The 71283-nt window shown below is 46.7% G+C and overlaps 3 protein-coding genes, 1 long non-coding RNA gene and 1 pseudogene across 13 annotated transcripts in view; 3 read left to right on the plus strand and 2 right to left on the minus strand.

The window, feature by feature from the left end:
• Nucleotides 1-32776: 32776 nt before the first annotated feature.
• Nucleotides 32777-34775, plus strand: LOC136460363 (uncharacterized; annotated as a pseudogene).
• A 1347-nt stretch (nt 34776-36122) lies between these two features.
• On the plus strand, nt 36123-44853 carry LOC136457865 (uncharacterized). Of its 9 annotated transcripts, none has more exons than XM_066457872.1 (6): nt 36123-36229; nt 36994-37073; nt 37166-37255; nt 40606-40717; nt 41211-41411; nt 43830-44853. In XM_066457872.1, the coding sequence occupies exons 3-6, from the start codon at nt 37245-37247 to the stop codon at nt 44511-44513; spliced, it is 1008 nt and encodes a 335-aa protein (XP_066313969.1). In that variant the 5' UTR covers nt 36123-36229; nt 36994-37073; nt 37166-37244; the 3' UTR covers nt 44514-44853. The 9 variants fall into 9 exon arrangements, with proteins under 9 accessions (XP_066313969.1, XP_066313977.1, XP_066313970.1 ...); XM_066457875.1 differs by lacking the exon at nt 36123-36229 and adding an exon at nt 37692-37763 and having other exon boundaries at nt 36782-37073; XM_066457873.1 differs by lacking the exon at nt 36123-36229 and having other exon boundaries at nt 36778-37073; nt 41223-41411.
• A 10779-nt stretch (nt 44854-55632) lies between these two features.
• LOC136457867 (uncharacterized) lies at nt 55633-56521 on the minus strand. The gene is made up of 3 exons (XR_010759830.1): nt 56395-56521; nt 56196-56245; nt 55633-55730 (listed from the first exon to the last, which is right to left on the minus strand). It is a non-coding gene; the product is annotated as an uncharacterized lncRNA (long non-coding RNA).
• Nucleotides 56522-64623: 8102 nt separating this feature from the next.
• LOC136460364 (E3 ubiquitin-protein ligase SINA-like 7) lies at nt 64624-67791 on the plus strand. Its single transcript, XM_066460093.1, has 4 exons — nt 64624-64634; nt 65355-65467; nt 65933-66153; nt 67114-67791. Exons 1-4 carry the CDS (start codon nt 64624-64626, stop codon nt 67789-67791), a joined length of 1023 nt encoding a protein of 340 aa, XP_066316190.1.
• Nucleotides 67792-68651: 860 nt separating this feature from the next.
• Nucleotides 68652-71283, minus strand: part of LOC136457868 (beta-glucuronosyltransferase GlcAT14A-like) — a 3869-nt gene continuing 1237 nt past the window's right edge. Inside the window, exons 2-5 of one of the 2 annotated variants that reach the window (XR_010759831.1) lie at nt 70493-70568; nt 70296-70411; nt 69549-70216; nt 68652-69126 (exon numbers count right to left, since the gene is read on the minus strand). Coding sequence is in view for 1 of the 2 variants with exons in the window: in XM_066457881.1 (XP_066313978.1) it covers nt 69702-70216; nt 70296-70411; nt 70493-70568 (707 nt within the window). In the remaining variant the exon portion in view is untranslated. Of the gene's footprint in view, nt 69127-69298; nt 70217-70295; nt 70412-70492; nt 70569-71283 lie in introns of those variants that run through there. The other variant, XM_066457881.1, reaches the window with a different exon arrangement.

Below are 71283 nucleotides of genomic sequence, written 5' to 3' on the forward strand. Positions count from 1 at the left end.
TTGCACCTAGAGGATGAGAGATTCGTAGATTGTATGCAAACCCTAAAAATCAATTCAAATCACAAGCAATTGTAGCAACGATCACAATCACAAGAGACACGAGGATTTATCATGTGGTTTGGTTTGCCACAAAGGCTGGCCTACGTCCATGTTGTTGAGGTTAGCCACAAAAGCTATGGAGTCTCTTGCAACTCACTCCTCTTCTCCAACCTACCACCAAGGCAATAGGTTAGAGGGTTCCACTAAGTCACAAAGGGTAATACAAATGTCTCGGTGCTCAACCACAACGGATTGGGAGCTACTGGGCTACCGCTAGCCGTCTAGGAGCCAAGCTCCAAGAGTAACAAACACACCAAGCGGATAGAGGTTCACCAAGTGCACAAGAACAGAGGAGAATGATCTTCTTGAGCTTTCTCACACTCTCTAAAGACAAATCCCTTAAGGAATCACAAAGATTTGAGCAAAAGAGTTTGGAGCACCAAGCTTGGGAGAGAGAGAGCTTCTGTTCATTAGGAATGAAGGAATGGAGAAGATGACCGTTGGGGGTGAAGGGGTATGGTATAAATACCACCCATGTCACCCACAAAACGGTCATGTATGACAAACCTTAGAGCCTCTGTGTCTGGGCACGGAGGTTCCGTGCTAACTAGAACAGAAGAGATTTTAGCTCTACTGCCTTTTTGTGGCTGAGATTAATTGAGTTGGCAAGGTGTTTTGAGCACTTGGTTCCACCCAGACCACTATTAGTTTCCCTCTTGATAGTATGGCTTATCCTATAACTCAATTTTAAAATATAAAATAAACTAAACTAGCTCTTGGAGCCATTGCAAGCCATCCATTCGAGTTGGGGGTCTTCTCCTTTGTTTCTTTGCATCCACGATTAAATATATGCTGTCAAACACTTGTCAAAGCCATTAGTCCTTTAATTATGTTTTCAACATCACCAAAACCCAATTAGAGCTTGATTGCACTTGCAATCTCCCCCTTTTTGGTAAATGTTGATAACACAATTAAAGCTTACATTTAATTGAAGATTGAGCTTTTGATAGCATGAATACAAGGGCTCCCCCTTAATATATGCAAGATTTGTTTAGAATTATAAAAATGTCCCTTCAAGACATACTTTGCATATATTAAGAGCAAGTGTAAAATATTCAATGTATTCATTCCATCGTGGGGTGCAAAAGAAGTGTGTCAAATAATAATAAGTGTTGCGTATGACAATTTATGCACAAAAGAAAATATCCTGGGTCTGCAAACCACAAAGCCTCCGGGACTGGGTGCGGAGGAATGCCTCATGATCTTTGGGGGATTCGACGCCATTCACTCTAAGCGCAAGCACAAGGTACTCTACAGAGAGGCATGCGCCACCAAGTTGGCCATCCCCTCTTTCCTTAGCTAGTCGGACTCCCAGATCACTTTTGATCAGAGAGACCATCCTTCCTATGTTGCCTAATCGGGTCACTACCCGCTTGTCGTCGACCCCATCGTCCGTAAGAAGTGCATCACCATGGTGCTGATGGACGGAGGCAGCGGCCTCAACTTTCTCTACGTCGACACCCTCGATGCCATGCGCATCTCTCGGTCGAAGCTCCGCCTAGTGAGCTCTCCCTTCCATGGCGTGATCCCTAGGACGTGGCATACCCACTCGGGTAGATCGACCTGCCCGTCATGTTTGGCGACTGAGCCAACTTCTGCTCAGAGGTCATCACCTTCGAGGTGGTGGACTTTCTAGAGTCCTACCATGTCGTCTTGGGGCGACCATGCTATGCCAAGTTCATGGCGATCCCCAACTATACCTACCTCAAGTTGAAGATGCCAAGACCGAACAACATTATCACTGTGGGTAGCACCTTTTCACACGCCTACACGTGTGCCCATGAGCATTATGAGCTCATCACTGTCGTCATCAACTCCGCCAAGCTCCCAGAGCTCAGGAATTTGTCGACTCCAGTAGTCCTAGACTACAATGAGCCGACCTCATCTAGTGCCTTCCACCCGATTGAGGAAACCAAGTTGGTGGGGATTGACCCCACCAACCTGACCAAGGTGGTGTGGATCAGGACCAAGCTCCTAGCCAAATAGGAGAGCAAGCTCACTAACTTCCTACACGCCAATCACGATGTCTTCACATTGAAACCTTCTGACATGCCAGGCATACCAAGGGAGGTTGCCGAGCACGCATTATGCCTCGTCCTAGGCTCAAAGCCCGCCAAGCAACGCCTGTGTCACTTTGACAGCAAGAGACGTAGGGCCATAGGCAAGGAGATCACCAAACTCCTAGCAGCCGGATTTATCAAAGAGGTATACCACTCCGACTGGCTAGCTAATCATGTTCTTATGAAAAAGAAGACTAGGAAATAGAGAGTGTGTGTTGATTATACTGGCCTCAATAAGGTGTGTCCAAAAGACCATTTTCCTTTGACACACATAGACCATATAGTCGACTCCACCTCAGGATATGATGTCCTCTCCTTTCTAGATGCCTACTTAGGCTATCACAGATCGCAATGAAAGAGTCTGACCAGCTCACAACTTCAATCATCATCATGTATGGTTCGTACTACTATGTAACCATGCCTTTTGGTTTGAAGAACGCTGGCGCCACAAATCAACGGTGCATGCAGCGATGCTTCACTAACCAAATCGACCTGCTCGACAAGCCTGACCAAGTCAAGCGGCCAAAACCAACGATCGCTGTCTATGTAGATGACAAAGTGGTGAAAATGGCTCAAGCTAGCAGCCTGATTGCAAACTTGGCCGCAACATTCACAAACCTCCGAAGGTTTAGCGTCAAATTGAATCCTAAAAAATGTGTTTTCAGGGTTTCGAAGGGGAAGCTGCTCAGATACATCATGTCCGAAAGCAGCATCGAAGCCAACCTCAAAAAAATCATGGCCATCTCCAACATGAGCCCTATACGCAATGTCAAGGGCGTATAGAGGCCCACCGGTTGTTTGGTTGCCCTGAGCCAGTTCAGCTCCTGACTAGGCGAGCGAGGGATGCCTCTTTATAAACCTCTCAAGAAGACAGATGCATTCGTCTAGATTGAGGAGGCACAATAGGCTTTGGAAAGACTCAAAGCGTCATTGACGTTGGCCCTAATCCTCGTCCCTCCTGAATAGGGAGAACCCCTCCTCCTCTACATCGCGGCAAACAACCATGTTGTGAGCGCCACCCTGGTCGTCAAAAGGGAGGAACTAGGACACCCCTTGAATGTCCAATGACCAGTGTACTTTGTCAGTGAGGTACTCACCAACACTAAGGTTCGATACCCCTAGGTTTAGAAGCTTCTATACGCCATGCTGATGGCGACCCAGAAGCTCCTGCCCCACTTCACTGACCACAAAGTCATGGTTGTCACCTCGTACCCATTGGGAGACATCGTCCGCAACTACGACACCATAGGAAGGATCTCTAAGTGGGCTCTCGTGTTCATGGGCCATGACATCAGGTATATCCCCCGCACTACTATTAAGTCTTAGGCTCTTGCCGACTTCATAGCCGAATAGACGGAAGTCTAGCTCCCGACCCTAGATGTTACCCATGAGTACTGGATGATGTACTTCGATGGGTCGGTCATGGCACTTGGCTCAGGGGTTGGAGTGGTTCTGATCTCCCCGGATGGGAATAGGCTCCGCTACGCAATCCGTCTCCATTTTTTAGCCTCAAACAACACCGTGGAATATGAGGCCCTCATCAACGGACTACGCATCGCCGTTGAGCTCGGCGCCACATGGCTGTATGCTCACGGCGACTCAGAGTTGGTCATTGACTAAGTCATGAAGGAGTCATCCTGCAAGATCCCTCTCAACGTATCATATTGCCAGGAGGTGCACAAGCTCAAGGACAAATTCTAAGGGATCAAACTGCATCATGTCCCCCGAAAGGACAATAATGCCACCGATTTCCTCGCAAAATTGGCTGTCAGGTGGGTGCCATCTCCAGATGGGGTCTTCATCAATGATCTCCATGAGCCATCTGGCCATGTTCTAGAGGATCCAATCCAGACACACTCCCACACTAATCTAGCATGTGGGGGCTCTGACCTCTCGATGTGCCCCGACCCTAACCAAGTGCTCGGTGGCTCTGACCCGGGCGCATTCATGGTGACATCACCCACCGACATCACCATAATGGCGCTCGATTCAGTTGACTAGAGAGCACCGCTGCTCGCCTACCTCCTCGAGGAGGTTCTCCCACCAGAAAGGACTAAAGCACGATGAATCGCTCGGCGCGCCAAAACATTCGTCACCATTGGTGACGAACTTTACAAGCAGAGCCCGTTGGGAGTACTCATGAAGTGCATCCTAACCAACCAAGGGAAATAGCTTATCCTCGAAGTCCATGCCGAAATCTATGAACATCACGTGGCCCCGAGGTCGCTGGTCGGGAAAGCCTTTCGCCAAGGTTTTTATTGGCCCATCGTGCTGTGAGATGCAGAGGAGGATATCCATAGGTGTGAAGTATGCTAGTTCTATGCTCGGCAAACTCATTTACCGGCACAGGAGCTTCAGACCATCCCCATCACCTGGCCATTCATGGTCTGGGGCCTCGACATGGTCGAACCCCTCAAAAAGGCCCTGGACGGCTTCACTCACCTACTCATAGCGGTGGACAAATTTACCAAGTGGATAGAGGCGAAGCCCATCACCAACATCTACTCAGAAGAGGCGGTCAAGTTCTTCCTTGACATCATCTATCATTTTGGTGTTCCTAACTATATCATCACCGACCACGGAACAAACTTTACTAGAAAGAAGTTCCTGGACTTCTGTGATGGATATGGCATTAGGATTGATTGGGCCTCGGACGGACATCTGCGTACTAATGGTTAGGTTGAGCGGGCCAATGGCATGGTCCTCCAAGGACTCAAGCCCCACATCTTCGACCGACTCAAAAAGTATACCGAGCGATGGGTTGCAGAGGTCCTAGTGATCCTCTAGAGCCTAAGAATGACTCTGAACCGATCCATGGGGTTCACACATTTCTTCCTAGCCTACGAAGCTAAAGTAGTGTTGACCTCCGACCTCGATCACGGAGCCCTAAGAGTGAAGGCCTTTGACCAAGACTGAGCCACGGAGGCTCAGCAAGATGCGGTCGACCTACTCGAGGAGGCTTGTGAGATGACCGTCATCTACTCTGCTCATTACCAGCAAACTCTCCGTAGGTACCATGAAAGAAAAATCAAGGGGAGGATCCTCGTGGTCGATGATCTCGTACTCAGGAGGACCTAGTCCACCAAGGACAAACATAAGCTCTCTCCACCATGGGAAGGACCCTACATGGTGACTGAAGTGATCCGACCGGGCACCTATTGGCTAAAGGATGACAACGGCAATGTTCTCACCAACACATGGAACATCAAACACTCGCTTCTGATCGGGACGATGTTTGGCTCTATCGGGGGCCAGACGACGCTCGCCTCTGACATAGTCTCCACTACTTTGATAGGCTAGACGACATCTTCTATATGCACATCTTCAGCCATGGTCGAACAGTGAGCCTCCATCACCCATTACGCAGTGACCTGCTCGGCGACCATCTGTGCACATCGCACCAAACTCTCCCCCAGCGCATGGATTTCATCTACGCTCTACCCATTGGCGTACCCTTTGCAGATGGTCGCAAAGTCCAGATTGGGGTGATGGGTCACCACCGAGGTCAGCACCCCTGACGTCCCGTAGAACATGCCATCGGAGATGAGCACCCAAACTTTGTTTGGGACCTCCGCCAGCTAGATGGCGGGCGTACTGGTGCACGGTCCTGACCCGAACACTTCAGAGACAACCACCTACGCGATGTTGTGAATCTGGTCAAGCTCTCCCTCAAGAATGTGTCACTCCTCAAGGGACTAGGCTAGTGCCTCCATGCCCTGATCGGCCGCTGCTTTGGCCGTCTCCAGCTCTTGCTCTAGAGAGCCGATCTTTCCACCTAGTTCTAGAAAAAGATGATAAATTCAGAAGCAAAGGAAAGAAAAAATCAAGGCATCAACCAAAGGCGGAATAGATACATACCAAGACAGTCACTTTCGAGAATGGAGAGCCCTTCCTCTTGCTAGGTCACCCTCTTGAGCAGTCAAGCGTTCAACTCCTCTTCCCCCAAGCATCTGCCCCTAAAGCGCAACCACTTCTTGTTCAGCGTTCGACCAAGCCTTCTGCTCTACCTCTAGAGCCTCCAAAGACTTCTAAAGCGTCACCTTGGTCTCTGCCAAGTGGACCTTTGCCGTGTTGAGTTCTCGCTCTATAGTAGTTGCCCGCTGGACCATACGTAGTTTTGCCGCTCGTGCTCCCATCACCTCGGTCGCCCAGTCTTGGGACTCATGGCAGGCAGACTCAAGCTAGAGCCTGACCTCCTTGACCCGCTAGGACACCATTACTTCCTGATCCGTCGGGCCAGAGTACTCCCACTCTCTCCGCCAATCAGGCCGGAAGAAGGTTTGGAAGACCCGCATCCCATCGAGGCCATGCTGCACAAGCCTCTGAAGCTCCATCTCGATAACCTCCAATTTGTTCTGCCGACCGGTAGGACCCCATGACCAGCTCTCCCTCCTCTCCGACCTTCTTTCGGTAAACGACAGGAATGGCACCTCTACCGAGTTCCTGATGTAGAGCCACTCACCGTGCCACCCCTAGTTGGAGTCATAGGGGGAGTATGCAAGGTAGGGGGCTCATGGCTTTGGCTTCTTCTACAAGGTGAACCCCCCAACAGGCGTGCTTCTAGGTGGCTTACCCTCAGACAGGGCCCGCCCACTGAAGATCCATCGAAAGAGGTCCACGTGTGGCTCCATCCTAAGGAAGGCCTCATAGACAGTGATGAAGCCGGAGATATGCAGCACCCTAGTAGGGTTGAGGTGCTACAACTCCAAACCCCACTCATTGAGGAGCCCGTGCAGGAACCAGTGCATGGGATACCCGAGCCCATGCTTGTGGAAGGTGAGGAAGGATACGACCTCGTTGGTCTAGGGGTGCGGAACAACCTCCCCCAGCATAGGAGCCCTCCAATGTGCCATCTCCTTTGACGGGAGCAGCCCCTTCTCGGTGAAGGCGGCCAGCACCTCTTCATCCATGCAGGAAGGCCTCTAGTTCAACATTGCACCTTGGATTTATAGACAAATCTATGAGTTTTTTTTCTCTCTCTCTCTCTCTCTCGCTTTACCCTCCTCTCTCCTAGAAACCACCACGGCGCACGAACAGGCTTGGTGACAAAGAGGAAGGAGAAGAGGCAGCAGTTGGAGAAAGGTGAAAGAATGGGAGGAAAACCCTCTTCCTTCCACCTATTTAATGAGGAAAGGTGTATGGCAGGACATGGCCCCTGGCTGATGGGACGCGCCTTGCCTGGCGAAACATCACCTAGGTAGGGCCCACCACTGCCATAACCTGGGCGCATGAAACAAGGCGCAACCGCATGCAAACAACTCTCCACCTTCTCAGGCAGGGTTTAGAAGGGCCCACCAATAGAATCTCTATCGAGGAGAGGCCAATGGGTCACCTGAGTCAATCGGATGGCTCAGGCAGCTATTGAGAGATAGGTAAGGACCAGTGGGATGCCCCATGCGGGCTATGCCAACTCCATCATGAATGATAGGCTTGGATTCCATTCGAACATATCCGATAAGAGCTCCTCGAACCTGTCACTCAAGCCATCGAGGTAACTTTACCAAAACCCCTTTTTGTTTTCTAGTGCATGATCATTTATTCATCCATTTTCATGCATACATCCATACATTCATCCCATACATCCAAGCATCGCATATGCAATTGTTGCATCACAACGCTTCAAGTTGCGTCATGAAGCGGTAGTCGCCTCATTTGATATGAGCGACGATCGACCAGGGTTCGAAGGCTGGCCCACGAAGGGCTCGATGCCGCCTCGCGTCAAATAGAGCCAAGGGAGAAAACGCAGATGAGCCCCAATGACCCTCGCCCGATCTACTCCAAAGCAGACAGGGTTATCTCGACCTTCTCGTTCGATGCTAACCTCGAGCCATGCCCATAGAATTTCCATCGAGGGGAGGCCAGCGAGCCACCTGAGTCGATCTTCGAAACAGCTCGGGCATCTACCAGGAGGTGGGTTAAGGAGCAGTGGAATGCCACATGAGGGCTATGCTGACCCCGTTATGAACGACAGACCTGGATTCCACTTGAACATACCCGTTATTAAGCTCACCGAGCGTGTCACCCGAGCCATCGAGGCAAGCGACGTTAGCTCAACCCCTCCAGTTGTAGAAATCATGGACGGGGTAACGCATGAAACTAGACCGACCCCTCGGCCATGCCTGACGCTTGGGTTGGCGCCCCGACACCTTAGGTAGGTGCTCCGCCTTGCCCGACCCCTTGGCCACGCCCAACGCTTGGGTTGGTGCTCCGCCTTGACACTTGGGTTGGCGCTCCGCCTCACCCAACCCCTTGGTCGTGCCCGATGCTTAGGTTGGTGCCCCGACACCTCGGGTAGGCACTCTGCCTCGCCTGACCCCTCGGCCATGCCCGACACTTGGGTTGGCACCCTGACACCTTGGGTAGGCGCTCCGCCATGCCTGACGCTTGGGTTGGCGCTCCACCTCGCCTGACCCCTCAGGCAAGCCCGACACTTGGGTTGGCGCTCCGCCTTGACACTTGGGTTGGCGCTTTGCCTCGCCCAACCCCTCAGTCGTGCCCGACGCTTGGGATGGTATTCCATCTTGTTCGACGGCGACCCACGATCTTACACCCATCGGGCGCGCTCGCAAAACGAGAATAAACAGCCCCTTCACGACTTCATAGAGGTCCCAAAAGGGCTCGGGGGCTCCTGTCATGTTTATAAATCTAGGGACCCCAGTGGACCCGCTTCCCTACAAAAAAAACTTGGCCCAACAGACGGTGTTGTGACAACACGTGCCTCCTAGGTTGGCCTAGATACATAATGATAGGCCAGGGCAACGATCCGGTCCCTGACCGAAAGGCCTGGCCAAGGTGGGGACATAGTCTGACTCCGACCACTTTTTCTGACCGGGGATACGCCAGACCTCTGTTCATGATTCTTTCTTGACCAACATGGTCAGGGCCAACTGGGAACGACCGATCAGGGACGCCCGCTCGGTGAGGGTCTAGGGATTAGGCAAAGCAGATAAGGTAAGGCACTCAAGTCAACTGTAATAACGAGGACCGTACCCTGCCATGCCATGCGCACCTTCAGGACGGTGCCACCAGGCTATGCCAAACGGACACTATGCAACCTTCTAGGCATGTCAGAGTATAAACAATATTGTAGGCGCCGACGTTTGCCGTACCAGGCGAACACGATAGAGCATGCCACATGCGTCTGACATAAACAGTATTGTGGGCGACGACGACCGTCTCGTACCCAACAGTGTGGGCAACCAGACTAGGTAGCATATGTATTCATTCTCTCTTTCTCTGACTTGTGAGGCCATCCCCTTCAAACTATAAAAAGGAGATGCGCTCTCTCCTCTCTGGAGGATGTTCTCTCGGCTCTCGAAAGAAAAGAGGTCGGACGTTCTCTCTGGCTCTAGGCAACCTGAGCACTCGAACAGCTCAACGGTTCTAGAACCTCATAGCTACACAGAGCATACACTCCAATACTTAGCGCACGCTAGAGCTCCCGTCACTCTTGCCCATTTGGTTCAGAGTCTGACCAGGCCTCTAACACCCCTCTTCTCATTCCTACTCGTTTGTAACCCCACAACAAACTTCGAGCACCTGGGCTCAGAAATAAAGTCATCGATCGACTGAAACTAGACGTAGGGCATGTTGTCTGAACCAGTATAAATCCTATGTCATTGAGTGCTAGGCCACATCCGATCACAACGCACGGTAAAACTATAAATATTTACTTGTTGGTCACTTTTAAAATTTGCCTGCGTGCCCGTCTGCTCCGGCGGTGACCTCTCAGGAGGTGGAAGCATCGCTGGTGGACACCCGTTCTCTGGTGAAGGCTGCCTAGTGGATGACAGACTCACCTCAGTTGTTGCCTATGTAGATGCACCCACTAGTCACGCCACCACGGGGGACAACCTAGCGTTGTGGATGCCGAGGCATGCCTAGCAAGGTCTAGCACCATCCCCCAGGCACGGACGCGGCCACGCCTCCATGGCACATGAGCCCAGCACTGGCCAACATCGAGGCAGTCATGCCACGTTGTCGGCCTCGCCGCTCATTGTCATCGACTTCTCTTCGTCGCAGCGGCTGTCTCACAACCAAACCCCTTCAGGCGTCCATTGCCCTAGGTGGGCCTTGCGGTCGGGCAAGGAGTTCTGGATGTTCAGCAGGATTCAGTCGCTAACATTATGCGCATGGTCTAGCACAAAGTCTTCTTGGCTCTCCAAACTCCTCTGCTTCAGGGAAGACCCACCCTCAGGGTGCCTCGAGCCCAACCCAGTATTGGAATGCTTAGGAGGAGTGCTCGCTTAGCTGCTAAACCTCGGGCGGCCAACCCAACTCTCCAGGCGCAACATGTTCTTATGGTCAAGTTGGGGCTCGCGGATTCAACACAGTCCGTCGACTCTATGGCTATACAGAAGTACGAGTCCATCTTTGCTAAACCGCTTTCGGAGTCAAGCATGAGGCCTTCAAGGTCTTGTTCCAGGACAACGCGTTCCTAGACGACTTCGCCCCGGAGATTGACACGCTTTTGGCCGAGCCGCGTTAAGGATTCATGTCGTCTGTCAGATTGTGCACGGCCTCAATGGCTGATCGCGACGTCGGATGGTTAGGGAGCTCGTAGCCTACATGGCCTTTGACGAGGCGTTGGCAAGTTTCCGGCGGTTGAGGTTGCCTCTAAATTAACTGTAATCCTCGATTCTCTTTTCTTTTCTTTTTTTTTGTGTGTTTTTGTCCTTTTCTTTGATAAACTCGGCGCTTACCATTGACGGGATAACTTGTAATATTTATCTACCTCCTATTAATGAAATACATGCCTAGGCACAGTCACGAAAAAAGATTTGTGATGAAGCTAAACAGTAATAAAAGTATCTCTTCAAGCCTACAACTATATTAATTAAATAATAGCGTAAATCAAAGTATAAGTTACTAGCTGAATTGTGAACTACAGGAGAATCAAATTCACCATAGGTTGAAACAATTTTAGTTACATTTCTTTTTCCCCCCTTTTGTGCTGCTGCCGCATCAGAATTAGCATCGACACGTCCTAGTCGATCATCGTGAACTCGTGGGGGTGCGGCCACTGGCCAACGGCGGTGGCACCGGCACCGCAGCAGGATACTCCTGGCCAGGAGAGCAGCGGCTAGCCGCGGCGACGACCGACGAGGCGGCGCGGAGACGGTAGCCCTTGGGCGCTCGGTGATCGGGAAAACTGAATCGACGTGCTCGCTTTATATATGTGGGCTTCATAAAGGAATGAGTAAGCAGCCCAACAGGCCCAGGCGCGGTCCAAGTCTAAGTCGAACTGATTGCCTTCGTCTTCCTCGGTAAGTCCAGTTGGGTCATTGCAGAAACAGCAAACGCCACCAGTGTCAAGTGCATTACGAGTCTGGCCGCCGGGAGTGGGTGGGGGGCTCGCCGGCAGAAACCGGACGGGCCACGGGACGTTTGCGAGCGCCTCCGGTTTTGGGAGGATGATATGGCCTATAGATCGTTCATCCATCAAGGTGAGTCGTCTCGTCACCACTCCATGGAGATCGATTTTTTTTTTGGCATGTTTTGATCCCCGTTCCTGCGGTTTGCGATGCCAATTCCGGCGTAGAAATCCTCTGAAAGAGATCCAAGACCTGCTGTCTAGAGAGAGAGAGGGATCCAAGAGCTGCATGGTTTCCTCGTCTGCGATGGTTCATTTGGGACTTGGGGTATATATTGCCTGTCGACCTGCAATTTACGAGCACACGGCAGTAGATGGTGATCATTATTATTTTGATAATTTGTTTGGACCTGATTTATTACACAAATCGTGTCGTGAGAGTCCATGCAGTTTCTAAGATGATTTTGGGCGGCCATTACATCGGTTTCGATTAGGGTTACTGATTAATTAAGATGTTGCCCCACTGCTTTACCTAATTCGCAAACCACAACACTGGTCGATGTACTAATTGCTGATGAAGAGCGTCTCGCAGATGGCTGGGAAGAGGCCAACACTACTGAAACAGGGCATTTGCCGAGTGCAAACTGCTTTGTCGAGTGTTAAAAATCGGGCACTCGGCAAAGAATTCTTTGCCGAGTGCCGGGCACTCAGTAAAAAAGGGCATCCGGCAAAGGACTTCTTTGTCGAGTGCCAGGCTCTCGGCAAAAGTGCGGCACTCGGCATAGGCTGCCCCACGTAACGATGTTCGGCCACATCCTTCTTTGCCGAGTGTCCGCTGTTAAGCACTCAGCAAAGATTTTTTTTAGAAAATACTTTGCCGAGATTCAATATTTTTTTTGAAATGTCTTTGCCGAATGTCTAACAGCTTCGGCACTCGGCAAATTAAGGAATTAAAAAAATTACATTTTTTTTTGAAATACCTTTACCGAGTGCCCCTGTGAAGGCACTCGCCAAAGAGAAAATTTCTAAAAAAAATTCAAAAATCCTCTTTGTCGAGCGCCTTATTCTTGGCACTCGGCAAAGACCCCCTTTGCCGAGTGCCATGCCCCGGCGCTCGGCAAAGTTTTTTTTTGTTTTTGGCCTCCAAATTTTTTGTGCAGCCCTTTTAAAGTACCAGAAACTCCTCGTTAGAATTTGGCGATTTTTTGTGGCTTTTTGATATATTTAGTTACTTTATTTCGTTTACTTGAATTTTTTCGAAAAATATAAATTTGAACTGCACGTGGTACGAATAATAAAAATTTAATGATTCAAAAAATGATAGTCATGTTACTGAGTGTAGTATGAGGCCGTATCCAGGAACGGACCCGAAATTTCGAACATCTTGTTCATGAAACATGACCGCGAACTTGCGTGCAAAGTGTTTTTAAATTCTATAAAAAGCAAACGAAGTCCAAAAATCATGAAACTTGTTGAAATGTCGTGATATCGTATGTGGAGGCTATGATAAAAATTTTAGAAGATTTTGTATACGTTGTCACGTACGATGCTTACAAACCAAGAGATGTCCATGCCCCCACGCCCGCTTGTGGCCGAGCGTGGCCAGCTCGCCCACGCCGGCCCGCCAACACCGGTGGGTGGAGGAGGGGAGGAGGAGGAGGAGGAGGGGGAGGAGGGGGAGTAGGAGGCAAGGAGGAGGAGGAGGAGGGGGAGGAGTGGAGGAGGAGGAGGAGTAGGAGCCGGCCCTGCCCCCGGCCGCGCCCCGTGGACCGTCTGCCCCGACGCCACCCGTGCCCGACCCCGTTCCCGACTCCGGTGACCCCGACCCCAACCCTGACGCCGCCCGCCCCTACCCTTGGCGCCCATCAGGTATGCCCTCTCTCTTGTTGTTGTCGTGGTAGTGATAGTTGTAGTAGTATTAGTTGTAGTAGTAGTGCTAGTGGTAGTAGTAGTAGTAGTAGAACTAGTGGTAGTAGTAGTAGTAGAACTAGTGGTAGTAGTAGTAGAACTAGTGGTAGTAGTAGTAGCAATAGTGGTAGTAGTAGAACTAGTGGTAGTAGTAGTAGCAATAGTGGAAGTAGTAGTAGAAGTAGTGGTACTACTTGGATATATTCTTCTGCATGGATTGATATCCAAACTACATGGCTTCTCTTGAAACATATGTGCTTATCGGCCATCGTGCCGTTGTTTTTTGCAGGTTTTGGAAACCTCACCGTGCAGGGGAGGTTCTGCCAATTTTTTTTAAATGATAGTATTTTGTTCCATTTTTGTAGAGAAGAGCCCGTCGGAGCTGAGTCGGAGTTCCTGTCGTCATGTCGGTCTGCCTGCACCGCGTCGCCTCGCCACTGCACCGACCCGCCACGGCCCCGCTAGCCTGACTCCACTGCCACCCTAGGTATAACCCCTCTTTCCGTATCATGGTCGTAGATCGCGTAACCTAGTTAGGCATCTCCCGTTTGAAAGAGATATAGTTGGAGGTATGTAGATCTTTGCATATCTATGATCGTATCTGTTTCGGATTGTCCACGTTTTTTGGACAACCCGCGGATGCATAGATGGGTTAGTTTCCATGGTCTGCTCTGGTCCGAGACAGAGTTTCGACATCACCTCCCTGTTGTTCTTCGGATACGCACTCTTCTTTGGCAGGACGTGTATCTAGAGAATAGTGGAGAGGTGCTGCCAAAATTCTATCTTGGATAGGAGTGGAGCATAGAAACTAACCTCATCTACGCATCTGCGGGTGGGATTAGGACCTATCCTCACCTATTAGACAGTAGGAACACCATGTAGATGCAATTGATGGTTACATTACTCGCTGATACATATGTTAGAGGATGGATGACCGTCAGTAGATGTGCACGGGCTGGAGAAGTCAGAGTGATTACGCCACGGAATGGATGAACAAGACCGATGCTTTCTTGAACAGTGCATTTGGCAAGGCTGCTAAAGGACATTGCCTAGTTTTGTGTCCCTGTAGCAAATGTGGAAACAGGAGAAGGGTAAACAGGTGGAAATGGGTAAACATCTTGTGAAGAATGGATTTATACCGGACTACACCCGGTGGGTCCACCATGGTGAAGCCCATCGTATGAGAGAGGAGGTGGTGAGACCACGGGTGGAGGCTTTTAATGCTGATGCCGGGGTAGCAGACATGTTAGATGACTTTCACCAAGGATAGTTCGATGAGGGACGTGAGAAGGAGGATATGGAGGTAGCCGCACAGGCGTTCTACGACATGATGGACTCGGCACAGAAACCCCTTCACGATCGGTCAACGATGTCTCAACTGGATGCCATTAGACGCTTAATGGGGTTGAAGTCCGAGTTAAACTTGAGTCGAGAAGGCTTCGATAAGGTGTTGGCCGTGATTGGCACCCTGCTTCCGGAGGGCCATATTCTGCCAAAGAGCATGTATGAGTCATAGAAACTCCTTTGTGCACTTAAGATGTCGTATGAGCAGATACATGCTCGAAGGGGTGCGTCCTATTTAGGAAAGAACACGAGCATGCAAAGTTCTGTCCAAAGTGTAAATCCTCCATTACCTAGAGGTAGACTCTAATGATGGCCAGAAGAGGCAACTTACGATCCTCATGAAAATTCTATGGTACATTCCGTTCCTACCAAGGATCCAATGGCTATACATGACCGAGGAATCCGCAAAACAGATGACATGGCACAAAAATGGCAAACGGTACAATCCTGACAAGATGGTACATCCATCCGATGGTGAAGCTTGGATCCGCTTTAATGACAAGCATCGTGACAAAGAAGATGAGGCTCGTAATGTACGTGTCACGCAGGCAACAGATGAGTTCAATCCTTATGGAATGATGGCTGCCCCATACACATGTTGGCTCATCTTCGTTATCCCCCTTAATGTACGTGTCACGCTGGCAACAGATAACTTTCGCTTGTGCTTTGCTTGTATGGCCTCTACCTTCCTAGATTAGCTATCCAAATAATCTTGTCTCACATGTAATCTTTTCTCCTTTGTGCAGTCTCCATCTGACGGTGGTTCGTGTGACAGAACCGACCAATTATACGAAATTAAGTAAGAAAATCATCCACCAGAGCAGACGATTGAGCAAACTTAAGCCCGTATAACCCGGTAGTCCGTGAAATCACGAATGATTTCAAACCAACTTGTGTCCCAGCCATGATCGTAATAAATTTAGCGGTCACCATCACACATTACATAAAAGTTCGAAATCTCAAATACATCCGAGTTTCAACATAGTTATTACAAACCAGTTCGAATTAAAGTAGCGAAGTCATTTGTTCAAACCACACACACAGAGTTTAAATAGAGTGCCAGCGAATGATCATCTCCAACAAAAGCATCAGGTGAGACGTAAGGAATGACCATGCCCATGGTCCTAAGCATCACCCATCGCAGGATAAAGGCAGTTGATACAGTAGCCGTAATACATCTGCCCATCTGCAACAAGTGGGAATAAAACCCTGAGTACGAGAAGGTACTCAGCCTAGACTTACCCGACATAACCGAAAATAAATGACACCAAGGATTATGAAGGGCTTTATAGTAGGGTAGCTGACTCATTTGCAAAAAGAAGCATTTTTAGCATTTCAAGAACCTTTCTAAAAGCATTATTGCCAAGTTAATTATTATTAACCTGTCAACTAGATTTGCACCTATACTAGAGTAAACATGTGATTAAGCAGATAATGATAACCAATGATCATTAAACAACTTCCATACTGTCATATTCATTATAACTGTCCAGGTGTTCCATAACATTTACTACGATGAAGTAACTCAAGTCAAGTGCTCACTATCCAGGAGCGATGGCGATTCGAATCGATTCCTAACCAGCTGGTGATTTGTTCCTTACACAAACCTCACTCACCCGCTAAAGTGAGATATTGATCACCGAGTCAACTTTCCAGGAATCTCGAGTTTGCCAGGAACCACATGTACCCGAGGGGCCGACCGACTGCACTTTGGTCTTATCATCCCGCCCCCGTGTCCTACCACACCTGCTCCGGTACAGTGCGTTGCGGGCAATCTACTCGGCCCGAAAAAAATCTCCCAGCTTCGCGGTCAGAAGGTACTCTATCCGGCCAGCTAAATGTAAGGCATGCGTTCAACATGACTCGAGGCCCAACAACGGTCGGTCCTTAATCGACACAGACGGAAAGCACTACAGTCCAAAACTCTGCAAGTCTCCGTCCGGTCTCAACTTCATTTAACACTTAGTTATACCATGACTTCATAGTCATCCAAGCAGATCCAGGTAACCACCTATAGCTCGTAGGTGACAGGAAATCACCTGACTTCTACCGGTCTAAGCCAGCTAAGCATTGACTCGACTGCGGATACCAGGGTAACAAGGATATAGTATAACAAAGGTAAGCAAGGTATAATGCAGCAACGGTTGCAAACAACTCCTGAACGTAATGCATCAATTTAAAGTAAGGTATTTAATTAAATAATCGCAAACCGGGAGAAAAATGCTCCGGGGCTTGCCTCTCTCGAAGGAGCTCGGACGGTGATCGGGGCACTCCGGAAGTTCCTCAACGTCCTCCTCGTCGGCTTCTGGCACTTCCTGCTGCTGCACCTCGAGCTGCTCCTCTGGCTCCTCGGGTATGACGACTGGGTTCTCGGTTTGCGATCCTGTATGATGCAATGCGCGTAAGTGATTATGCAAACGGTGCATCGAAGGAGATGAATGCCATGGGTATGTTGAAATACAAGGTAGTCAACATCATCCAAGAAACTATACTATAAGCACATGTCATCTACTGCATTCTCTTCTACTACTAATATGTTAAGTCAACATATTTTATTAAATACTTCAAAGATACACCAAAGCTTTACTAATTTCTTAATCACACTTAAAGCAACATTTACTTAAACCCTAATTAATAATAGGTTTGAATAGCAACATATATTTCTGATGCTCCTAAAAATCTGAGAAAATTATAGTAGCATAATACTACCCTAAACAGACTACCATAAAAATTTCATGACATTTGGATAAGTAAACTATCCTACACAAAAATGACAAGCTATAGCATAAAAATGAGCATGAAATTACTTTGTACTATGAAAAGTGTCAAACAACAGAATTAATATTTTTCCTAGGTTCTTCATAGCCTATAATGACTGTACTAAAATTACCACATGCATGTTTTATACAAAGTTTGCTCTCTAGCAAAAATAACAAAAATCAGCCATTAAAGGCACTTGAACTACACCTCAAAATTTTCCCACAGCACATGCATGAAACATATTTTTCCTAGGAAGTACATGACCTAAGAAGATTAACGAACTTGAAATCATATTTTTCTGCAGACTATAGATTTTTCTACATATTTTTCAAGTTATCAGCAATATCCATAATTAAATAAAATCCTACAGAAAAGTATCCCAAAAATGACATGCAATAATTTTCCCAAGTAGATCTGATGATAAGGAACCTAGCAAAATTTGTTTCAACAAATTTGGAGCAAGTTTGATCACCCAAACAATTTTCAAACCATTTTAGATTTCAGATAATAAAGAATAAAAGGGAAATCCAATCACTTAAACAGTACTGGGCCGGCCCGAAAAGATCCGACGGCCCACGACACAGCGCAGCCCAAGCCTGGCTCCCTCTTCGGCTCAGCGACTGACGCGCGGGACCCCCGTGTCATAGACACAGAACAGGGGACGGAGGGAGACGACGGCGCGGCAGCCGCGAAATTCGCCGACGGCGAGCTCCCCCGGTGAACCCGACGGCACCGGCGTGCTCACCTCGGTCTCCCGCACCCATAGCACCCCTAAAGCTAGACTCTAATGGACTCCCTGGATACCGGCCATGGCCCACGGCGGCTCGGCCATGGCGCACGGTGGTGCTCCGGCGAACCCCGACGGTTGGTGGCCATACAAGGCGCGCGCAAGCACAGGGTAAACAAGGCGGACCTTCCTATGCTACGGCTAGTGGCTACGGTGAAGCGGTCAGGCGGGACCGCGTGCGATCACCGGCGGTGACCATGGTGGCCATGCCGCGGTGGTGCACGGTGGCAATGTCGCTCACCTACAGCTTGGCTGGCTCCGTGAAAGCGCTGACGAGGTCCGAGAGGCGATGGCGGAGCTGCGGGTTGAATGGTGGTGGCTGTGGCGCCGCGGCGAGCTCGAGCGAGCTCGGCGGAGCTGATGGCGTTGGCGGTGCGCTGCGGCTAGCGAATGGGGAAGGCAAGGAGGGGTGAAAGGGGGCAGAGCGCGTGCGGAGAGCAGCAGGGCGCGCTCCTCTTCAAGCCAGCCAGCGCGCTGCGTGGTCAGGGCGAGCCGAGCGCGTGGCGGACACGCGGCGGCCACCACCTGACCTCGGTCGGCCATGGACTGACTGAAACCGGAACACTGTAGCTACGATTCAGCGATCAATGAACTGACTGACAGCGCCATTTGGTGAGGCTCTAACTCCTAATCCGTTGGTCCTTAGCGAAAATAGTAGAAATGAAAGTTATAGCTCTAAGTACCAGCTAGAAATCATGTTACAGGACCAAGACCTAAATCTCACTGGATCACAAGTTATATCGAGCCAAAGTTGAGTACATGAAACTAGAATCTGACTTTTGACTTAGAAATATTCTAAGTGTTGAGTCAGCACCACAAATCCGACTTGTGGGCCCAAATTGAACATGTTGTGCTCATTTTCATGACTTGGCCACAAAATAACTTTTGTTCCTTATAAAATTTGCTACAACTTTGCTTTAGGTTGCTTAGACATGCAAACATTCTAAGTGGTACTTTTTGAACAGTCAAACCAAAAAGTCCTAGGGTCAAAACAAGTCAAACCATGATTTGAAATCTTAATTGGGCAAAATGATCAACATGAACATTGTTTCCTAATGACTTTCTAAGCATAGCTAAGATGTTTAACAATATATTTAGCTATACCATAGATTGGTCATACAAAAATCAAGCACTAAAGGTACTGAAATGATGAAAACACTTGAAATGATACTCTTGTTTCATAATCATGTTTCACATGTTTCAAGTGATATATGCTTATGAATGGATGAATGATGCTCATGATCAGGAAATGCAAGTGCAATTAGGTAAGACTAACACCAGGGGTGTTACAGCCCTCCCCCCTTATAAAAATCTCGTCCCGAGATTTGGGTTACGAACCATTTGTTATAAAATTCTTCATAAGCTTTTTGTAGATACTCTCCTGTTTCCCAAGTTGCATCTCCCTCATCATGATGATCCCACTGTATCTTGTATGTTTTCACCACACTATTCTGAGTAGCACGTTCCTTCGTGTCTAACACCCGGACTGGCTGCTCACGATACACCAAATCTGATTTGAGTTGAATACCTCGAGGTTCTATTCTTTCCTCTGGAACATGCAAACATTTCTTGAGATGTGATACATGGAAAACTGGGAAAATGGTACTCATTGTTTCAGGTAACTCTAACTTGTAGGCTACCGGACCTCTTCGTTCCAGGATCTTGTATGGTCCTACGAATCTCGCGGCAAGCTTTCTTCGGATTCCAAACCTTTTCTTCTTCATTGGCGTGACTTTCAGGTAAACATAGTCACCAACTTCAAATACAAGGGGTCTCCTTCTTTTGTCTGCATAGCTTTTCTGACGTGATTGGGCAGCTTTCATATTCTGCTGAATAATATGAACTTTCTTCTCGGCTTCTTCTACAAAGTCAATGCCATAATACCTTCTATCACCAGGCTCGACCCAATTCAATGGTGTTCTACATTTTCTGCCATATAAAGCTTCGAATGGGGCCATCTTGATGCTTTCTTGATAACTATTATTATAAGAAAATTCAGCTAACGGTAACCATGACTCCCATGATCCCTTGGAAGACAATACACAGGCTCTCAACATATCCTCCAAAATAGCATTTACTCGTTCAGTCTGACCATCTGTCTGAGGATGATAAGCGGTACTGCGAATCAAACTAGTTCCTAAGCCTTTGTGTAAATGTTCCCAAAAATGAGCCATGAACTGTGAGCCTCTATCAGACACTATGGTCTTTGGTATTCCATGCAACCTCACAATTTCTGCGATATATCTCTCGGCATATTGAGGTGGTCGATAATCTATTTTGACAGGCAAGAAATGAGCGGTCTTGGTAAGACGATCCACAATTACCCATATCGAATCATGTCCTTTTTGAGTAGTGGGCAAACCCGTGATAAAATCCATACTGATATCGTCCCACTTCCAACTAGGGACTGATAAGGGTTGCAACATACCGGCAGGTTTCATGTGAATGGCTTTCACTCGACAACATGTGTCACATCTGGCAACATATGCTGTAATTTCTTTCTTCATTTTGGTCCACCAATAGCGGGATCTTAGTCCTTGATACATCTTACTACTTCCGGGATGGATAGATAGCTTAGAAAGGTGAGCTTCATCCATGAGCTTATTCCTAAGCTCTCGATCCTTGGGAACCACAAGACGGTTGTCAAACCACAACACGCCCTGTTCATCCACTTTAAAGTGTGGAGACGGCTCTTCTTTTATTTTCTCTTTGATGTGGAATACCCCCTTGTCAGTTTTCTGGCCTTCTATTATCTTACTCTCCAAAGAGCAACTAATCTGAATACTATGTAACATAGCAGGATGCATTAGATCGAATCCATCTTCAAGTAATGGTTGCACATTCAAGTAATGTGACTTTCTGCTCAAAGCATCTGCCACTACATTGGCTTTACCAGGATGATATTGCACATTCAAGTTGTAATCCTTGATCAATTCCAACCATCTACGCTGTCTCATGTTTAGCTCTGGTTGGGTAAAGATATACTTAAGACTCTTGTGATCCGTGAAAATATTGCACACATTACCAAGTAGGTAATGTCTCCAAATTTTTAGGGCGTGCACAACTGCAGCAAGTTCCAGATCATGTGTTGGATAGTTGACCTCGTGCTTTCTCAATTGACGTGATGCATAAGCTATGACTCTCCTTTCTTGCATAAGAACACAACCCAATCCAGTCTTCGATGCGTCGCAAAACACATCAAAGGGTTTCTCAATATCTGGTTGTGCTAGAACAGGAGCAGTGGTCAACAGTTTCGCAAAGTGTGGAAAGCTGCTTCACACTCTTCTGTCCACACAAACTTGTGATCCTTCTGTAGGAGACTCGTCATCGGTTTGGCGATCTTTGAGAAATCTAGGTATAAAGCGACGGTAATAACCGGCTAGTCCTAGGAAACTTCTAATCTCCGGAACTGTGGTCGGTGCTTTCTAATTCATAACTTCTCGCACCTTACTTGGATCGACCAACACCCCATTCTCTAACAGAATGTGACCAAGGAAAGGAACTTCCTTCAACCAGAATTCGCATTTGCTAAACTTAGCATACAATTGATGATCTCTAAGTCTGGTCAAGACAGTTCTCAGATGCTCTTCGTGATCTTTTTCGTTCTCGGAGTACACCAGAATGTCATCGATGAATACTACCACAAACTTATCCAATTCTGGCATAAAACTGTATTCATCAAAAACATAAAGTACGCAGGAGCATTTGTCAAGCCAAAGGACATGACAAGATACTCATATAACCCGTATCTGGTGGAAAAGCAGTTTTTGGTATATCCTGTGGCCTAATCTTAATCTGATGATAACCGGATCTCAAATCTATTTTTGAGAACACCTTGGCCTTGGATAATTCGTCAAACAGAACATCAATATGTGGCAAGGGATATTTATTCTTGATGGTCATAGCATTGAGTGGCCTATAATCTACGCACATTCTCAACGTGCCCTCTTTCTTCTTTTTCACAAACAAAGCGAACATCCCCATTCAGACTTGCTTGGCCGAATAAATCCCTTTTTTGACAAATCTTCTAATTGCTTCTTCAGCTCAGCTAACTCATCTGGAGGCATCTGATAGGGTCTCCTTGAAATCGGAGCTGTTCCGGGGACTAGCTCAATTCCAAACTCAATCTCCCTATCTGGCGGAAGACCAGGTAGCTCATCCGGGAATACGTCCGGGAATTCACACACTACCAGAATCTGATGAATAGGAATGACTGCCGTAGCACATGTAACACTTATAAGGTCTGTTCTTCGAGGCAATGGTACTTGGAAAGTACCCTCACCCAGGGGATCCTTAAGGGTAAGTACTCGACTTCCAGTATCTATGACTGCTCCCCAATCCTTCATCCAATTCATCCCTATAATGACATCCAAGACTAACCCAGGCATAACTATCAAGTTCACTCAGAACTTCCTGCTACCTAATTCAAGGGTTGCCCCTCGAACCATCTGGTTGGTCAAAACATCAGCCCCTGCTGAACTTATACGGTACCCATAATCCAATTCTGTGCATAGTTGTCCATGTTTCTGTGCAAATGCTTGACTCATAAAAGAATGCGATGATCCAGAATCAAATAGAACAACTGCAGGGTTTTCGTTGACAGGAAACTTACCAGCAGTGATGGGCTCTCCCTCTGGAATTTCATCCACTGTTGTACTGTGCACTCTAGCATTATAAGTCTGCTGCTTCTTCTTGGGTGGGTACGGACAAAACCTCGAGAAATGACCGGGTTGATCACAGTTATAGCAGGGTCCTCTTACTGTCCCGGCAGATCCCACAGCTCCCTTGGAACTGCCTTGTACCGCAGTTGCGGCTGCTTTGTTGGGCTGTACTGCCATCTTGTACGGCTTTTGAGGTCCACGGAAATTCTGGCTTCTTGGCTGAGGTGGCCGGAATCTAGCGCCAGGTGCCGATGGGCGATATGGAGGACGACCTCCCATAGGTGCTCTAGCTTGAGATGGCCCACCTTCAAAGGCTCTCTTGCGTGTCTTGGCTGCGGTGCTGGCGTTGTTATTCTTCTCCTGCTTCAGACATTCGCTGATGAAGTCATTGAATCTGACTGCGGTTGTTGGTACCAACATGCTTCATCATTTTTGGATTGAGACCCCTCTTAAAACTGGCTATCCTTTTAGCATCTGTGTCAACCATGTCGGGAGCATAGCGACATAAGTTGTTGAAGGCATGCAGATATTGCGTCACGGTTTTGGTGCCCTGGTTCAATGCCAGAAACTCTCCCAACTTCATCTCGGTCAGCCCGGGTGGAATATAGGCTCCACGGAAAGCCTCAGCAAACTCTCTCCAAGAAATCTGAGCATTTGGAGGGAAGGTAGTACGATGGTGCTTCCACCACATTCCCGCCGGTCCTTGCAATTGAAGTGCAGCATACTCCGTTTTTAGAACCTCAGTCATCCTCAACACACGGAATTTATCTTCCATCGTGTTGATCCATTCCTCAGCATCGAGTGGCTCTGTTGCTTCCTTGAATACTGGCGGCCTGGTGTCCATGAAATCCTTGAAGCTGCTATATTGGTTCACTCCCATGCCACCACCTTGATTGTTACCACGTTGAACGTTGTTGGCGATGGTTCGAAGAAGATCCTCCATGTTCTTCTGGGATTGTTCCGTGTTGCGCTGACTCCCGAGCAGCTGTGCGAGGAACATCTCGGGGGTAAATGGGGGAGGAGGTGGCAAATGTGGTTCATGGGGAGGTTCATTGTTGTTGCCGTGGTTTCCAACACCACCACCACCACCGGTCCCCGCACCATTGGCACCGGGCTCAGCGGCCTCATACGTGGTTCGACGAGTGTTTGTCATCTGCATATTTCAGCAACAAGTAACGATTGAGCTGAAGCTGTAATAATTGCGAGTGAAGGAAAAATTATGCCGTACTGAATTTACTGGAGAGAATAAACTCATACAATAAAACAGAGGCACAACAATCGCATTCCAATTAAAACAACAGCACTTAATCGAATTACTTCAACGGCAAACTATCGCGTCCATACAACCACATTGCCAGCATACATACACTGGACTTTTTATGCGTTCAGATATCGCATTCGAAAATCAAGTTCCAACCACATGCCAAGTCTCATACGTTCGAAGCAACATACGATAGATTACATGCCAACAAAAGAAAGGTCATCGCGACAAGACCTAGATACTAGCGCAAAGCAACTAGCCTACTCCTCGGGGCCATCGTCGGGATCGGAGACGTCACCATCGTCTCCCGGTGAAGCTGCAGGCTCATCCTGGTTGTCGTCGTCGATGTCCATGCCAGCGGCGACTGGTGGAGCATATGGGCCAACCCCATTGTAGAGCGCGTGAAACTCCTCGTGCAAGTAGCCGTTGTATTCCTCTAGCTCATCGACCCTCTGCAGCAGAAGGTTTCTTGCGTTCCAGGCTTCATTCCTTTCCTGAACCAGCTGTCCAATCATGCGGTCTGCATTGTTGTTGGCTTGAGTCAACGTATGCACTCGCTGCATAGCTCTATCACCTCTCTCAACCGCCTGATCTCTCTGTAAGTTCATATCAGCCAACTGCTCCTGCAAGCTAGCTATTGCACGTGCCTGTCTCTTCTTCTGCTTCTTCCCTTTGAGCTTATCCTCACTACGCAAGCCAGTCAAAGTCCAGTAGGTACTCTCGAGACCCTCATACGCTCTGATGGCGGCGAACATAGCACTCATTGCCTGGTTGTCGCTAGCCTGTCCTTCAGCTGGACCTCTGACCAATGCGCTTCCCTGAGGCTGAACCCAAATGGCATCACGAGGATCATCCCTAGGAAAAGTACCAGCTAGGGCTGCTGCAAGCTCACTGGGAAATCTGCTCATAATGTCCCTGATGACACGGAAGGCTGCTCCCTCTGCACCCTCAGCTGGAGTGCGACCCTCAAACTCCAAATGCCAACCATCCCAATCTGGAGCATCACCGAGAGCAGGAACCGTGATATCCACCACTACAAGTCCATCATCTGCTAACTGGTTCTCATTCCAAGAGTACACCGGCTCTTGACCCTCTGGGTACCCCACATCATGGAGCACTCTCCAAAGCAAAGTTGGCATGCCAAACTCGCTCAAGAAGGTGTCCGTGGTGCGGTGCTCCCTCAGGGCCAACGGACGTCGGGGTGCTCTTCCTCCGGTGGACTTACGGGCGGTCTGCTTCGTGCGGGCCATCTGTAGCAAAAGTTCTCTTATTACCTTCGGGGAAACATATTTTTGGTGATATCTCTTTTATCAAAATGAGATAATCAATTTATAAGGGGAGGAATGCATGAGATGAATGAAATGCACAAGTAACATGATGTATGTACGTGCCATACGTTCTCACAAACTTAGGAAATAAATAATTTCTAACGACGAATTTGGTGGCATAACAACGATCTCTCAAATACGTAGCTAATACGTTCTACACGATAGCGTTGTTATGTACCTGCAGAAGATTCATTTCAGCCCAATTCCCAATGAATGCATAAAAGCAGTAAAATTTTTATCTACACGCTCTACACGAATCCCCAGATACGTGTACCACGGTAGTAACTACCCGAATCATCGTCCTATTGATGGCATCGCCTCCACAGATGGAAGACCCATACATGAGATACCTTTCTAAAACATGCGTAGAACATGTAATTACTCCAGCATCATATAAGCATTCACCCTAGATCGGCGGTGTATCCGATCATGCTCTTACAACTCACACTTACCGAGGCGTAGAGGCAAATGATCCATTCATTACCACTCAACCAAGTGGCACTCATACAATAGCACGCCGTATGAGCGACGAAAGAGAAATATGATGCAAGAACCCCAGTCAGTACTTAATTAAGCCACCTAAAGTCCTTAACTGGGCATAAAGGATATGATCACTGGCACACTTTATAGTTTTAAAATCACGTTTTCCAAATGCCTTTTTGTTTTAAATACACTTGTGAACAGTAACACGCTAAACCATGCTCTGATACCAGCTGTGACAGAACCGACCAATTATACAAAATTAAGTAAGAAAATCATCCACCAGAGCAGACGATTGAGCAAACTTAAGCCCGTATAACCCGGTAGTCCATGAAATCACGAAGGATTTCAAACCAACTTGTGTCCCAGCCATGATCGTAATAAGTTTAGCGGTCACCATCACACATTACATAAAAGTTCGAAATCTCAAATACATCAGAGTTTCAACATAGTTATTACAAACCAGTTCGAATTAAAGTAGCGGAAGTCATTTGTTCAAACCACACACACAGAGTTTAAATAGAGTGCCAGCGAATGATCATCTCCAACAAAAGCATCAGGTGAGACGTAAGGAATGACCATGCCCATGGTCCTAAGCATCACCCATCGCAGGATAAAGGCAGTTGATACAGTAGCCGTAATACATCTGCCCATCTGCAACAAGTGGGAATAAAACCCTGAGTACGAGAAGGTACTCAGCCAGACTTACCCGACATAACCGAAAATAAATGACACCAAGGATTATGAAGGGCTTTATAGTAGGGTAGCTGACTCATTTGCAAAAAGAAGCATTTTTAGCATTTCAAGAACCTTTCTAAAAGCATTATTGCCAAGTTAATTATTATTAACCTGTCAACTAGATTTGCACCTATACTAGAGTAAACATGTGATTAAGCAGATAATGATAACCAATGATCATTAAACAACTTCCATACTGTCATATTCATTATAACTGTCCAGGTGTTCCATAACATTTACTACGATGAAGTAACTCAAGTCAAGTGCTCACTATCCAGGAGCGATGGCGATTCGAATCGATTCCTAACCAGCTGGTGATTTGTTCCTTACACAAACCTCACTCACCCGCTAAAGTGAGATATTGATCACCGAGTCAACTTTCCTAGGAATCTCGAGTTTGCCAGGAACCACATGTACCCGGGGGCCGACCGACTGCACTTTGGTCTTATCATCCCGCCCCCGTGTCCTACCACACCTGCTCCGGTACAGTGCGTTGCGGGCAATCTACTCGGCCCGAAAAAATCTCCCAGCTTCGCGGTCAGGAAGGTACTTTATCCGGCCAGCTAAATGTAAGGCATGCGTTCAACATGACTCGAGGCCCAACAACGGTCGGTCCTTAATCGACACAGACTGGAAAGCACTACAGTTCAAAACTCTGCAAGTCTCCGTCCGGTCTCAACTTCATTTAACACTTAGTTATACCATGACTTCATAGTCATCCAAGCAGATCCAGGTAACCACCTATAGCTCGCAGGTGACAGGAAATCACCTGACTTCTACCGGTCTAAGCCAGCTAAGCATTGACTCGACTGCGGATACCAGGGTAACAAGGATATAGTATAACAAAGGTAAGCAAGGTATAATGCAGCAACGGTTGCAAACAACTCCTGAACGTAATGCATCAATTTAAAGTAAGGTATTTAATTAAATAATCGCAAACCGGGAGAAAAATGCTCCGGGGCTTGCCTCTCTCGAAGGAGCTCGGACGGTGATCGGGGCACTCCGGAAGTTCCTCAACGTCCTCCTCGTCGGCTTCTGGCACTTCCTGCTGCTGCACCTCGAGCTGCTCCTCTGGCTCCTCGGGTATGACGACTGGGTTCTCGGTTTGCGATCCTGTATGATGCAATGCGCGTAAGTGATTATGCAAACGGTGCATCGAAGGAGATGAATGCCATGGGTATGTTGAAATACAAGGTAGTCAACATCATCCAAGAAACTATACTATAAGCACATGTCATCTACTGCATTCTCTTCTACTACTAATATGTTAAGTCAACATATTTTATTAAATACTTCAAAGATACACCAAAGCTTTACTAATTTCTTAATCACACTTAAAGCAACATTTACTTAAACCCTAATTAATAATAGGTTTGAATAGCAACATATATTTCTGATGCTCCTAAAAATCTGAGAAAATTACAGTAGCATAATACTACCCTAAACAGACTACCATAAAAATTTCATGACATTTGGATAAGTAAACTATCCTACACAAAAATGACAAGCTATAGCATAAAAATGAGCATGAAATTACTTTGTACTATGAAAAGTGTCAAACAACAGAATTAATATTTTTCCTAGGTTCTTCATAGCCTATAATGACTGTACTAAAATTACCACATGCATGTTTTATACAAAGTTTGCTCTCTAGCAAAAATAACAAAAATCAGCCATTAAAGGCACTTGAACTACACCTCAAAATTTTCCCACAGCACATGCATGAAACATATTTTTCCTAGGAAGTACATGACCTAAGAAGATTAACGAACTTGAAATCATATTTTTCTGCAGACTATAGATTTTTCTACATATTTTTCAAGTTATCAGCAATATCCATAATTAAATAAAATCCTACAGAAAAGTATCCCAAAAATGACATGCAATAATTTTCCCAAGTAGATCTGATGATAAGGAACCTAGCAAAATTTGTTTCAACAAATTTGGAGCAAGTTTGATCACCCAAACAATTTTCAAACCATTTTAGATTTCAGATAATAAAGAATAAAAGGGAAATCCAATCACTTAAACAGTACTGGGCCGGCCCGAAAAGATCCGACGGCCCACGACACAGCGCAGCCCAAGCCTGGCTCCCTCTTCGGCTCAGCGACTGACGCGCGGGACCCCCGTGTCATAGACACAGAACAGGGGACGGAGGGAGACGACGGCGCGGCAGCCGCGAAATTCGCCGACGGCGAGCTCCCCCGGTGAACCCGACGGCACCGGCGTGCTCACCTCGGTCTCCCGCACCCATAGCACCCCTAAAGCTAGACTCTAATGGACTCCCTGGATACCGGCCATGGCCCACGGCGGCTCGGCCATGGCGCACGGTGGTGCTCCGGCGAACCCCGACGGTTGGTGGCCATACAAGGCGCGCGCAAGCACAGGGTAAACAAGGCGGACCTTCCTATGCTACGGCTAGTGGCTACGGTGAAGCGGTCAGGCGGGACCGCGTGCGATCACCGGCGGCGACCATGGTGGCCATGCCGCGGTGGTGCACGGTGGCAATGTCGCTCACCTACAGCTTGGCTGGCTCCGTGAAAGCGCTGACGAGGTCCGAGAGGCGATGGCGGAGCTGCGGGTTGAATGGTGGTGGCTGTGGCGCCGCGGCGAGCTCGAGCGAGCTCGGCGGAGCTGATGGCGTCGGCGGTGCGCTGCGGCTGCGAATGGGGAAGGCAAGGAGGGGTGAAAGGGGGCAGAGCGCGTGCGGAGAGCAGCAGGGCGCGCTCCTCTTCAAGCCAGCCAGCGCGCTGCGTGGTCAGGGCGAGCCGAGCGCGTGGCGGACACGCGGCGGCCACCACCTGACCTCGGTCGGCCATGGACTGACTGAAACCGGAACACTGTAGCTACGATTCAGCGATCAATGAACTGACTGACAGCGCCATTTGGTGAGGCTCTAACTCCTAATCCGTTGGTCCTTAGCGAAAATAGTAGAAATGAAAGTTATAGCTCTAAGTACCAGCTAGAAATCATGTTACAGGACCAAGACCTAAATCTCACTGGATCACAAGTTATATCGAGCCAAAGTTGAGTACATGAAACTGGAATCTGACTTTTGACTTAGAAATATTCTAAGTGTTGAGTCAGCACCACAAATCCGACTTGTGGGCCCAAATTGAACATGTTGTGCTCATTTTCATGACTTGGCCACAAAATAACTTTTGTTCCTTATAAAATTTGCTACAACTTTGCTTTAGGTTGCTTAGACATGCAAACATTCTAAGTGGTACTTTTTGAACAGTCAAACCAAAAAGTCCTAGGGTCAAAACAAGTCAAACCATGATTTGAAATCTTAATTGGGCAAAATGATCAACATGAACATTGTTCCTAATGACTTTCTAAGCATAGCTAAGATGTTTAACAATATATTTAGCTATACCATAGATTGGTCATACAAAAATCAAGCACTAAAGGTACTGAAATGATGAAAACACTTGAAATGATACTCTTGTTTCATAATCATGTTTCACATGTTTCAAGTGATATATGCTTATGAATGGATGAATGATGCTCATGATCAGGAAATGCAAGTGCAATTAGGTAAGACTAACACCAGGGGTGTTACAGCCCTCCCCCCTTATAAAAATCTCGTCCCGAGATTTGGGTTACGAACCATTTGTTATAAAATTCTTCATAAGCTTTTTGTAGATACTCTCCTGTTTCCCAAGTTGCATCTCTCTCATCATGATGATCCCACTGTATCTTGTATGTTTTCACCACACTATTCCAAGTAGCACGTTCCTTCGTGTCTAACACCCGGACTGGCTGCTCACGATACACCAAATCTGATTTGAGTTGAATACCTCGAGGTTCTATTCTTTCCTCTGGAACACGCAAACATTTCTTGAGATGTGATACATGGAAAACTGGGAAAATGGTACTCATTGTTTCAGGTAACTCTAACTTGTAGGCTACCGGACCTCTTCGTTCCAGGATCTTGTATGGTCCTACGAATCTCGCGGCAAGCTTTCTTCGGATTCCAAACCTTTTCTTCTTCATTGGCGTGACTTTCAGGTAAACATAGTCACCAACTTCAAATACAAGGGGTCTCCTTCTTTTGTCTGCATAGCTTTTCTGACGTGATTGGGCAGCTTTCATATTCTGCTGAATAATATGAACTTTCTTCTCGGCTTCTTCTACAAAGTCAATGCCATAATACCTTCTATCATCAGGCTCGACCCAATTCAATGGTGTTCTACATTTTCTGCCATATAAAGCTTCGAATGGGGCCATCTTGATGCTTTCTTGATAACTATTATTATAAGAAAATTCAGCTAACGGTAACCATGACTCCCATGATCCCTTGGAAGACAATACACAGGCTCTCAACATATCCTCCAAAACAGCATTTACTCGTTCAGTCTGACCATCTGTCTGAGGATGATAAGCGGTACTGCGAATCAAACTAGTTCCTAAGCCTTTGTGTAAATGTTCCCAAAAATGAGCCGTGAACTGTGAGCCTCTATCAGACACTATGGTCTTTGGTATTCCATGCAACCTCACAATTTCTGCGATATATCTCTCGGCATATTGAGGTGGTCGATAATCTGTTTTGACAGGCAAGAAATGAGCGGTCTTGGTAAGACAATCCACAATTACCCATATCGAATCATGTCCTTTTTGAGTAGTGGGCAAACCCGTGATAAAATCCATACTGATATCGTCCCACTTCCAACTAGGGACTGATAAGGGTTGCAACATACCGGCAGGTTTCATGTGAATGGCTTTCACTCGACAACATGTGTCATATCTGGCAACATATGCTGTAATTTCTTTCTTCATTTTGGTCCACCAATAGCGGGATCTTAGTCCTTGATACATCTTACTACTTCCGGGATGGATAGATAGCTTAGAAAGGTGAGCTTCATCCATGAGTTTATTCCTAAGCTCTCGATCCTTGGGAACCACAAGACGGTTGTCAAACCACAACACGCCCTGTTCATCCACTTTAAAGTGTGGAGACGGCTCTTCTTTTATTTTCTCTTTGATGTGGAATACCCCCTTGTCAGTTTTCTGGCCTTCTATTATCTTACTCTCCAAAGAGCAACTAATCTGAATACTATGTAACATAGCAGGATGCATTAGATCGAATCCATCTTCAAGTAATGGTTGCACATTCAAGTAATGTGACTTTCTGCTCAAAGCATCTGCCACTACATTGGCTTTACCAGGATGATATTGCACATTCAAGTTGTAATCCTTGATCAATTCCAACCATCTACGCTGTCTCATGTTTAGCTCTGGTTGGGTAAAGATATACTTAAGACTCTTGTGATCCGTGAAAATATTGCACACATTACCAAGTAGGTAATGTCTCCAAGAAAGTTTTCAATGCATTTGGATGGGGAAGTTTTTAAGAGGTTGGACCTCATGTTAGATTTCCTACTAAAACCTCAGGAATTGAGCCATATTCCATACGGCTAAATCCTTTATTCTAAAGAGCCACGTAGTAAAAGAATTCTTGTTGGTTTACATCCTATAATTCTTTCATGAATTGTACTGGGTAAAGTTGCTTTGTTTGTAGAACCTGGTACCAATTCCATCCCTTTTGTTGGCTTTTGACTTTTTTAGTGAAAGCACTTTTGAAAGCCCAACCAAACACACACTAACTCACCCGGTCTCTAGTGCGTCTAGTTGTCTACTCCTTGGTGTAGTAACCGTGACACTGTGAGCACTATCTTAATATCCTTGTAGCACTAATTCAGAATAAACAAATTGGTATCATCACGAAAGGGACCATTTCATAGCAAAAGAAAGGGTTAGAATACATACTTGTCATAATTCCAAGTAACAATCCATATGAATTGCTCAGAGTCAAAAGTACTAGTAAAACCAGGGGCGAAGCTATGTTGCTGTTAGGGGTGCAGATGTTCCCAAAAAATATAAAAAGTAGGTTTAATTAAAATTTCATCATATATATATTATTTATGGCAAATGTCAGTACACTAAGTGCATCCCCTCTAATTTGTTCCAACAGGTGAAAACCCCCCGATGTTTCAATTCTAGTGACACACTTCCATTTTTCTTTTTGGTTGTCATGCAGTGCACGAAAGGCCACGTCTCATGCTCAGGGTGCTGCACCGAGGGGTATGAGGACGACGAGGTCGAATGCCTCATGTCCGAGGGTGCGCATCCTTGCCGGCCTTCACGTGCCATGCCTGTTCCGGCAGCACGGGTGCGCCGAGATGGTCCCATACGCGTCGGAGCAAGCCCACAAGGCGTCGCGCGCCCACGTCCCATGCCACTGCCCCATCTCCGGCTGCTCGGGCTACGCCGGCAAGCCCCTGCGCGAGCATGTCCGGCAGGACCACCCTCGCGTGGTCCACACCGTCGTCCCACCACGCTGCCTCACGCCGCTAAGGATGCGCGCGCACGCATGGTGAGGCTCGGCGACGGCGGCGCGGAGTTCCTGATCGTCGTCGGACAGTACAAGCAGCTGGGGCGCGCGCTGTCGGTGGTGCGCCTTGTGGACGAGTCCGTGGACAAGCAGGATTTCAAGCACAGGATCGAGGTGGTCGGCAAGGCTGGCGTGTTGTCGCTGTCCGGTGAGACCCGTTAGAAAATACGTGCCTAAAATACATTCCAGAGAAAAAACTCATAGATAAAAAATGATGTAAACATATAAAACATGTAAACAGACAATATACTGGCTAGAACAGAATTGTGTAACGAAATTACTCAATGATTCCGAGCAGAACGTAGTCGAACGTGTTAAAGTAGATGTTGCAGATCACCAAGCGGTCACGTGTAGACGCTGCCTAAAAACTTGATTGCCGCCCCGTGCAGGAGTCTCGCGGCAGTGGTTTCGGAGATCCCGCTATCTTCAAGTCCGGTGCACGCCGAACTCAAAGGTCGACGAGGCGCAGCAGCGAGAAGCTCAGCACAGCGAGTGGGGAGGTGAGCGTGTGATTGTGTACCCTTCAACTAGGATGTCTTCTGGTTTTATAGGCCATCATAGTACATCAATTCCCCTCATCAAGCAGTAGAAACTGCCTATTTTAATGACAGAAAATACTGCAATCAAATAGCAGAAACTGACACACTTATTACTGTTTAAAACGACAGTTTCAATCACATTAAAGCGTCATTATGCTCAGCATAAAAAATAGAAACGCCTGTTGTACACGTACGCGTCAAAAGTCACAAGATTTTTCACGCGAAAAATACGTGCGAGCGTGTAGCAACAGTCTCCTTCTCTTTCATTTACATCTATTTTTTATAGAGAGAAGACTTCCATATTTAAGCAAGGTAACCTATCATTGAATTAGCAATATAAGACTGCTTTGAAATTTTTTTTTGACCATGGGCCTAAATCCAACAAGACCTGGACGCCGTGCAGCTGGCAGAGCCGTACGAGGCGAGCGTGTTCCTGTTCGTCCCCAACGAGATCTGGGACTCTCCCGAGGACTACTTCCGCGTGTTCATCGGGTTGTGGTTTCCTCGGTAGTTGAGGTGATGTTCTGTTCGGGCACTAATTACTCAGCGTGATCTAATTATACTGGTGACAAATTTTGTTACAGATTTGTGTTACTTGTGTTTGTTTTGATTCGACTGTCATGGAAACCAATCCTGTGTAATCCATTGTTACCCTTCATTCACAAAATAGGTTTGCTCGTACGCACAGCTCCCTGCTTCTCTTCCTCTGCCGGCACCGGCCCGGCAGGTGTGCGCCAAGAGCCGAAGAGAAGGACGTCGACGGTGCCAACTGCCAGCGTACCAAAGAAAACCCGTATTAGCTTACACGGTTTCCATTGCAGTGCTATATGAACATATGATTACCATTTGCGTTTACATTTCCATTCCTCAACCAAACACCACCTCAGAATTCTGTCAGGTAAGTACATCGACCTTTTGCACATTCCATGGCAACTATATATATAGATTGCTGCATCAAACACTACTGCCACTACATCCATTTCCAATTCATATAATTTAGCATTCACAGTTCACATGGATACCATTCAAGCCCACACAATTCACCCATAAAGCAAATAGATCCTACAAAGGGTAGGCGGTAGGCAGTGGCGGATGCACGATGCGGGATAAGGGAGGGGCTAAAACAATAGAGATATTGATTTGCATAAAGATTTAATAGTGAAATCAAGCTTTTGCTACAGTGATTAGGCTTGAAATCAAGAAATTAGGAGGGGCTGAAGCCCCCCCAGCCCCCCCCTGTGGATCCGCCGCTGGCGGTAGGGATCCTATACTGCCGATTTGCCATTGCTCACATCCACAGTTCATTAGCTCACTACAGTCCTGCGATTAAGGAGCACTGCGTCACTGCAAGAGACCAGAGTGTCGTATCAAGAGGGCAGTAGGACACATGAGATTCTCAGAATAACTGCATTTCAAGGGGAGAAAAAATCAGTAAGCATTGTATTGACCACACTTCCATAACAGCAACAACTATGACCAACCAATCAATAACATTCCCCCTTCTTCATTTTCTCAATCCTATATGGAAGCACCAACAATTCCATCAGATCTATAAACAAAGGCATAGGCCATTCAACTCATTGCTACTAATTACAATGCCTATTAGCTTCCGTATTCCTACAGTATGCTCTCTTGGCTTCCAATAACGCTAGTGTACAGCACTAAGCCCTTGAAGCTAGCCATGACACCAAAAAAATTCCGGAAAGAATAAACCCATCTGTCACCTTGGCCGTGTGTTCATACAACAGGTGCAAAAACGCTTGCCCCCGGAGCCGCGAGAAGTGAAGCCTCATGCTTGGATGCTACCACTAGTAGAGAAATGACCTTTCATCAATGGCTAAAAGGTATTTAGTCTCAATCGGGACTAGAGGGAGGCATAGGACCTTTAGTCTCAGTTTGTAATACAAACCGGGACTAATTCCATCATTTTGTCATGGTTATAACGGTCACCAAGATATGTCAGTGTGGGAGGTTTTAGTCCCAGTTTGAGACACAAACCGAGACTAGTCCTAGTTTGTATCTCAAACCGGGACTAGAGGTGCCTCTAAAGTGAATTTAAAAGGAAATCATATCTTATCGATGTCAGATGTGTGGTGGAGTTGTGATGGCAACGCACGCAAGGGCTGAAATGGGAGGTCTTGAGTTTGAATCTTCACACCACCACCATTTTTTAGCCAATAAACACGTTTAATCCTGGTTGTAGGAACCAGGGCTCAAAATCGAGACATTTAGTCCCGATTACCTCCCAATTCCCAAAACCGAGACTAAAGGGGGTTGGGAACCAGGGCTACATAACGGTCATTTCTCCTGTATTATACTGCTAGCAAGTCCGGGTTTCCAAAACTCAGACTAAAGGGGGTTGGAAAAGGCCATTTCTCCGACAGTGTACTGCTATTCCTTGCAAGAGTTGTTGTTTGACTTTGATTCTTCTAGAATCTGGTTTATATATGTTCGGAACTTCTCAGCTCGAGGACCAGGTCTTATAATGTTGACGTCGCTCCACTGGGAACAAGGATCACGGAACCACCTCCTCCTGCCTGTGCACCAGGAACAGGTATGTGTGGCGCCATCAGGACGTGCAACAACTATGAGATGTCCTAGCCAACCTAACCATTATAGGGCTTCGTCATCGTTGAAGCAACGAAGAACGAAAAACATAATAGGGTTTTGAGATATAAAAAGACATGGTAAAAGTAAATAGTAGTAGATTGATATATTTGATTATGTTGTCCATCGGCCATCGCCTTTATGCTAGGTGCGTGACTTTTTATTGGTGTCTAGGTAATATGTAATTTTGTCATTGTTTGGCTATAAAAAATAATTGTGAATTGTCTCTTAGTGGGTTTATGCACGTGCATTGTAATGAAAATTAAAAAAATAAGACAATGACAATTCAAGTTTCCATGTGTTTGTTGAACCATAACCAAAAAGTAATGTTTGACTTGATCTTCACAACATTATGTTTGGAACCAATCATCCTTTTTATCGAGGTTTGTTGATTGGGTTGAGCGCACTTGGCCTTTCCACCCTTCCATAGTTTTCTCTCTTTGTTTTGTTCTCAAAATTTCTAGACTCACTGATCAGTATTAGTACAACCTTTTCATTACATTGCTTTATTACTTATAAATGATATCTAACCAGAAAATCATAAGCAACAAAAAAAAGGTTTGGTTAGCTTATTATTAGGAATCAAATGGGTGAGCAGTACTTGAGGTCAAATTCTTGTTTGTATTTATCAAACTTGATGAGCGTCAATAGTATGGAAAAGCTTGATTACTACTGATATATGGCCGGATCTTTCGGATGTGATCAATGCAGAAAGTCATGTGTCTATGCTTTTGGGGACCATTATTATGATTTTTGGGAAGAAGCTTCAGATTATAAACATTCCCATTAGGGTAACAATAATTTCTTTCTTTCTTGGTCATTAGATGACACACAAAACTAGATTTTCTTGCCAATATAAAGTAGTTCGACCCTTGAACTGCAGGTACATGTATATACCTGGTTGTGGCTGGTTCGCCTAGGAGGAATAAGGTGGCAAGGCTTTGGATCCACAACACAAGAAGATGTATCGTTAGTAAGTAGTAACAACTTGTTCCTCCATTTTGTTATTAGAATGAAAATAAGATAAGGTGGGTATCTTTTCTAATTTTATACTTATTCTGCTGGTAGACGTTTAGCTAAGGAGAAGGAATTTGGATGGCTCAAATGTGTGTAAATTCTGTGGGAAGGAGGAGTCTGTTGATCATCTTCTGTTCTAATGTCCTATAGCAGTGGTGACTTGGTGTTGGGTCAGGGATAGCCTAGGATGGGCTAGCTCTCCAACTTCAATTAGTTCCTTTCAAGAGAATTCCTTATCTTGTGTTGGGGATGGGAAGAGCATGTTAATGTGGTGGGTTATGGCTGCAGTAGGGAGGTCTCTTTGGAAGACTAGGAATGATCTTGTGTTTTCAAACATTGTGATAAAGTCTCCTAAACAAGTTGCTTACAAGACTTTGGGTTTCTTAAAGCAGTGGATAAAGATGGCGAAGGAGGACGTGGCCAAGAAGGAGCTCCCTGTGGAGATCGAATGAAGATGAAGGAAGGTCTTTTTCTTGAGTTTGGGTTGTGGTTTTTGCGTTGGCAGTGTTGGTGAGATGAGAGTGTTGGCTTTAGCGTGCGTTGGACTGTAATCTGGAAAGCCGGTAACCTCTGCCAGGCGATCCCCCCGCTGCCGCCCACATCGGCTGCAGGTGGACCCAAAAAAACTTCTCGCTAATCACCCCGGCCCCAACGCTAATAAGCCCGGCCCCGACCAGCGCGTGCTTCTCCCCAAAATCATCCAGATCAGAGTCGCAAATCATCGGCTCGGTGGCGGTGTCTTAGACGCCGCCGCGCCCGACCGGTTCCTCGTCCTCAACGCCACCGAGCTCGACGTCTTCTCGCTGGAGGGCTCCGACCAGCCGACCAGGTGCTTCCCCGCTTGCCTTTGCTCCCCCTGCACGGGTGTGTTTGATCTGTTTGTATAAGGTTAGGGATTTAGAGAATTATTAGATGTGGCGATCTTTTTTGGAGGTGTCAACTAGGGTTCTTATTAGGCAAAGTTTATTACGCGACGGGTCAGCGAGCGCGCGACCCGTGCGCCCGTGCCCGACGGAGAGGAAGAAGGAGGTTGTGCCCGCACCGGAGAGGAAGGAGGAGGAGGCCGTACCCATGCCCGCGCCCGTGCCAGAAAAGAAGAAAAAGACGACGGTGGCTAGGGTTTCGGCGACAGCGAGGTTAGGGTTTCCATCTTCGGCGGCTCTAGAAGGGGGTTCAGGGGGAGGCGACCGTGACACGGCGGTGGCGGCGGGTTGAAGGGTGGCAAGAGAGGCGGCGGGGACGCCGCCAAGCGGGTAGTGGGGGACAACCGGTTGGGTAGGGTTGGCGGGGTGAGCGTCGCGGTGGTGGTTGACGGTGAGGTGTTGTGGTTAGGATAGGCAGGATCGAGGGGCGGGGGAGGGTTGCAAGTGGCCCGGCAAGGCGGCTCGCCGCCGGCCGCCGGTGATGGTGGCAGGGGCGGGGGTGCGGCGAGGACGAGGATGACGCCGGTGATCTTCCGTTAAGCTAGGGGGCGGGGCGGAGCGGCGGGCATGGGTGGTGGGCGGCGCGGCCAGCGAGGAGGCTGCCGCTGGCCGGGGCGGTGGGGGAGGAAGGGAGGGCGAGGCAGATGAGGGGGTCCGAGTCACGCGCTTCCGGATGTCGTGACAGGTCACGTTTTAACAATGTCCTTATTAGATGGCGTTTTTTTTACTAGAATACATGTACCGTTGCTTAAAGTTTTGATCTGCTCAGAGCATCCAACTTACAGTTTTGATCTGCTCAAAGCATCCAACTTCAATAATTTAGTCTGACATTGGTGCCAGTGTCGGAGGGGTTTGCATGAGGGCATGACATCAGCCTCAATCTTAAACTTTGTGTAGTTTCTTAGGGCTATAGCTGCCTCAGAATTTCTTGCAAGTTGATTGATTGAAACTTTGCAAGTTAAGGGCCTATTTGGACGCCGCCTATGCATACGCCGCCTATGCATATGCCGCACCGAAGTTATGGCGACACCAAAAGTTTAGCGAACAAATAGCTCGCCACAGATTCGGCGTGATTTGGCGTAAAAACTGACTTACGCACCCTTTGACGCATTCTGGCGGCGACTTAACTCTGGCCACGAAACAAACGCATGCAAAATTGTGACGTCAAAGTTGTGGCGGAGTGTGGCACAGTTTGGTAACAAACTAAACACGCCCTAAACCTGTCTTAAAATTTCTTAGTTGATTGATTGAAATCCATGATTTTGTGTTCAAACAATTTTAGATTACACTCGAGGAGCACTAATATAAATATAACTGTCAGTGAAGTTCTCAAAACTTGCAGATGCTACAGTGAAATGGTTTAATACTACTTACAGGTGACTTATTCAAGCTTAAGCGTTTCCTTGCAATCATATAATTAAGGATTGTTATTTACAAACTGTACGTTGCATGTTTTAATCTCTAAAGGCCTTATTTGGATGCGCATGTATCCACTTCCATCCACATGTGTTAGATTGGATTAGCGTGAAACTTAGTTTAATTCCACTCCAATCTACTTCAATACATGTGGATTGAGACAAATACATGTACATCCAAACAAGGCCTAAGTTGGAATGACACTTTTGCACTTAGGATGGTTTGCAAAAAGTGCCATGTCTCGATGGTATGTGATAGTCATCTTGGAGGTTTAACGATGGTGTTTCGATGTGGGGAGGAAATAAAAAGAGAATATGGTTTGGCTGGGCTCCCCTAATACAAGGAGGGGAGTGAAAAAAAAAAGGCTAAAATAGATGGGAAGTCACGTTTGATGGATTACAAAAATTGGCCAGGTCAAACAAAAATATATCGCAGGAAGTTGCGGATCACTTGGGGTGATTTTGGCCGGCATGTCATGCTTGCAATCAAGCTGTTAGTTACCTTTTAGATCATGCATGCAAATCAATATTTGCATTTTATTTTGTTCGGCTGGAGAAAAGACGGGCCTACCATGCATGCAAACCGGAGGAGACTACGAGGGAGAGAACACTGGGAGAGCCGGAGATGCGACCGTAGCTCTTAGTCGTTTGGTACTTCCGGTAGGCCTAAATATTTACCACTTTTTAGCTGTAGTCGTTTGCCAGATACTAGATCTGAACATTTGTCACTTCTTAGTTATATATAAGAGATAGAGATAGAGATAGAGATAAAGATAGAAATATAGATTAAATCTTACGTAAAGATTTTCAATTCAGCTTGCGTACGAGAAATTTAGAGAGTGGGCCCTCGCGAACGGTGCAAGCCAATCAACTGATTGCACTAATGAGTCCAGCAGCCATGGCCGCTCTCTTCTTCCATTTCCACTTTCCAACCAAGACATAATCTCTTTCAATCCTTCGTCTTGCAGTCCAATGATCTCACCCAAGGAGAGAGCAGCACAACGCGCGCTTTCCATCAACAGAAGCCGGACAGGCCACGGGGCGTTTGCGGTCGCCTCCGTTTTCAAGAGGATGAGCAAGGTGAGTCATCTCGTCACCGCTGCATGCATATAGAGTTTTTTTTTCTTGCATGTTTCAATCCCCGTTCCTGCAACCTTGCACTGCCAATTCTGGCGTATGGAGACTATGGATTCGTGGAGGTTCCTCGAAATCCTTCGAAAGAGATCCAGGACCTACGGTTTAGAGAGGGAGTGAGGGCAGATCCAAGAGCTGCTTATAGTTTTCTCATCTGCACTGATTGTTTTGGGACTTGGAGGATCGGAAAATATTGCATGTCGACCTGCAATTTACAAGCACACGAGCGATGAAAGATAGTTATCTTGGTTACTTGTTTGGACCTGATCTATTACGCCAATCGTGTCGTGAGAATCCATGCGGTTTCTAAGATGATTTTCGGTGGCTATTAAATCAGAGTTTCGATTAGTCCACAGTCCACACTGATTAAGATCTTGCTCCATTGTTTTACCTAATTCGCAAACTGTAGCACTAGTCGCTGTACTGATTGCTGATGCAGAGAGGCCCGCAGATGGGTGGGAAGAGGCCAAGGCAGCAGGTGCCCCCGCCACGCGCCGCGACAAAAGGCCCTAGGCTGCAGGCTGAGACCCTAGCTGAGACAAGCCAACACCAAGCAGGGGCGAAGATCACCGTCGCCATCAATGCCAACCTGCTGAAGTGCTGTGTATGCTTCGGTCCATTGACGCCGCCCATTTTCCAGGTATGGATGTGCAGAATCAATCTCTCATGTCCAATGCTTCAGTATTACCGTGTTTGAAAGTTCCTGATTTATTTAGAGTAAAGCTAAACATCACTCAAGTGATTTAAGGTCTCTTTTTCATTCGAACTTTTCTACCCAATTCAAGAATGTCACATGCCCTTACTTTGGCAAGGTTAGGGTTAGGGTTAGGGTTCAGGGGCTTACCTGGATCTGGCGGGTGTAGGGGCACAATGGGGTGAGGCGCCGCCGGTCGTGCAGTGGGGGAAGGCGGTTCGGCGGGGTAAGCATGGGGGAACGATAGAGATAGCCCGACGACCTCCACCAGCTTACCGTGACGGCAGTCAGAGGCGGCGAGGTGCCACCGGAGCCGGGCAGGAGGCGTTGGCGGCGGGGGAGCTCGAGCGGAGATGAAGATGAAGACGAGGAGGGACATCCAATGGTTTTAGGACCGGGCCATTGTGGTTGGCGGCCGGGGAGCCACCAGAGCTAGGTGGGGAGAAGGAGGTGGCGAGGATGACAGTCAAAGTTGGTGTCGAGTGTGGGCGGAGTGAAAGGATCAAGATGCCCAAGAGGGGGGTGAATTGGGCTAATTCTAAATTTCTTTACAATAATTAAATCCTATTGTTAGCCCAATTAACCTCTTTTGCCTAGAAAGTGTTTTTAAAGTTCTATCGCACAAAAAGTCTTGCAACCTAAGTTCCAATCCTACTCTAGCAATGCAATTCTAGGAATGTAAAAACAAGTATTGAATTGCTCAAAGTAAATACTCAAAGTAAATGCTCAAAGTAAAGAGAGAAGGAGGAACGCGACGATGTTTTACCAAGGTATCGGAGAGTCGCCACTCCCCACTAGTCCTCGTTGGAGCACCCGCGCAAGGGTGTAGCTCCCCCTTGATCCGCGCAAGGATCAAGTGATCTCTACGGGTTGATTCTTCGACACTCCATCGCGGTGAATCACCCACAACCGCTCACAACTTGAGTTGGGTCATCCACAAGCTCCGCCGGATGATCACCAAGCTTCCAATCACCACCAAGCCATCTGGGTGATGGCGATCACCAAGTGTAACAAGCATGAACTCTCACTTGACCATAACAAGCCTAATGAGAAGGGTGGATGCACACTTTGCTACTCTTGATCTTACTAATGAGGGCTCTCTTTGGGATTCTCAAATCTCAATCACCTCACTAGGACATTGCTCTTCTTGACACTCTCAAAGGTGTTTCTCAGTTATTAAAATGAGCAAAAGTCCCCCCACACACGAATGGAGGAAGTATTTATAACATGGGCTGAAAAACGAACCGTTATGTGCCTCTGCGGGGTGACCGGACGCTCCGGTCATGTTGACCGGACGCGCCGGTCAGTTCACCCTGAACTCCAGTGTTTAAAGTGTGACCGGACACGTCTGGTCGAGATTTTCCCTCTCTGGAACTTTACTGGAGTCGATCGGACGCTGGCCCTCAGTGTCCGTTCACTTGACCTCTCAGCGCCCGGTCACTTCCAGACTACTTCACTTTGATCAAATGAACTGACCGGACTCTGCGTCAGCGTCCGGTCAGTATTTGACCCTCCATTCACTTCCAACTTTCGAACGTATGTGAATGAAGTTTGCTCCAATGGATCTAAGGGCTTTTTAGAAGCTACCTAGTGCTAGGTTTAGCAAGTGCTAGGTTTAGCAAGTGTGCACCACACCTAACCCACTAGACTCACCTAGGTCAAGCTACCCGTTTATACCCCCCTTAATAGTACGGCCAAAGGAAAAACAAAGTCCTAAACTACTCTAAGTGTCTCTTCAACACCAAACGACACTTAGAACTAGTCCATCCTTAACCTTGTCGTCCATCCTCTGAAAACCGAAACGATTTCCATCGTAGGGGCATGACCACCATGATAGCCCAATCGATCTCCATTACCATGACCTAACTTAATTGCCTCTACAAAACACACGTTAGTCATAGTAATCATGTATTGTCATTAATCACCGAAACTCAACTAGGGGCCTAGATGCTTTCACGGAGGAAGAAGAGGAGCCTTGGTGTTGTATCTATTTGCATTGTCTTAATTTCTTTGTACCACTGATTGAGAATAAACAAATTGACCATCATGAAAGGGACCATTTCTTCGCAAAAGAAAGGTTTAAAATACATATTTGTGGTCATAATTCCAAGTTAGACAATCCACATGAATTGTTTGGTGTCGAAAGTCTAGTAAAACTAGGGTGAAGCTATGTTGTTGTTAGGAGGTGCAAATACACCTCTAAAAATGCAAAAATAGTAGGTTTAATAAAATTTCATGATATATGCACTCTTTATCATGACAAATGTTTGTACACCATAAGGCAAGTGTACCTCCTCAAATTTGCTCCAACTGGTAAAACCCCTGTTGTTTCACTTCCATTTTCTCTTTTTGGTTTTCATGCAGTGCACGAAAGGCCACGTCTCATGCTCAAGGTGCTGCACCGGGTATCAGGATGACGAGGTCGAATGCCTCATGTGCCGTGAGCCAGAGAAGGCCACCCGCTGCCGCGCCATGGAGCACATCCTGGGCGGCCTGCACGTGCCATGCCCGTTCCGGCAGCACGGGTGCGCCGAGATGATCCCCTACACCTCGGAGCTAGCCCACAAGGCATTGTGCGTCCACGCCCCGCGCCACTGCCCCATCTCTGGTTGCGCGGGCTACGTCGGCAAGCCCCTGCGCGAGCACGTCCGGCAAGACCACCCCGGTGTGGTCCGCACGGTCGTCTCGCCACGCTGCCTCAGGCCGCTGAGGATGCGCGCGCACGAGCAGGCCCGCGTGGTGAGGCTCAGCGACAGCGACGGCGACGGCGGCGGCGGCGGCGGCGCGGAGTTCCTGGTTGTCGTCGGACAATACAAAGATTTGGGGCGCGCGCTGTCGGTGGTGCACCTCGTGGATGAGTCTGTGGACGAGCAGGATTTCAAGCACAGGATCGAGGTGGTCGGCAAGGCTGGCGTCCTTTCGCTGTCCGGTGAGACCCTGGACGCTGAGCGGCTGGCGGAGCCGTACGAAGCGAGCCCGTTCCTGTTCGTCCCCAACGAGACCTGGGACTCTCCCGAGGGCATCCGCGTGTTCATCGAGCTGAAATGAAGTCCCCATTTAAAGCAGTGGTTCATTTTATCCTTTTCTTCGCAAGAACCTAGACTATTTTCCGATTACATCCGCATCCAACTTTTGCATTCCAGACAGACTTGAAATGGTGCCCCGAGTACCCGCTTAATATCTACTCTTTTTCTTTCAAATGGTAAGTGATTCCATTTTTTTTAGATATGTAGCGTTTGTTATTCACCTAAGGTAATAAGCTGCCGGGCCTGTGGTACTCAGTACTTGGTGTTTGTTATGTTGGTGACAGAATGTGTTACTTGTGTTTGTTTCGATTGGCATGGAAATCGATCCATGTAATGCATTGTTGACCCTTCAGTCAGAAACGCATCACTCTTCCCTTCCACCAAACAAAAATACCTTTGCTCGTGCGCACAACTGCCTTCCTCTCCAGTCTCCACTGCCGGCACCGACAGGATGAGCGTCCAGCCCAGTTACGTGTAAGTCCGTTCGGTTGGCTGGTTCGTATCGTTGTTTGTTCGTGAAGAAGTATTGTTGGCTAGTTTGTGTGAGAGAAAAATACTGTTCCGGCTGGAAATTTACGATCGTTTACGACAAGCCATAGCCAAACGAACAAGGCCCGAGGGGAATTCACCCATTAGAGAACGGGGATGGTATGAATTCTACCCCCTCGGGAGATTAAACGGGGCTGAAGTTTTCCCCGTCGAAGATCACGGGGGTGGGGATGGTATGCAGGCCCCCGTCCCCGCTCCCCGCAGGGACCCGATTCCAAAGGCCCATATACTGGCAATGCCCAATACCTGTGATATATAAGCAATGTTGCAACCCTAGCTCCTGTCGAAACGATCTACGGAAACGCGAAATAAAAGTTACATTTCATAGTCCCATTATATCACTTAGGGTTTTAAAAAAAAATTCTTTGCCGAGTGCCCTCTATCTGGCACTCGGCAAAGATGTTTTATTTTTTTTTCTAAAAATTCTTTGCCGAGTGCCCCCTGCCCGGCGCTCGGCAAAGTTTGAATTTTTTAAAAAAAAAAATTCTTTGCCGAGTGCCCTCTGGCCGGCACTCGACAAAGTTTGATTTTTTTTAAAAAAAATTATTTGCCGAGTGCCATGGTATTTTGCCGAAAATGAAAATGGCACTAATGAAAAATATGTCCGTCCGTCTCATGTCTTTATTTTGCCGAAAATGAAAATGGCACTAATGAGCTAGATAAATATCTGCTCATCTATGTTTGTTGCAGCTGCAAAACTACCAAATAGGACATGAAATGCATAAATCATAGAGGCAGCAAGTGGACAGTAGTAGATTTTCTAAAGCATGATAATGACATTAAAGTTAACCAGGATACCAGAAATTAGGGAATAATAAAGTCCACACTTTTCTCTAATGGGGTAATGTAGCTCATACTTTTCTCTAAAATAAAGTCCAGTCACACAGGTAACAACAGGTAGACCAAAAGAACAAATGCACTAATACCTTTCTTAATTTGAAGTTCATGTCCAACAATTTGCTGAAGTATATTTGTTTTGGAATGCAGTAATTTTGCATTTCCACAAGAGAAGGCGTCTCTGGACAACAATTCTGTGAAGGCCCATTCGATAAGAAATTCTGAAAAACATGCAACCCGAGATATTTTACCATAAACGGCAGAAGGGAGTACGGGAGCCCAACCTAGCAGACATAGCACCTCATAATCATGTGCCAAACTATTATAGAAAGTAAAATGCAGTCACACCTGTAAGGAAAATGGACCCTTGGTCTATTTACTTTGGATTTTGGTGTTTGATAACCAACATAAACAAACTGGACTAATGAATTTGCAAGTGTTTGTTTTGTAGTTCAATAGGGTGCAAGACGTAACCTGGACGAAGGCAAAGTGATGATCCAATGATCAACACCTCAAGCAAGACCTTTGAAGCACAAGAGAAAACCCAAAAGATCAAGCCAAGTCCAAGCATGAAGATTAGAACCAAGCCGTATGAAAGATCGCGAAGAAATGAGCTCACTGTGGTGACCGGATGCAGGACCGGACGCTGGATAAGCAACCGGACGCTGGGCAAGTGGCTCGGCAGACAGGCGACCGGACGCTGGACCGGACGATGGCGGCAACCGACCGGACGCAGGACAGCAGCGTCCGATCGATTACAGTAAGGTTCCAGAGCGGCAAATCTGCGACCGGACGCGTCCGGTGGCAGGCGACCGGACGCTGGCCAGCGTTCGAACAGTAAACTGCCGACTCAACGGTCGGGACGATCGGACGCGTCCGGTCAGGACGATTCAGCGTCCGGTCAGTAGCAGTTTCGCGGGAATTCAACCCCAACGGCTACTTTCTCAGTGGGGCTTATAAATACAACCCCCAACCGACCATTTGAGGTGAGTGAAGCTGAGGAAACATACCAAGGGTGTTGATACATCATTTTAGTGATCTCCACATGCATAGTGCTTAGTGTTTTATTATGTGATTAGCATAAGTGCTTTGCGAAGTGCTTAGGTTGATTAGACCATAGCTTATGTGCTTGCTCTATGTTAATGCCTAGTGTTTAGTGAGGTTTGCATACCTCTTGCCACCCCGTGCTTGCGAGCACAAGTATTGTATATCGGAGGGGCTTGAAGTCTTGCGAGATCACACCAACCGCGTTAGTGGTGTGGCCGCCACCGTGTACCGGAGGGAACAAGGCCCGCGGCGTTTCGGCCGGAAGCTTGATAGTGAAGACGGTGGGGAGCATCCGGGAGAGGCTTACCGAGAGGCACATTGGAGACCCACTTGCGCGTGGGGAAGGCCCGAGGCTATCCACGGAGTTACCCGACCGAGAGCTTGGCCCTTGCGAGGGATTCCTTGCGAGGAGCTACAACGAGGACTAGGGGGAAGCTTGCGCGCTTCTCGATACCTCGGTAAAAATACCGGAGTCATCGACGGGAGTTTGCATATCTCTATCTTGCTCTTTAGCTTCCACATTTACATTAATTACTTTACTACGTTTGCGGTAGAGATAGCAACACACTAGCAAAACCTTAGTTGCACATTTAGATAGTTTATCTTTTGCATAGGTTTTGCTTAGGTTAGAAAAAGAGGCCATAGTTTTAGGAGTTAGATTTTTAAGTTGCCTAATTCACCCCCCCCCCTCTTAGTGTCACGGTCCCTTCAATTGGTATCAGAGCTAGTTGGCTCATTTTTGGACCCTTGGCTTAACCGCCATTGAGCCGACGAGATTGTAGAGTGGTTGGGGTGGATACCGCTAGACCTCCACAATTTGACGGCACTAACTTCCCATACTATAAAGCTATAATGGCTTGCCACCTTGAGGCGGTTGATTTAGGTGTATGGAGAGTCACTCGTGACAGGATAAAACCCATTAAGAATCCCGAAAAGCCTACAAAAAGTGACGAAAAAGAAATACATTTTAATGCTAGAGCTAAGAATTGCTTGTTTAAATCATTTAGCATGGATGTGTTTAACCAAGTGTTCACCTTAAATACGGCACATAAAATTTGGTTAAAACTCCAAGAGCTCCATGACGGCACAAGTAATATCCGTGAGCAAAAACATTATCTAGCAAAGCAAAACTATGATTCCTTTACTATGAATGATGATGAGCTTGTTCGTGATATGTATTCTCGTTTGAATCCAATTATCAATGAGCTCCATTCTATAGGATTATTAAAGCTAGATGATGCGGACATCGTGAGGAAGATCATCTTCGGGCTACCACAAAAGAAATATGCAAGCATCATCACCATCCTTCACAATATGGAGGACTTGAGCAACATGACCCCGGGCATAGCCATTGGCAAGTTAGTGGCATTTGAAATGTCACGTAAGATGGGTCAAGAAGAAGCTTCTTCATCAAGCAAAGGCAAAGCTCTCGCTTGTAGCGAGAAAAAGAAGATGAAGGGCAAGCAAGTTGAGACAAGCTCAAGCTCAAGTTCCTCAAGTGAAGATGAAGAAGAAGATGAGGACGATGATGATGATGAAGACTCAAGTAATGATGATCAATCTTCCTCCTCCACCTCCGATCTTGATGAAGAATCAATCAAAGTGATCAACAAGGTGGAGAAGATGATCCAAAGGCTCAATGTCAAGGGTGTGCCCATCCAAATTCAAGATTTAGTTTTCACAAATCAAAGAAATGAGCAAAGAAAGAAATGATGCTATGGATGCGGCGAGTTGGGGCACTTTGTGGAAGTTTGTCCAAACAAGTCCACACCCAAGATAAAGAAGAAGGCATGCAAGAACCAAGCCCTCACATCAATAAGATCATGGGATGATTCTTCAAGTGAAGAAGAACACCATCACAAGAGGCGAGGCCGCAAGCAATCATCATCAAGCTCTTCTCGTGTGTGCCTTATGGCACGAGGTAACAAAAGCTCTTCCTCTAGTGAGAGTGATAGTGATGATGATATGCCTTCTTATCATGAACTTGTGCAAGAAAATCTTAATTATGCTAAAGCTTGCACTAGTCAACAAAAGAAGCTCAAAAGTTTAAAAGAAAAGCTAGATAGTTCACAAAAAGCATATAAAATCTTGCTTGAACAATATGAAAACTTTGCTAATCTCAATGTTGAACTATCTACTAAAATTGAGAAACTTGAGACTAGTGCAACAACAAATGCATGCACAATCAATGATGAGCAACTTTTAAAGAAAAATAAAAAAATTAAAAGAAAAGTTAGCTAGTTCACCAGAAACATATAATAGTTTGCTCGCAAAAATAGAAACCTTGTGCAAACATTGTGATGAGCTAACTAATAAAGTTGCTAATCTTGAAGCCGTTAGCACAACCTCCACCAAGGCATCTAAAAAGAAAAGTTATATCTTTAACATGTCTAAAAAGGATGCCTCTACTTCTTGTAATGATTTATGTTTAGACTCACCTTTGTGCAACCAAGTTTGTGTTCAGAAAGTTGTTGTAGATACATGCACATAAGAGGTTGCAAAGGAGAATGAGCAACTCAAGCAAGAAATAGCTCGCCTCACCAAGGACTTGACTCAAGTGAAAGGCAAGGCGAAGCAAACCCAATTTCATCAAGATAACACCGTCAAGGGAGTGAAGAAGCTTGATGAAGGACAAACCATGGTTTGTTACGTGTGCCACAAGGAAGGCCATAAGTCCTATGAGTGCAAGGTGAAGAATGGGGGAGGAGCAAAGAAGAAGGAGAAAAAGCAAACAAGCAAGCTCTCCAACACCTACACCAACAAGGTGGACAAGAAGGCCTCCACACCTTATCTCTTGAAGAAGAAGAAAAATGACAAGGTGATGGCCATCAAGGTGAACAAGCAAGCCAACAATGGGGTCAAACGCTTTTGGGTGCCAAAGGAAATCATTTCCAACATAAAGAGCACCAAGAAGGTTTGGATCCCGAAAGGGAAGTGAGAAGTCCGTCGGACTTCGGGGAATTTGGAAACTTGGCAAAGTATGGGTGCATTTCATGGGGTGCATCATGATGGACAGAGTCATTGCCAAGTAGGTTAGTGAATACTTTGGACCCAAATTCCTCTTCCCATGTTAGGTAACTAGATGTCATTACTTTCAATTAGTATTTATTTCAATTGGTTTTGTTTTTCAATTGATATACTCTTAAAAGCATCTAGTTATCTTTCATGCCTAATGTTTGCATTTACATGCTTAAATATGTTGTCATGCATTCAATAGGTATATCATATAGTAGGCTTGCTTGGTTTCATTATCAACCCTTGGAGCAAACCTACATGGTTTAAAATTGTTTAAGAGCATGGCACATAGCTTGTTTTACAATTAATTATCTAATATATGCTAAAGTCCAAATTATAGATAATCTCTCCCAAATATCATCTTTCGAGTGGTATTTTGATACTTAAATCAATGTGCACAAAGTTTACAAGTATTCAATACTTGTGTGCACAAATTTAGGGGGAGTCTAATCTACAACTTGGATGCTGAGACTAACACTTGTTCAAATGGTATCAATTTTTTTCCAAACCTATCACATGTGTAGTAGTCTCATTGTAAGGAAATTGGAGTCCCCGGAGTTAAGCATCATTCTTCATGTTGGCATCATCATGTTGTTTTCATTTTCATATTTATATGTTTTCTCCATGTATTATATAGATTAAACTCTCTTGTCCAATAATTTACTAACTATGCATATGCTTTGCTTTCTATCATATGTATGCATGTATTTAGAGGGAGCTTAGTCTATATAATGTGAGAGTCAAAATTTATGATCCATTTCACCCTTTACACAAAGGATCACGAAATTTGACCCTCCCTTGTGCTACTAATGTCTTCCTTTTCGGTGTTTAATGCCAAAGGGGGGGAATTTGAAGGACCAAAGACAAGCATTTAGCTACAAGTAGTAATGGTCCGAGAAAGGGAGGGAAGTAAATTATGGGTTAAATTATGGGTCAGTCTAAGTAATGAGAGATTTTTTTTAGAAAGCTAGGCTTTAATCCATAATATCACATGGGGACATTTGCAAGGGCAAGACAAGCCATTAAGTAAAGTTTCAATTGGTATCTATCAATTAGGATCATATAACCTTACCCTTTGCATTGCATCCTAGCAAGTAGGTAGTTTTTAAACTTCCAAATTTTTATTATTTGCTTGCTTTGGTCATGTTGTCATCAATCACCAAAAAGGGGGAGATTGTAAGGAAAATGGACCCTTGGTCCATTTACTTTGGATTTTGGTGTTTGATGACCAACACAACCAAACTGGACTAATGAATTTGCAAGTGTTTGTTTTGTAGTTCAATAGGGTGCAAGACGTAACTTGGACGAAGGCAAAGTGATGATCCAATGATCAACACCTCAAGTAAGACCTTTGAAGCACAAGAGAAGACCCAAAAGATCAAGCCAAGTCTAAGCATGAAGATTGGAACCAAGCCGTATGAAAGATCGCGAAGAAATGAGCTCACTGTGGTGACCGGATGCAGGACTGGACGCTGGATAAGCAACCGGACGCTAGGCAAGTGGCTCGGCAGACAGGCGACCGGACACTGGACCGGACGCTGGCGGCAACCGACCGGACGCAGGGAATTTGAAGGACCAAAGACAAGCATTTAGCTACAAGTAGTAATGGTCCGAGAAAGGGAGGGAAGTAAATTATGGGTTAAATTATGGGTCAGTCTAAGTAATGAGATTTTTTTAGAAAGCTTGGCTTTAATCCATAATATCACTTGGGGACATTTGCAAGGGCAAGACAAGCCTTTAAGTAAAGTTTCAATTGATATCTATCAATTAGGATCATATAACCTTGCCCTTTGCATTGCATCCTAGCAAGTAGGTAGTTTTTAAACTTCCAAATTCTTATTATTTGCTTGCTTTGGTCATGTTGGCATCAATCACCAAAAAGAGGGAGATTGTAAGGAAAATGGACCCTTGGCCCATTTACTTTGGATTTTGGTGTTTGATGACCAACACAACCAAACTGGACTAATGAATTTGCAAGTGTTTATTTTGTAGTTCAATAGGGTGCAAGACGTAACTTGGACGAAGGCAAAGTGATGATCCAATGATCAACACCTCAAGCAAGACATTTGAAGCACAAGAGAAGACCCAAAAGATCAAGCCAAGTCCAAGCATGAAGATTGGAACCAAGCCATATGAAAGATCGCGAAGAAATAAGCTCACTGTGGTGACCAGATGCAGGACTGGACGCTGGATAAGCAACCGGACGCTGGGCAAGTGGCTCGGCAGACAGGCGACCGGACGCTGGACCGGACGCTGGCGGCAACCGACCGGACGCAGGGAATTTGAAGGACCAAAGACAAGCATTTAGCTACAAGTAGTAATGGTACGAGAAAGGGAGAGAAGTAAATTATGAGTTAAATTATGGGTCAGTCTAAGTAATGAGATTTTTTTAGAAAGTTAGGCTTTAATCCATAATATCACTTGGGGACATTTGCAAGGGCAAGACAAGCCTTTAAGTAAAGTTTCAATTGATATCTATCAATTAGGATCATATAACCTTGCCCTTTGCATTGCATTCTAGCAAGTAGGTAGTTTTTAAACTTCCAAATTCTTATTATTTGCTTGCTTTGGTCATGTTGGCATCAATCACCAAAAAGGAGGAGATTGTAAGGAAAATAGACCCTTGGCCCATTTACTTTGGATTTTGGTGTTTGATGACCAACACAACCAAACTGGACTAATGAATTTGCAAGTGTTTATTTTGTAGTTCAATAGGGTGCAAGACGTAACTTGGACGAAGGCAAAGTGATGATCCAATGATCAACACCTCAAGCAAGACCTTTGAAGCACAAGAAAAGACCCAAAAGATCAAGCCAAGTCTAAGCATGAAGATTGGAACCAAGCCGTATGAAAGATCGCGAAGAAATGAGCTTACTGTGGTGATCGGATGCAGGACCGGACGCTGGATAAGCAACCGGACGCTGGGCAAGTGGCTCGGCAGACAGGCGACCGGACGCTGGCGGCAACCGACCGGACGCAGGACAACAGCGTCCGCTCAATTACAGTAAGGTTCTAGAGCGGCAAATCTACGACCAGACGATGGCCAGCGTCTGATCAGTAAACTGTCGACTCAACGGTCGGGACGACCGGACGCGTCCGGTCAGGACGATTCAGCGTCCGGTCAGTAGCAGTTTCGCGGGAATTCGACCCCAACGGCTACTTTCTCAGTGAGGCTTATAAATGCAACCCCCAACCGGCCATTTGAGGTGAGTGGAGCTGAGGAAATATACCAAGAGTGTTGATACACCATTTTAGTGATCTCCACATGCATAGTGCTTAGTGTTTTATTAGGTGATTAGCATAAGTGCTTTTGCGAAGTGCTTAGGTTGATTAGACCACCGCTTATGCGCTTGCTCTAGGTTAATGCCTAGTGTTTAGTGAGGTTTGCATACCTCTTGCCACCCCGTGCTTGCGAGCACAAGTGTTGTACATCGGAGGGGCTTGAAGTCTTGCGAGATCACACCAACCGTGTTTGTGGTGTGGCCGCCACCGTGTACCGGAGGGAACAAGGCCCGCGGCGTTTCGGCCGGAAGCTTGATAGTGAAGACGGTGGGGAGCATCCGGGAGAGGCTTGCCGAGAGGCACATCGGAGACCCACTTACGCGTGGGGAAGGCCCGAGGCTATCCACGGAGTTACCCAACCAGGAGCTTGGCCCTTGCGAGGGATTCCTTGCCAGGGGCTCCAACGAGGACTAGGGGAAAGCTTGCGCGCTTCTCGATACCTCAGTAAAAATACCGGAGTCATCGACGGGAGTTTGCATATCTCTACCTTGCTCTTTAGCTTCCGCATTTACATTGATTACTTTACTACGTTTGCGGTAGAGATAGCAACACACTAGCAAAATCTTAGTTGCACATTTAGATAGTTTATCTTTTGCATAGGTTTTGCTAAGGTTAGAAAAAGATGCCATAGTTTTAGGGGTTAGATTTTTAAGTTGCCTAATTCACCCCCCCCCCCCCCCCTCTTAGTGTCACGGTCCCTTCAACACCTTTGAACACCCTCAACCTTCTTTCTTTCTCTTAGTCAGGACACAAATGAATTTATCAACCTGGCAAACTATATTGGTTGCCTCCACAACTATGAAGCAACATGTATCTGTGAATGGTTTCTATTTGAACTGCCACTGTATCTATACTGTAAAAAGCACATTGGAGGAACAAGGAAAAATGGATCAATGTAGCCTAACAGTGTGGCTAGGCAAGGCAGGCCCAAAATTACCTATGCTATCAATTGCGACAGTGCCAAAAACAATTGGTGGAAAAAAAAATAAAATCTGCTTAAACAAGAGCAGCAGACTAATGGTACCTCTAAGATAATTTACTCACCCAAATTAGTTCTATGGCCCTAAATAAGGGCGTTAACCTAGAGAAGCTAAACTTCGCGTTGGATGAGAGGGGCTAGAGATTTGGGCAACAGCTAAACTTCGCACTGGACATGGGAACTCGCTAAGCCACTGACACATCAAACTGTATGTATGAGGTGCTAAAAAGTAAGAAATATATGGACGGGACAATGTAAAGGGAGTACCTAGGAGATATAAAAAGGAAAATGGTGGTAGTAATTTTTTTGGGTTACATAATCCATCCTAATTAATCATCAACATTTGTGAATAAACCATAGTACTCAAATCATATGTAATTAACAATAGCACATAGATACATAGGAAGATCAGGAATATAACATACTGAGATATGCACCAAAGTCTTGGGACAGATCAGATTGTTTTGTGCAAAAGTAAAAGTCGATCTAATTGATGATCAATGTCCTTACCTTGTTGATCTTGAAGCATCCAAAGAGCTGTATACAACGTTGGTCTTCCCTTTAGTACCTAATACAAGACACTGCAAGAGATAATACTGCAATAAAATAAGGGACGAAGCTACAACAATCCGGAAACATGTAATGTAGAGTTATAATTAAGTATTTTCAGCCCAACCGAATTTTAAGTATAGAGTACATGTAAATAAAAAAAAGCAATGTTCAGGTTAGGTACTATTGACTATACCATCATATATGCAAATACAATTAAAACATCTTGGTGGCTATGTACATCTCAAGGGAACTTCACAGGTCATCACTCACAACTGACGAGAACCAAACCACCAAAAGTATGCCATTTCTTTAACAGACTAAACTCACCTAGATTAAAAGGACAATAATCCAACCTGACCAATCTAACCTTTAAACGGCAGGAAGGGTGGTAAGATTAACAAATGGCAGAGGTCTGCCCAGTCTTGCACTCTGTTTTAGTGGTTATAGAAAGAACTTTTCTCGATCCACATATGTCTTGTGTGATGAGATTAAACAGATAAATGTCAAAAATAGGTACGAAAGAAATGGATCTCGGGGTAAAAAATAGCCAGGACATGGATAGTAACGTCTCCATCACAAATGGAACCTCTCTATTATTTTGCAGATAGAAAATACGGATTTCTGGCCACCACGATTATCAAAGGCCGGCACAGACAGATAAAGCATCCAGCACAGGCAAGGTAGCCAAGAACAGCACTATCCACCAACCAAATTTTACAAGCAAACCGCACCACGAAATGCACGTGTAGTGGGTACCAATGATCCTTGGTGCCGCACAGAATCAAGCACAAATCCACCAATCAATGCATGAGGTAGAGATTCAGTTCTTGTGAAAATAAACATAAACGGGGGAGACGAAGCGATTATACCTCTCCTGAATGAAGAACAGAAATCCAAGGAAAGATCCTCCCTTCCTAATCTATGCAGGCTTCGCGTCCGCTGTCCTTTTCCTGTCGTTTAAGATCTCTGGTGTTCGGTCTGTGTGGCACACAAGATATCTCAGTTTAAATATCTATGAAAATTATATGAGGCCGATCATGTTGTATTTGGTCCGAAAATAATTTTTTTTGATATAATATTGGAAGGACTGTTTTTGTGGGAAAAATTGTTCAATGGCCTATCAACATAGCTCATAGTTCACAGGAAATGCTGGCAGGTATGAGCTGCGCTATGTGGCCTCATATGTCAAATAGATAGCAGAACCTAAAGATTCACAGTACAAAAAGTTGATTTTAAAATTGTCTAGTGTGAAGTATCTAGCATACTGCACACACTAGCTAATTAATCACAGAATGTTTGTAAGCCAAGCAATGACATTCATCAATGCACGTAACTGGCTGGGTCGAACTGCACTCGCATCATCAGCCATGGCACAAGAGGAAGGAAAATGTAATCAGAGAAGAATTAGAAGCAAAGAAAAAAAGTAGGTACCAAAGAACCTACGCAGAAGGATCATCCAGTTTGTCCAAACTACGTTGCCTCTTCTGTGAGGTCTGCAAAAGAGATTATTCTTAATAAATGACTAACGTGAAATTTTAATCTGCAGCTGCATTTGAGATAATGGTTCATATAACAAGCAATAAGATAGCATGCAAAATTGAATCGTATGTGTTAATTGGTACCAATAAAATTGCAAACCCACCTCCATCTCCAAAGTGAATAGCAGAACGGGCCAGCTGCAGAAGTCCACCTGCACCTGAGGAGGAGCACAACGTGTTTAGCACGAGACGCAAGGCATTGCTGCAAAAAAAGAAAAGGAAACAATAGGCATTGGTAAATCGAATCACGGATCTGCAGCTGAGTAAGCAAGACTAAAATGGCATTAGTAAATCGAATCACGGATCTGCAGCTGACGAAGCACGACTGAATGAAAACATCAGGCATTTTATTAGTAAATAAAAATCTATGCCGCGCGCGGCGCGGGGAGGGGCTGCTGCGGGCGGCGCGCGGCGCGGGGAAGGGCGGCGGCCCGGTGGCTGGCGGCGGCGCGGGCGCGCGGGCGGCCGGGCGGCGTGGGCAGCGCGGCGGCGCGGGCGGTGGCGGCGCGGGCGAGCGGGCGGTGGCGCGTGCGTGTGTGCGTGTGTGCGGGGTGCGTGGCCGGCCCAGGGGTTAAATCCCCCTTTGCCGAGTGCCCCCGATCCGGCACTCGGCAAAGGATTTTTAAAAAACAATTCTTTGCCGAGTGTCCCAGATCTGGCACTCGGCAAAGATTTTTTTTTAGAAAATACTTTGCCGAGTGCCCATGTGAAGGCACTCGGCAAAGAGGAATTTTTTTTAAAAAAAAATTCAAAACCCTCTTTGTCGAGTGCCTTATTCTTGGCACTCGGCAAAGACCCCCTTTGCCGAGTGCCATGCCCCAGCACTCGGTAAAGTTTTTTTTTTGCCTCCAAATTTTTTGTGCAGCCCTTTTAAGGTACCAGGACTCCTAATTAGAATTTGGGGATTTTTTTGTGGCTTTTTGATATATTTAGTTACTTTATTTCGTTTACTTGAATTTTTTCGAAAAATATAAATTTGAACTGCACGTGGTATGAATAATGGAATTTAATGATTCAAAAAATGATAGTCATGTTACTGAGTGTAGTGTGAGGCCGTATCCAGGAACGGACCCAAAATTTTGGACATCTTGTTCACGAAACATGACCGCGAACTTGCGTGCGAAGTGTTTTTACATTCTATAAAAAGCAAACGAAGTCCGAAAATTATGAAACTTGTTGAGATGTCGTGATATCGTATGTGGAGGCTATGATAAAAATTTGAGAAGGTTTGGTACACGTTGTCACGTACGATGCTTACAAACCAGGACATCTCCACATGTGACATCTGATATCACATGTGGAGATGTCTGGGTTTTTGGCATCCGACATCACAACTTGCTCGAAACCTTCTCAATTTTTTACTATAGCCTCCACATGCGATAACACGACACCTCGACAAGTTTCGTGATTTTTGAACTTCGTTTGCATTTTATATAATTTAAAATCACATTTTCAGCAAGTACCTCGACATGAGATGCTCGAGATTTCATGTGAGTTCCTGGATACGGTCTAAACATACCCTAAATATCATGAGTATCAATTTTTGGATGACCAAAGTCCATTATTCCATGTAACTGCAGTTCAAATTTGAAATATCTCGAAAAATTCGACGAAACGAAATAAACTAATGAAATATATAAAAAAAGTCAAAATTGCCCCAAATTTTAAAATAGAGTTTGAAATACTGTGACAAGGCCCTAGAAAAAATTTTGGGCCCAAAATCAAAAAAAAATATTTTGCCGAGTGCCATGGGGGGCACTCGGCAAAGTGGGTTTTGCCGAGTGCCGGCCGCACTCGGCAAAGTTGAAATAAAAAAAAACTGGGCACTAAAAGCCCACCGGCCCAACCCCCGCGCGGCCCAACCCTAAGTCACGCCCCCAGCCACCCGCTCGCTCCCCCGTGCCCACCCCAGCCGCCGCCGCGCCCACCCCCGCCGCTGCCGCGCCCTCGCTGGCGAATCGCCGCCGCGCGGCGAGCCCTGCCCTCGCGCCCGTGCCCGCCGCGCCGGGCCCCGGCAGCTCCCCGCGGCCTGCCCCCCCCCCCTCGCCTCGGCTGCCCAGAGGTGGCTAGCTGGTGCCGGCCGGCCATTTCCGACAGCGGCGGCCGTGTCCCGGCCATCCCTTCCCTGGTCGCGCCGCCCGTAGGAGCAGGGGAGGTAGGAGGAGCAGGGGAGGAGGGAGAGAAGAGAAGGGGAGAAGAGGAGGAAGAGAAGAAGAGGAAGAAGGGAGAAGGGAGGAGGAAGAAGGAAGAAGGAAGAAGGGAGGGAGGAGAGGAGAAGGGAGGAGGAAGAAGGAGGAGGGAGGTGGAGAGGAGAAGGGAGGAGGAAGAAAGGAGGAGGAGCCCCAGCCGCTGTCCACGCCTCGTTAGCGGCGGTGCCGTGCCCTTGATGCCCCGCTCCTGACTCCGCCCACCGTCGACAAGCACACTAGGTTCGCCCTTCCCTTTCTATTTAAATCGTGCAATGGATGTCATCCATCGAGCCCTTGTTAGTAGTAATAGTTGTTGTATGTGGTTTTCGGCCATCGAGCCGTTGTTTGTGGATGTTGGCCTTCGTGCCAATCTTTTTTGTAGGTTTTTGAAACCTCCTCGTGCAGGGGAGGTTCTTCCAAAATTTTCAATTGTCACTAATATATTGCCTTTTATGCAGGAGGAGGCCCCGGCGGAGGGACCTCGGTGACCCTGATTGTCTTCGTCAGCGTTGCGGGTCTGCCTGCACCGCGGCGTGGCGCCACTGCCGGACAACAAGCAGGAGCGGGTTTTGGTGGACTTTTGGGTAAGTGTCTCACAACATAGCTCAATACATCTCCTCCATTGGTTAAGTCTTTTGTTGAAATAATGAACGGATACATCATGTTTGTATGCAGAGGTACTTCAAGGTCGAAGAAGGTCAAGAGACCCTGGCGGATCAGACGGCACACAGAGCCTGTAAGAAGTACGTCGGCGACATGATTCACGAGGCGCGACTCTAGGCCCACGTCGACTACTACAGGTCCATCAAGAAAGAGCCCCTCAACAAAACCGGCGTAAGAAAGGTGGCGCTGACCAAGGAGCAGTACCTTCAGGTAGGTGAATAATATTGATTCGTTTTGAGATTTAGTAGGTCCAGAATTGATCTTCTTATATGTCAAACACTTGATGATGTGTAGGTGCCGGCCTCGTGGTGCATGTCGCATAGATCGGCATGGTCGAGGATCGTGGGCAGGTACCTTGACTCGGCGTACATCGCAAAGCACGAGCAAGGCAAGCGGAAGCGGGCACTGAGGACTGGTCCAACTCACCACCAAGGCAACCGCAACCTCCCCGCATTCAAGCGGGCACTTGTACGAGATGTCATTTATCTATTCTAACACTCAATTTTGCCTGATTTCTAATCATCTTGCCATCTTTCTCGCAAGAGGTGGCACACCCGGACGTGCCGGTGTCGGAGTTTGGGGCATGGGCTGTGTCCCACATGGGCCCGGTGAAATTCGGTGTCGTCTTCAACCCGGATGCCACTGCCCAGGCTTACTCTGACCCGAGCGTCCACGCTAAGGTCAGAGACTACGCGGAGGCGGTTAGGGCGCTCTGTGGCTCAGATCACAATCTGAGCACTGAGCCCCTTGAGACAGAGGTGATCGTGAGGCTAGGGCAAGGCAGGAAGCACGGGCGGTTGTGGATTGCAGACGACGCCGACTCCTCGAGCTCTGCACCCTCTCTCTCCGACATGAGGGCACGGAGCACGGCCAGAAGCCTTCCCATACGTGCATGGCCTACTCCAACACTGTCGCGGGTCGACGAACTTCAGGTAATTCCGGTTTGACTCGACGTACATTGAACGTTACACACATTGATCAGATTTGCAATATTGAAACATGTGATTGAAACACTACAGGCCGAGCTGGCAGAGACAAGGGAGACACAAGCGCACCTGACCGCAGAGCTGGAGGCCACGAAGAAGCAGATGGCGGACATGTATCAGATCATGCAAACCATCGGGCAAGCATCGGGTGTCCAAGTGCAGTTGCCAGCTACAGCTCCGGTTCGACACTTCACTCCTGTGAGTATGAAAGTTTAATGCGTTCGTGCCGTTGGGATTGTCGGCCTTCGTGCCATTGTGATTTTCGGCCTTCGTGTCATTGGGATTGTCAGCCTTCGTGGCATTGTGATTGTCGGCCTTCGTGCCGTTGTTTCTTGCAGATTGGAAACCTCCCCGTGTAGGGGAGGTGCTGCTCAAAATTTTCAATTTTGAGTCTAATACATGCAATCTCCTCTTTTGTGCAGCCTCCGTCGCCGGGTTCAAACAATCCCGCTACCGTGTCACCGGTGGCTGATCGCGTCAACCCTTCGCCGCAGTCCGGTCCTTCACCGTAGTCCGGGGGGCCACACCTGCAGTCTCCGTCGCCGCAGTAGGGATGTTGAACTTTGTGATGTTGAACTTGTAATAATAAACTTGTGATGTTGAACTTTGATGCATTTGTGATGGATTTTTGATGGATTTATTAAATATGCATGTGCTTGTGATATATATATATATATATATATATATATATATATATATATATATATATATATATATATATATATATATATATATATATAGGGAGAGGCTATTCAGTAGCCGACTACAAAATAAGTTATTCTGTAGCCACCTCCATTTACTATAATTTTATATACTAATTTACCATAATGTCAATACATATTTACGATAGTTGGGTTACTATAACACATGGGGATATTTACCATAACGTTATATTAAACCACTTAGTAAGGAGTTACTATAATCTCGTAAATTAACATAGTAATTATCGTAACTCAAAGTGGCTACAGAATAAGTTATTCTGTAGCCAGCTACAGGATAGTAGTTCTATATATATATATATATATATATATATATATATATATATATATATATATATATATATATATATATATATATATATATATACAATGGAATGTAAATTTTTTTTTTTTTTGCAATTCTCGGGGTCTTTGTCGAGTGCCATGGGCAAGGCACTCGGCAAAGATTTTTCAAAAAAAATATAATTTCTTTGCCGAGTACCTTGTCGCGGCACTCGGCAAAGTATTTTTTTTTAAAAAAAATCAGAAATTCTTTGCCGAGTGCCTAACGGAGGCACTCGGCAAAGAAATTATTTAAAAAAATAAAAAAAAAACTTTGCCGAGTGCCTGGGCTGGGGCACTCGGCAAAGTAATTTTTTTTAAAAAAAATTGCCGAGTGCTGGGTCGGGCACTCGGCAAAATAACCGTTAACGGCCTGGCGCCGCAACGGCCGAAAATATTTTACCGAGTGCCCGGATAAAAAGCACTCGGCAAAGACCCTTTGTCGAGAAAAATCTTGCCGAGCGGACTTTGCCGAGCGCTACACTCGGCAAAGCCTTTGCCGAGTGCAAAGGGCTCTTTGCGGAGTGTAAAAACACTCGGCAAAGCCAGCGGCCTCCAGGAGTGATGCTTTTGGGGACCATTATTATGATTTTTGGGAAGAAGCTTCAGATTATAAACATTCCCATTAGGGTAACAATAATTTCTTTCTTTCTTGGTCATTAGATGACACAGAAAACTAGATTTTCTTGCCAATATAAAGTAGTTCGACCCTTGAACTGCAGGTACATGTATATACCTGGTTGTGGCTGGTTCGCCTAGGAGGAATAAGGTGGCAAGGCTTTGGATCCACAACACAAGAAGAGGTATCGTTAGTAAGTAGTAACAACTTGTTCCTCCATTTTGTTATTAGAATGAAAATGAGATAAGGTGGGTATCTTTTCTAATTTTACTTATTCTGCTGGTAGACGTTTAGCTAAGGAGAAGGAATTGGGATGGCTCAAATGTGTGTAAATTCTGTGGGAAGGAGGAGTCTGTTGATCATCTTCTGTTCTAATGTCCTATAGCAGTGGTGACTTGGTGTTGGGTCAGGCCGTCAGGGATAGCCTAGGATGGGCTAGCTCTCCAACTTCAATTAGTTCCTTTCAAGAGAATTCCTTATCTTGTGCTGGGGATGGGAAGAGCATGTTAATGTGGTGGGTTATGGCTGCAGTAGGGTGGTCTCTTTGGAAGACTAGGAATGATCTTGTGTTTTCAAACATTGTGATAAAGTCTCCTAAACAAGTTGCTTACAAGACTTTGGGTTTCTTAAAGCAGTGGATAAAGATGGCGAAGGAGGACGTGGCCAAGAAGGAGCTCCCGGTGGAGATCGAATGAAGATGAAGGAAGGTCTTTTTTTTCTTGAGTTTGGGTTGTGGTTTTTGTTGGCAGTGTTGGTGAGATGAGAGTGTTGGCTTTAGCGTGCGTTGGACTGTAATCTGGAAAGCCGGTAACCTCTGCCAGGCGATCCCCCCGCTGCCGCCCACATCGGCTGCAGGTGGACCCAAAAAAACTTCTCGCTAAACACCCCGGCCCCAACGCTAATAAGCTAGCCCGGCCCCGACCATCGCGTGCTTCTCCCCGAAATCATCCAGATCAGAGTCGCAAATCGCCGGCTCGGTGGCGGTGTCTTAGACGCCGCCGCGCCCGACCAGTTCCTCGTCCTCAACGCCGCCGAGCTCGACGTCTTCTCGCTGGAGGGCTCCGACCAGCCGACCAGGTGCTTCCCCACTTGCCTTTGCTCCCCCTGCACGGGTGTGTTTGATCTGTTTGTATAAGGTTAGGGATTTAGAGAGATTTAGAGAATTATTAGATGTGGCGATTTTTTTTTGGAGGTGAGAACTAGGGTTCTTATTAGGCAAAGTTTATTACACGATGGCTCAGCGAGCACGTGACCCGTGCGCCCGTACCCGACGGAGAGGAAGAAGGAGGTTGTGCCCACGCCAGAGAGGAAGGAGGAGGAGGCCATACCCACGCCCGCGCCCGTGCCGAAAAAAGAAGAAAAAGACGATGGTGGCTAGGGTTTCGGCGACAGCGAGGTTAGGGTTTCCATCTTCGGTGGCTCTAGAAGGGGGTTCAGGGGGAGGCGACCGTGACATGGCGGTGGCGGCGGGTTGAAGGATGGCAAGAGAGGCGGCGGGGACGCCGCCGAGCGGGTAGCGGGGGACAACCGGTTGGGCAGGGTTGGCGGGGTGAGCGTCGCGGCGGTGGTCGACGGCGAGGTGTTGTGGTTAGGGTAGGCGGGGTCGAGGGGCGGGGGAGGGTTGCAGGTGGCGCGGCGAGGCGGCTCACCGCCGGCCACCGGTGGTGGGGGGAGGGGCGGGGGTGCGGCGAGGACGAGGATGGCGCCGATGATCTTCCGTTAAGTTAGGGAAGGGCAGGGTGGAACGGCGGGCATGGGCGGTGGGCGGCGCGGCCAGCGAGGAGGCTGCCGCTGGCCGAGGCGGTGGGGGAGGAAGGGAGGGCGAGGTAGATGAGGGGGTCCGAGTCACGCGCTTCCAGATGTCATGACAGGTCACGTTTTAACAATGTCCTTATTAGATGGCGTTTGTTTTTACTAGAATACATGCACGTTGCTTAAAGTTTTGATCTGCTCAGAGCATCCAACTTAATGTTTTGATCTGCTCAGAGCATCTAACTTCAATAATTTAGTCTGACATTGGTGCCAGTGTCGGAGGGGGTTGCATGAGGGCATCACATCAGCCTCAATCTTAAACTTTGTGTAGTTTCTTAGGGCTATAGCTGCTTCAGAATTTCTTGCAAGTTGATTGATTGAAACTTTGCAAGTTAAGGGCCTATTTGGACGCCGCCTATGCATACGCCGCCTATGCATATGCCGCACCGAAGTTATGGCGACACCAAAAGTTTTGCGAACAAATAGCTCGCCACAGATTCGGCGTGGTTTGGCGTGAAAACTGACTTACGCACCCTTTGACGCATTCTGGCGGCGACTTAACTCTGGCCACGAAACAAACGCATGCAAAATTGTGACGTCAAAGTTGTGGCGGAGTGTCGCACAGTTTGGTAACGAACTAAACACGCCCTAAACCTGTCTTAAAATTTCTTAGTTGATTGATTGAAATCCATGATTTTGTGTTCAAACAATTTTAGATTACACTCGAGGAGCACTAATATAAATATAACTGTCAGTGAAGTTCTCAATACTTGCAGATGCTACAGTGATATGGTTTAATACTACTTACAGGTGACTTATTCAAGCTTAAGCGTTTCCTTGCAATCATATAATTAAGGATTGTTATTTACAACTGTACGTTGTGTGTTTTAATCTCTAAGGCCTTATTTGGATGAGCATGTATCCCCTTCCATCCATATATGTTGGAGTGGATTAGCATAGAACTTAGTTTAATTTTACTCCAATCTACTTCAATACATGTGAATTGAGATAAATACATGTACATCCAAACAAGACCAAAGTTGGAATGGCACTTTTGCACTTAGGATGGTTTGCAAAAAGCGCCATGTCTGGATGGTATGTAATAGTCATCTTGGAGGTTTAACGATGGTGTTTCGATGTGGGGAGGAAATAAAAAGAGAATATGGTTTGGCTGGGCTCCCCTAATACAAGGAGGGGAGTGAAAAAAAAAAGAGAGAGAGGCTAAAATAGATGGGAAGTCACGTTTGATGGATTACAAAATTGGCCAGGTCAAACAAAAATATATCGCAGGAAGTTGCGGATCACTAGGGGTGATTTTGGCCGGCATGTCATGCTTGCAATCAAGCTGTTAGTTACCTTTTAGATCATGCATGCAAATCAATATTTGCATTTTATTTTGTTCGGCTGGAGAAAAGACGGGCCTACCATGCATGCAAACCGGAGGAGACTACGATGGAGAGAACACTGGGAGAGCCGGAGATGCGACCGTAGCTCTTAGTCGTTTGGTACTTCCGGTAGGCCTAAATATTTACCACTTTTTAGCTGTAGTCGTTTGCCAGATACTAGATCTGAACATTTGTCACTTCTTAGTTATATATAAGATAAGGGATAGAGATAAAGATAGAAATAGAGATTAAATCTTACGTAAAGATTTTCAATTCAGCTTGCGTACGAGAAATTTAGAGAGTGAGCCCTCGCGAACGGTGCAAGCCAATCAACTGATTGCACTAATAAGTCCAGCAGCCATGGCCGCTCTCTTCTTCCATTTCCACTTTCCAACCAAGACATAATCTCTTTCAATCCTTCGTCTTGCAGTCCAATGATCTCACCCAAGGAGAGAGCAGCACAACGCGCGCTTTCCATCAACAGAAGCCGGACAGGCCACGGGGCGTTTGCGGTCGCCTCCGTTTTCAAGAGGATTGAGCATGGTGAGTCATCTCGTCACCGCTGCATGCATATAGAGTTTTTTTTTTTCTTGCATGTTTCAATCCCCGTTCCTGCAACCTTGCACTGCCAATTCTGGCGTATGGAGACTATGGATTCGTGGAGGTTCCTCGAAATCCTTCGAAAGAGATCCAGGACCTACGGTTCAGAGAGGGAGTGAGGGCAGATCCAAGAGCTGCTTATAGTTTTCTCATCTGCACTGATTGTTTTGGGACTTGGAGGATCGGAAAATATTGCATGTCGACCTGCAATTTACAAGCACACGAGCGATGAAAGATAGTTATCTTGGTTACTTGTTTGGACCTGATCTATTACGCCAATCGTGTCGTGAGAATCCATGCGGTTTCTAAGATGATTTTCGGTGGCTATTAAATCAGAGTTTCGATTAGTCCACAGTCCACACTGATTAAGATCTTGCTCCATTGTTTTACCCTAATTCGCAACTGTAGCACTAGTCGCTGTACTGATTGCTGATGCAAGAGAGGCCCGCAGATGGGTGGGAAGAGGCCAAGGCAGCAGGTGCCCCCGCCACGCGTCGCGACAAAAGGCCCTAGGCTGCAGGCTGAGACCAAGCCAACACCAAGCGGGGGCGAAGATCACCGTCGCCATCAATGCCAACCTGCTGAAGTGTTGTGTATGCTTCGGTCCATTGACGCCGCCCATTTTCCAGGTATGGATGTGCAGAATCAATCTCTCATGTCCAATGCTTCAGTATTACCGTGTTTGAAAGTTCCTGATTTATTTAGAGTAAAGCTAAACATCACCCGAGTGATTTAAGGTCTCTTTTTCACTCGAACTTTTCTACCCAATTCAAGAATGTCACATGGTCTTCTTCCCTAACTTTGGCAAGGTTAGGGTTAGGGTTAGGGTGCAGGGGCTTACCTGGATTCCGGCGGGTGTAGGGGCACAATGGGGTGAGGCGCCGCCGGTCGTGCAGTTGGGGAAGGCGGTTCGGCGGGGTAAGCATGGGGGCACGATAGAGATAGCCAGACGACCTCCACCAAGTTACCGTGACGGTAGTCAGAGGTGGCGGGGTGCCACCGGAGCCGGGCGGGAGGCGTTGGCGGCGGGGGAGCTCGAGCGGAGATGAAGAAGACAACCAGGAGGGACATCCAATGGTTTTAGGACCGGGCCGTTGTGGTTGGCGGCCGGGGAGCCACCAGAGCTAGGTGGGGAGAAGGAGGCGGCGAGGATGAGAGTCAGAGTTGGTGTCGAGTGTGGGTGGAGGAAGAAGAGGAGCCTTGGTGTTGTATCTATTTGCATTGTCTTAATTTCTATGTACCACTGATTGAGAATAAACAAATTGATCATCATGAAAGGGACCATTTCTTCGCAAAAGAAAGGTTTAAAATACATATTTGTGGTCATAATTCCAAGTTAGACAATCCACATGAATTGTTTGGTGTCGAAAGTCTAGTAAAACTAGGGTGAAGCTATGTTGTTGTTAGGAGATGCAAATACACCTCTAAAAATGCAAAAATAGTAGGTTTAATAAAATTTCATGATATATGCACTCTTTATCATGACAAATGTTTGTACACCATAAGGCAAGTGTACCTCCTCAAATTTGCTCCAACTGGTAAAACCCCTGTTGTTTCACTTCCATTTTCTCTTTTTGGTTTTCATGCAGTGCACGAAAGGCCACGTCTCATGCTCAAGGTGCTGCACCGGGTATCAGGATGACGAGGTCGAATGCCTCATGTGCCGTGAGCCAGAGAAGGCCACCCGCTGCCGCGCCATGGAGCACATCCTGGGCGGCCTGCACGTGCCATGCCCGTTCCGGCAGCACGGGTGCGCCGAGATGATCCCCTACACGTCGGAGCTAGCCCACAAGGCATTGTGCGTCCACGCCCCGCGCCACTGCCCCATCTCTGGTTGCGCGGGCTACGTCGGCAAGCCCCTGCGCGAGCACGTCCGGCAAGACCACCCCGGTGTGGTCCGCACGGTCGTCTCGCCGCGCTGCCTCAGGCCGCTGAGGATGCGCGCGCACGAGCAGGCCCGCGTGGTGAGGCTCAGCGACAGCGACGGCGACGGCGGCGGCGGCGCGGAGTTCCTGGTTGTCGTCGGACAATACAAGGAGTTGGGGCGCGCGCTGTCGGTGGTGCACCTCGTGGATGAGTCTGTGGACGAGCAGGATTTCAAGCACAGGATCGAGGTGGTCGGCAAGGCTGGCGTCCTTTCGCTGTCCGGTGAGACCCTGGACGCTGAGCGGCTGGCGGAGCCGTACGAAGCGAGCCCGTTCCTGTTCGTCCCCAACGAGACCTGGGACTCTCCCGAGGGCATCCGCGTGTTCATCGAGCTGAAATGAAGTCCCCATTTAAAGCAGTGGTTCATTTTATCCTTTTTTTCGCAAGAACCTAGACTATTTTCCGATTACATCCGCATCCAACTTTTGCATTCCAGACAGACTTGAAATGGTGCCCCGAGTACCCGCTTAATATCTACTCTTTTTCTTTCAAATGGTAAGTGATTCCATTTTTTTTTAGATATGTAGCGTTTGTTATTCACCTAAGGTAATAAGCTGCCGGGCCTGTGGTACTCAGTACTTGGTGTTTGTTATGTTGGTGACAGAATGTGTTACTTGTGTTTGTTTCGATTGGCATGGAAATCGATCCATGTAATGTAATGCAGTGTTGACCCTTCAGTCAGAAACGCATCACTCTTCCCTTCCACCAAACAAAAATACCTTTGCTCGTGCGCACAACTGCCTTCCTCTCCAGTCTCCACTGCCGGCACCGACAGGATGAGCGTCCAGCCCAGTTACGTGTAAGTCCGTTCGGTGACTTGCCTTTTGGGCTTCCCTGTTCACGCATATTGGGCTGGACTTCTCGCTTCAGCTCGGGTCCGGTGACGCGCCTGTTGGGCTTCCTTGTTCACACGGATTGGGCTGGGCTTCTCGCTTCAGATTCATCCATTCGGCCCGGTACGGCGCTGCTAGCATAACATAACATGGCGGTGGCTCTACATTCGGCGGAGCGGGCCTGCGACGGCCGACGGTGGGTTACTTCGGCTGCCGGCTGCAGCAGCTTCGGCCGACGCGAGCTGCAGATGCGTGTAGATGGCGCGAACGGCAACCGCGTCGATGACGAGAGACTCATATGCTGAAGGTTGCGGACAAGCGCTGGCGAGCGTGCATACGCGGTTGGAAGTTGCGCCGTAGCGGGCTGTGCCGGAGGGGTGCGCCAAGAGGACGACGACGGCGCCAGCGTACCAGAGAAACCATTATTATTAGCTTATATATTCTGTTTCCATTGCCAGTATGAACATGATTATCGTTTTGCGTTTACATCTCCATTCCTCAACCAAACAGTACCCTGAATTCTGTCAGGTCCGTCTGCTACTTTGTCAAACACGTCACATAAGTACCATCAACCTTTTGCACATTCTATGGCAACTATAGTATGTACATTGCTGCATCAAACGCTACTGGCACTGCATCCATTTCCAATTCATGTAATCTAGCATGTTTCGATTGGATACAGCCTAGTCTACCACACTGCAGTTGGATACCATACCATTGAAAGCCACACAATTCACACCTAAAGCAAACAGATCCTACAAAGGGTAACTGCCGATTTGCCATTGCTCACATCCACAATTCATTAGCTCACTAAAGTCCTGCAATTAAGGGGGTACTGCTTCACTGCAAGAGACCAAAGTTGTTAGTGCATATGCACAGATGAGATGAAACGCAGAATGTCATATCAAGAGGACAGGACACATGAGATTACGAGAATAACTGCATGTCACGGGGGAACAAATCAGTAAGCATTGTATTAACCACATGTGCATAACAGGCTAACAGCAACAACCCGTGACCAACCAATCAATAGCATTCCCCCGTTCCTTCATTTTCTCAATTCTGTATGGAATCACCAACAATTCCATCAGTTCTATAAACAAAGGCACAGGCCATTCAACTCATTGCTACTAATTACAATGTCTATTAGCTTCCGTATTCCCACAGTAAGCTCTCTTGGCTTCCAATAATGCTAGTGTACACTAAGCCCTTGAAGCCATGACAGTTACCAAAAAAAATCCAGAAAGAATAAACCCATCTCTCACCTTGGCTGTGTGTTCATACCACAGGTACAAAAATGCTTGCTCCTGAAGCAGATGACAGTAAGTTCTCGAGACATGGAGAGCTCCTCTGTGCAAAATGAGACAAGCTCAGCGCTTCAACCGCGGGAAGTGAAGCCTCATGCTTGGATGCTACTGCTATTGCTTGCAAGAGTTGTTGCTTGACTTTGATTCTTCCAGAATCTGGTTTATATATGTTCGGAACTTCTCAGCTTGAGAACCAGGTCTTACAATGTTGACGTTGCTCCACTGGGAGCAAGGATCACTGAACCACCTCCTTCTGCCTGTGCACCACGCACCAGGAACAGGTCTGTGACGCCAACGTCGAAGCACTTTATCATCAATCTTGTCCAACAGGGGTTCATTCTCCTTAAACTTCCGGGCAAAAGGAACCCCACTCCCTACTAGCTCATCATAATGTGTAACATTTAGAAAATGGGGTTCCATCTGAGGTGGATCATCCCACACCATATACCGCAAGTCGCTGTTCACTGTAAAATTGCGGAAACCCGAGTTGCATGCAACCGAATGGAAATACCCCTCTAGAGGTAGCATCACGTTTGTGAAGTACATGAGGAGTGTTCTAGGGAGATTCTCCCAACCAAAGACACAATACTCCACAAAGCGTCTGTTTAAAATGACCCATGGAGAACCTAACAGAAAGAGAATGCATGTGTTAGAAAACCATTTCACCAAGCGGGTGAAAAACAAAGTGCAAGTAAAGAGAAATGCCTGTGAAAAATTTGAAACCATCAGGAGTGTCCCGTTTCTCTGTGGCTTGGAAGAACTGATTCCTCCCAGCCAAGTATACTCCGGCATCTACTATAATCGGTTGCACTCTCTGAGACCTACAACATCAGTATACTGGTGAAACTAACAGCAGTGCACTGTGTACCATTCACTATTGCTAATGTTCAGATAGAACATACTCTTTCCATCCAATGTCACTGGTGTGATCAATAAAGTTGAGGTGTCTTGGAACAGAGGAGAAAACATGAATCAAGTCTGCACAAGGGACAAAAAGAAAACAGAGAGTCATGAACAGGAAACTCAAGAACCCCTAAGAGGGGTCAGTCGGAATACAAAAGCCAAAAGCAAAATTAGAACATGCTAGTACCTATTAAAAACAAAATTACACTTCAATAAGAAAGGGCGTGAACTACATGTGACATAGTGGAAGCAGCACATAACACAGATCAAATTACAATACTTACCATGTATAACAAAAAAAAGGCAATGTCATACAGGTAGTGTCAGAGGAAATGAGGAAAAAGGATAACATAAATCAGAGTGTCAGATTGTGCATCTTGTGTTGATAATTCAGTGGTGCACTTCTTGTTAAAGCTCTCTTTGTTGTTCATTAAATTGAAGGGTTAATCAGTTGCTCTCTTAGTTGTTCATTAAAATGAAGGGTTAATCAGTTGCTCTCTTAGTTGTTCATTAAAATGAAGGGTTAATCCCAGCTAGATGACACAAACAAAGCCACAGCCAGAGTTGCATAGCCTGTTCCTGACGATTAGAGTCCTCATATAAGGATGAGAGCACAAATTAGTCATGGAGTGGTTGAGCTGGTATGGTACCAAAATAGAGAATGAAGAAGACAGCATGGCAATCTGGTAGTTGCACTATATCTCCACCTAAGGCGGCTATGGCACCACAGTCCAACAGGATTCCAAACAAGCAAGTTCTTCCAAAATCACCTAAACGTACCAGCAGCAGC

The sequence above is a fragment of the Miscanthus floridulus genome, chromosome 6 (genome assembly GCF_019320115.1).
Source record: "Miscanthus floridulus cultivar M001 chromosome 6, ASM1932011v1, whole genome shotgun sequence".
In the NCBI taxonomy this organism is placed as follows: Eukaryota; Viridiplantae; Streptophyta; class Magnoliopsida; order Poales; family Poaceae; genus Miscanthus; species Miscanthus floridulus.

What these genes read in the sequence shown, in the direction of transcription:
- LOC136457865 (XM_066457872.1), top strand. An exon ending in TTTTCAAGAGGATGAGCAAG is followed by an intron (nt 40,718 to 41,210) that starts GTGAGTCATCTC and finishes TTGCTGATGCAG; the next exon opens with AGAGGCCCGCAGATGGGTGG. An exon ending in TGACGCCGCCCATTTTCCAG is followed by an intron (nt 41,412 to 43,829) that starts GTATGGATGTGC and finishes GTTTTCATGCAG; the next exon opens with TGCACGAAAGGCCACGTCTC.
- LOC136460364 (XM_066460093.1), top strand. An exon ending in TTTCAAGAGGATTGAGCATG is followed by an intron (nt 65,468 to 65,932) that starts GTGAGTCATCTC and finishes TCGCAACTGTAG; the next exon opens with CACTAGTCGCTGTACTGATT. An exon ending in TGACGCCGCCCATTTTCCAG is followed by an intron (nt 66,154 to 67,113) that starts GTATGGATGTGC and finishes GTTTTCATGCAG; the next exon opens with TGCACGAAAGGCCACGTCTC.